This window comes from Triticum dicoccoides, chromosome 2A, assembly GCF_002162155.2.
Source record: "Triticum dicoccoides isolate Atlit2015 ecotype Zavitan chromosome 2A, WEW_v2.0, whole genome shotgun sequence".
Classification (NCBI taxonomy): domain Eukaryota; kingdom Viridiplantae; phylum Streptophyta; class Magnoliopsida; order Poales; family Poaceae; genus Triticum; species Triticum dicoccoides.
Window position 1 is genome coordinate 83,026,298 of NC_041382.1, and position 72,089 is coordinate 83,098,386.

Genomic DNA, 72,089 nt, shown 5'->3' on the forward strand with positions numbered 1-72,089 from the left:
AACTCACAGCATTAGACACTGTCACTTTTGAAGCAGAGTGGCTTCGTGAACTCTTGATGGACTTACCTATGGTTGAAAAACCAATACCCCCTATCCCGATGAACTATGATAATCAAATTGTGATCGTCAAGATAAACAGTTCAAAGGACAATATAAAGTCCTCAAGACATGTGAAGAGGAGACTAAAATCTGTCAGAAATTTGAGGAACTTCGGAGTTATTACGTTGGTTTATATCCAAACGTCTAAAAACTTGGTAGATCCCTTCACAAAGGGTCTATCACGTAACGTGATAGATAATGCATCGATGGAGATGGGCTTGAGACCCACCGCATGAGTTGTCCATAGTGGTAACCCACTCTATGTGATCGGAGAGTGAAGTAGAAGTGGGAGACAAGCTGTTGGTCAGCTGAGAAGAGAGTATCCCTATATTAACTATCCCACTCCGTGAAGATGCAATACTCTCCTGATCTGCATGGCAGGTTGATACTTACCTTAATGTGTTTCAAGTGGCTTATTCGGGTAAGCAGAGATGTTGTCCTGCAGAACATCTTCTGAGGAACACATCTATATGAATTTGACTGTTAACATCGCAGTCTGTGAGAATTGGGTGTTCTCTAATAAATTCATGAAAAGCCCCTGGAGTACGACGTATACGCTCCACCCGCGGGGAAGCCTTGCGGCAGCCCAGTATCGGTCAAGAATTTGTGTGAGACTAGTCTCGCAGAAAACTTGTAGTTCAAGGTACAATCCACTATTTAAGTTGTGATCTAGTGTAGCATAAATCTCTAAGTGGAAGTTCAACTTCACAGTCTCCACTAAGCACCGGTATATAAACAATGTTCTGGAACTAAATGATGAGATGTGCCAATGAAACTTTGTGGGGAATTGTTGGAATTTTGCTAGTAGGCCTTTGGCCCAAAGCCCAATTAAAATTCTGAAATTCTCTTGGCCCATTCATGCACACATGTGAGTGGAGTGAATGAGGCTAAAGTTTAGTCCCACCCTGGAAGTTGAGAGAGAGTTGCACCTCTTTATAAGATGAGCTCTTCTACCACTTGTATGAGCATGAGAAGAGGAGACCTACACGCGCGCTCCTCCTCCTCGCTCACCTCGCCACGCCGCGCCGCGGGTTGCGGGATTGAGCCGAGCCGAGGACAGAGCTATGCATATTGTCTCGGACGTGGGGTTTACTCCCACGACCTACCCGACCCGCACTATATAGTCAGGCGGACGTCTACCCTAGCCGCCGTCGCTTCGTATGGTTTCTCACCACCGTTCCAGATCATTGCGCCGCCAAACAAGTCTTCTCCATTCCTCCTTTCGGCATGTACCGGGAGAAGGGATAGCAGGCCTCCGGAACCCCGCCTCTGGTGATCTTGTACGGGAGAGGGGCGATCAGATTTTTGAGGAGCACACTCGCGCGACTGCTGGCAGCGACGACTTCGCGAACGACGACTTCTTCCCCGACCTCGGCAACCTCATCCTCGACGACATGGGCGACAACGTCAACACCGGCGGTGCTGCTCCCGCTGCACCGTATGTGATTCTATCCTTCCTGTTCGAGATCGTGATAGAATTCATGTTTCTAGTATGTGCCCTAGATGTGATCTGTTCATCTGCTATGCTAGTTCGTATGATTAGTTTAATCTCTGCTACTGTAGTCATGATTTATTTTCTAATTATTCGGATTAAATCTCATAGTAACTTGCTTATATTTCCAACATGAAGAACAAGATTGGGACAAATTTATTCGGACGAAGAAAGTATTTGCAGCTGCAACTAGCATCGCCGACTTGCATGACCGTGACATTATTATACAAGCCTCCAAAAGCAAGTCCTCACGGGGTTTTGGCACAACTTGTGCGTTCGGTGAGACACGACCTGGTCTAAATCAGCGACTCCTGGCTAGTTTTTCAATTGAAAACAAAGAACGCGCACCAGTTCACTGATAAAGACATGCCCTCACATGACCCGATAGTGAGTGAGTGAATGAAATTCAGACACTACGAGAAAGCCAGATTTTATCCACGTGAAACAGAAAACAGCGGCTTGCATAACTTTACACAAGCCTCCAGAATCTAAAAAATAAAATAAAGCACACAAGCTTCCAGAATCTAAAGCAAATCTCCTCACGGGGTTTTGGCACAACATTCGGTTCCAGAAACTTCACAGATAAGATAATCATCGCCTTAGCGAAGCAGTGCACGTGAGCGTGCAGTGAAACCACCCCCCTTCCTTCCAAATCAAGCAATGGGTGACAGCCAGGGATCACAACAATCTCAGAGTACTCACAATTTTATTTGCCAAATACACTAGTAGTAGTAGTAGTAGTCAGGATGATGAACTGCAGGCGGGACGGCCAAACCGCACGACTCATTTATTGGCAGCACTAGCAGTACTACAAACTACACAAAGGACGGGCGGACGAGATTAACCGGAGCGGACGCGGATCGGCATGCGCCGGAGGGGGACGGATCAGTTGGCCGCCGGCTTGAAGGAGGTGAGCTGGCGGGTGTTGGTCCAGGACTGCTCGTAGACCTCGGCGACGTAGGGCGCGCTGTTGCCGGAGCCGTCGGCCGCGTCGACGAAGAGGCGGTAGTTCATGCCGGAGACGACCTGCTGCTCGCCGCGCGTGACCCGGCGGAACCGCAGCCCGTCGGTGGCCAGCCTTGCGTGCTGCTCCACCGCCCACCCGCCCAGCTCCTGGATGTGCGCGTCCCTCACGTCCGGGATGGGGCCCCACCCGCCGACCAGCGCGCCGCGGCCGCCCAGCGCCACCGCCGGGGCGGCGGCCGCGAGGCCCGCGACGAGGAGGGCGAGGAGGAGGAGGACGGGTCCCCGCGCCATGGAGATGACTGGAGACTGGTCTTGGGGGTTGGGAATTGGGAGCGGTGGTGGATCTGCTGGAAGCGTCGAAGGAAGTGATTGCGTGAAGGCGGTTTTGTTTGGGCGCACTTGGGTCGTGATGGCGAATTTATTGAACGGTCTTGGTGCCAAGGGCCCATGGGAAGTGGCGACAGGAGAGCGAACGACTTTTTGGACGCAAACAATGCACGTGAACGTGAACGCTGCATCTCATTCGGCCTCCCTATATGACTTTTTGAAGCTTCATAGGGCCCCTCGGCACATTCCAGAGTGCGCCAACGGTTTTTTCGGCGGTTTTCAGTTTCTTTATTCTAATTTTTTTACTGTCGGCAAGGAGGGCCAATATTGGACGCCTGCGTCGCGTGCGTCCAATAGTAGAGCTTTCCCCCAAGGGCACGCAAACGGGCCGGCCTCATTTGCAAACGGCGAATGTAAATCTTCATGAAGAAAATGAGGCGTGCGGAGTAGAACTCCGGACCTCAGGATACAGAGCACGGTTGATAGCGAGTCGAGTCGAGTCGAGCTAGCAAGTCTGCCGTGGTAAAACGCAGCGCTAAATTTTAAGTAGTAGTTATAGTGGCAGATTGTTCTAAAAAAATTTACAGTGGCAGATCCGTTGTTTTTCTCAAAATTTTCAACATTTCCTGGAGAAACTATGACAAAAATTTCTTAAAGAATTTGAATAATGTTTGAAGATGTGAACAGATTTCAAATTCTAATAAAACAATTAAAGCGAGAACAAATTTGGAGAAAATGTGATTTTTTTAAAACATGAACATTTTTTATACACTGAATTTTTTGTAATATACACCGAACAACTTTCACATACATAATGAACATTTTTTAAGATAAGTTGAACATTTATTGACATATGGTGAACATTTTGTAATATACAATGAACATTTTTTTAATACACAATGAACTTTCTGTATAATACGCAAAAAGGAGAAGAAAAAAGAAAAGGTAAACGGAAAATACCGAAGGAAAGAACTATAAGAAAAATCACAGAAAATAAAAAAATAAAAACATATTGTGGATAAAGAACAAAGCATGAAGAAAACAAACAAAGAAAAGAGAAAGAAAAAACAAAAATAAATAAATAAATAAATAAATAAAAGAAAATCCGGTTTGGAAGAAGGTTCCTAGATCCCTCAGCAAATAAAACAACATCGAAGTCATGGGCTGGCCCATGTGGACGCGACAGATGATGGCTCACTTCAGCAAAAGCGCATCTGTTTACCTCTAATGTGCACCCAATACCAATAGGTATTGTCGTTGGCAAAAGGACCCAACGTCTTCTCTACTATCTCTATCTCTACTAACTTAAAAATCTCTGTCTCTATACTTCTCCATATCTCTATATCAATACATACTAATATATTCCCTCCGTTTCTAAATATATGTTTTTATAAAGATTTCACTATGTAGACTACATATGAAGCAAAATAAATGAATCTATACTCTAAAATGCATCTACATACATCTGTATATGATCCATAATGCAATCTTTATAGAGACTTATATTTAGGAACGAAGGGAGTACGAAGGAAGATTCATACGTAAGTCCATCGGCCTGGCCGCACACGATCGAGCAGCCACCCGTTTACACATTGGCCTCGCTCATTTTCAGGTGCGGTTATGTCCCATCTGTTCCGAGGAAGAAGCCTACCTCGCCTACATAGCACCGCTGGTGGACCGACCAAGTAGGACGTGCATGTCATGTTGACGACAATCAAATTTAATTTTTTCCTTTTTAATTTCTTTATATTTTAAATGCATATACCACATAAAATTAAATTTATGTAATAACTTTAAAACCACAAATTTGAAAAAAAAATGTTAACATGATATAAAAAATTAGGTAGTGCAGTTTTTTTAAAATTAGAACTTTCAAAAAGGTGCGTAGGCTCATCTGCACCCGGTGAACAATAAAATAAGAAAAGAGCAGAAAAATAAAAAAGATAATCCTTTTTTTCCCTCCAAGATGCTCAAGGGCATGATGTTCGTGGGTGTTTCGACATTCGAGGTGCCAATAGCAAAAAAAATACAAATTCACGCCCCAAAATTTTGCAGAGACATCCCGCACAGAAGCAGAAGAGGTTCATGGGTGACGTCTACCCACTAGAAAATCATTTTCCATGGAAGTTTCGATGGGAGCCCAAGAATTCGTGAGATACTACTAGTAGTCCTCGCTGTAAAATGGCTGGACCTGGATGAACTAGGTACGAGACACTGTCAGAACTGCCCAAGAAGTCCATGGATTCCGTGGAAAGATGAAAGGGAGATCATTTTCTTGCTCCGCCCGCACGACACGGTGCGGAAGATACTACTCAAGGAAGCAGTACTACTCACTGCAAGGCTCCGGTTGCTACTTGACACACACGCCCGTGTAGTTTTCTGCCCGGCGTCTCCACGCCGCCAGAAGAAAAATCGTAACAATGGCGAGTTTTTATGGGCTGCGCGTGTGCTTCTTCAAGGCAAACACTGCAACCGTGGCAAAGGAACCATGCAGTCTATGCTAGCCCTTGGTCTGCTCCTGCTGCTGAGCATCCACGCAGAGATGGCCTTGGCGGCGGAAGACGGCCAGTTCGCCTACCAAGGCTTCGCGACGGCGAACCTTACGCTGGATGGCCTCGCCGGTGTCACGCCCAACGGCCTCCTGCTGCTCACCAACACGGAGACCCTGGGAAAGGGCCATGCCTTCCACCCTGCTCCACTCCGCTTCCTCCAAACTTCCACGAGCAGCACCGCCATGGCGCGGTCCTTCTCCACGTCCTTCGTGTTCGCCATTACTTCCAACTACGATGGGCTGACCAGCTATGGGCTTGCGTGTTGGAAATATGAGCAATTTACCAAATAATTTTATTAACAGAAATACTAGATAAAGCATGACTAATATAATAGAGATAAAACAAGTCATGCATTCTCACAGACAGAAGGTAAGTAGCTTCTGCATATATGAACCGTAGCCTATCATATCTGTAGCAGACAGTAGAACTAGTTGCATATATGAAGTAGAACCTAACATATTTAGAGCAAGTATTAGTACGAGAAACTGCGGCAGGATATCTAACAGAAAGAAGAACACATACGGGACAGCAGCAGCAGTAACACTGGACTTGCGGTCGGTGTCCTTGCCAGCCATGTCGTCGAGGAGGTTGTCCACGTCGGGGAAGAAGTCGTCGTCGGGGAAGTAGTCGTCGGAGTCTGGGGCGTCCGTGACGAAGGAGTCAGTCAGTAGTCGCGCAGAGCGCTCCCCAAAAACCTTATCACCCTTCTCCCGTACAGGACTCAAAGAGGTGCGGTTTCAGAGGCCCACTGTCCCGACCTGCGGTGCACGCCGCAAGCTGGGATGAGGAAGACAGCAGCAGCTCAGGGATTGGAACCGGTGGCGAGAGGAAGGAGAAGTTCTGGTGCGTCTCTCTAAGAGGAGCGACCTCCCTTTTATAGGCGCAAGAGAAGGAGGCGAGAGGCTGCGCCAGGACCTGAAGGGAACGCGGGAGACGAAACGAACAGACAGCAGCCGAAGGGTGCAACGTTCGTATTCAATATCCACTACAGCAAAAACTTTCCAGCTCCAGTATGACCTTTCGTATACCCGTAGTGCGTGGCAAAAATTTAGACATCGGCTCGGCTCATTCCCGCAACCCGCGGCGCGGCGCGGCGCGTCGTGACGAGGCGTGGCGAGGCGGACGGCGGAGGGGGATCGCGCGTGGATGTCCCTCTTGTTCTCATGCTCATACAAGTGGGGAAAAAACCTCCCTTATAAGGAGGTCCAACTCCCACAAAACTAGCAATGTGGGACTAAACTTTAGTAGTATCCCTTGCTTTGCACAAATGAGCTAAGTAGGCCTCTAGGATTTATTAGGAATTTCTGAAATAGTTATTGGGTTGCCCCTAATATAGACTAAATTCCAGCAATCCCTCACCAGATCCCAGAGGCACACAGAAATTTACCTTTGGTTCCAAAACACTGTTTTATATACTGGTACTGCAGTGGAGACTGTTAAATTGAACTTCCACCTAGAACTCTATGCTACACTAGTAAGCAACTTGAACAGTGGACTGGGCCTTGAACTACAAGTTTTCTGTGAATCTAGCTTCACATAAAGCCTTGACCGACACGTGGCTACCGTGGGTCTTCCCCGCGGGCGGAGCTTATGCGTCATACTCCGAGACCTTTCATGAGTTTTCTAGAGAGAACCCTACTCTCATAGATTGCGACGTTTAACAATCAGACTCATATAGGTGCGTTTTTCAAAAGATGTTCTGCATGACAACATCTCTGCTTCAAAGAGTCACTTAGAACACATTAAGATATACATCAACCTGCCATGTAGATTAGGAGAGTATTGCATCTTTATGGAGTGGTATTTTAACAGTAAGGGTACTCTCCTCCCAGTTGACCAACAGCTTGTCTTCCACATCTAATTCACGGGATCTCCGATCACAAAGAATAGGTTACCACTGTGAACAACTCATATTGTGGGTCTCATACCCATCTCCCTCGATGCATTATCTATCACATTACGTGATAGACCCTTAGTAAAAGGATCTGTCAGATTTTTAGATGTTTGGATATAATCCAATGCAATAACTCTGGAGTTTCTCATTTTTTTGACAGACTTTAACCTTCTCTGAATGTGTCTTGATGACTTCATGTTATCCTTTGAGCCGCTCACTTTCGTGATCACAGTTTGATTGTCGCAGTTCATAAGAATACCCGGTACATGTTTCTCAACAACCGGCAAGTCATTCAAGAGCCGGCGAAGCCAATCTGCTTCGACCGTAACTGTATCTAGTGTTGTGAGTTCTGCTTCCATTGTTGACCTCGTTAAGATGGTCTGCTTGCAAGACTTCCAAGAAACAGCGCCACCTCCATGAGTGAATACATAACCGCTCGTGGCCTTTATCTCATCAGCATCTGAGATCCAGTTTGAGTCACTATACCCTTCAAGCACCTTTGGGTGCCCAGTGTAGTGAATTCCATAATTTGCAGTGCCTTTCAAATAACGCAAAACTCTCTCTAGAGCTTTCCAATGCACGTCTCCTGGTTTTGAGACAAACCGACTCAGTTTGCTAACAGCAAAAGAGATGTCAGATCTTGTAGCACTGGCTAAGTACATAAGCGAGCCAATAATCTGAGAATACTTCAATTGGTCTCTAGCAATTCTTCGATTTTTTCGAAGCAACACACTAGCATCATATGGTGTTGGAGAGGGCTTGCAGTCACTGTAGCCAAAGCGACTCAAGATCTTTTCCACATAGTGAGATTGAAGCAATGTAATCCCACCATCATCGTCTCTCAACAACTTGATGTTCAGAATGACATCAACCACTCCTAAATCCTTCATCTCAAAACAACAAGATAGGAAATTTTTGACCTCCTTAATAACATTCAGATTTGTTCCGAAAATCAGTATGTCATCAACATACAAGCAAAGGATAACTCCCTCGCCCCCACCATGGCGATAGTACACACATTTGTCAGCTTCGTTTACAACGAAGCCTGCAGCTATTAAAGTTCTTTCAAACTTCTCATGCCACTGTTTGGGTGCTTGCTTGAGTCCATACAAAGACTTCAGCAATTTGCACGCTTTTCCTTCCTGAACATCTAGTACGAACCCATCTGGTTGTTCCATATAACTTTCCTCGTCCAACTCTCCATTTAGGAAAGCAGTCTTAACATCCATTTGATGAATGAGAAGACCATGTGAGGCAGCTAGTGAAAGTAGAACTCGAATAGTGGTCAGTCGAGCCACAGGTGAGTAAGTATCAAAGAAGTCTTCACCTTCCTTTTGGGTATAACCCTTAGCCACGAGCCGAGCCTTGTACTTTTCAATAGTACCATCAGGCCTAAGCTTCTTCTTGAATACCCATTTGCATCCTATAGGTTTGCACCCATAAGGACGATCAGTTATCTCCCAAGTTTCATTCGCTAAGATGGAATCCATCTCGTTACAAACCGCTTCCTTCTAGTAGTCAGCATCTTCAGATGCATAAGCCTCTGAAATAGAACTGGGAGTGTCATCTATGAGATACACAAGGAAATCATCACCAAAGGACTTTGCAGTCTTCTGTCTCTTGCTCCTAGTAGGAACTTCATTGTTCTCCTCCACAGGACTTTCAAAGTGTTCCATCGAAATGGCAGGTTCGGTAATTGTAACTGGCTCCTGATTCGATGAACTAGGCATCTCCTGATTAGATGAGGTAGCCATATCCTTCATGGGACAGATATCTTCAAAGAAAGTCGCATTATTCGACTCCATGATCGTACCGACATGTATGTCAGGTACCTCAGATTTTACAACCAAGAATCTATAGCCAATGCTATGAAATGCATATCCCAGGAAAACACAATCCACAGTCTTTGGTCCAAGCTTCCGCTTCTTTGGAATTGGAACATTGACTTTCGCCAAACAACCCCATGTTCGTAGATAAGAGAGTTTTAACCTTTTCTCCTTCCATTCCTCGAATGGAGTTATCTCTTTGTTCTTTGTGGGAACTCGGTTTAGGACATGACATGCAGTCAATATCGCCTCCCCCCACCATGCCTTGGAGAGACCCGAAGTGTCTAACATGGCGTTAACCAAATCTGTTAGAGTACGGTTCTTTCTTTCGGCCACCCCATTTGACTGAGGTGAATAGGGAGGCGTCCTCTCATGGATTATACCATGTTCCGCACAAAAAGCATCAAATTCATTGGAAAAATACTCTCCACCACGGTCGGACCTAAGCCTCTTGAATTTTTGATCAAGTTGGTTTTCCACTTCAGCTTTATAGATCTTGAAAAAGTTCAAAGCCTCATCCTTAGATTTTAGAAGATACACACGGCAATATCTAGTGGAGTCGTCAATTAACGTCATGAAATATTTCATTCCACCTTTTGTCAAAACACCATTCATTTCCAATAGATCTGAATGTATGAGCTCTAGTGGTGCAAGATTTCTCGTTTCCGCAGTCGTGTGAGACTTATGAGGTTGCTTAGCTTGCACACAAACTTGACACTTAGATCCCTTGACGATGGTGAAACTAGGAATTAAGTTCAACTTCGCTAGTCGCGACATGCAACCAAAATTAACATGACAGAGACGTGAATGCCACACATTGGATTCACTATTGTTGCAAATATGATTAACAACTTTATTGCAAACGTCTGATAAGGATAAACGAAACAGACCTCCTGACTCATAGCCTTTACCAACAAAGGTTCCATACTTGGATATTACAAATTTATTCGACCCAAAGACAAGCTTGTAGCCATCTCTACATAGAAGAGATCCGCTAACAAGATTTTTATTGACGGAGGGGACATAATGCACATTCTTCAGCCGCACGATATTTCCCGAAGTAAACTTCAGATTGACCGTGCCAACACCACGAACAGAAGCACTTGAACCATTTCCCATCAGCACGGTTAAAGTCCCTACGGTCTGATAAGACGAAAACATGGAAATATCACCGCATACATGCACATTAGCACTCGTGTCAATCAACCAATCAGGAGAATGACATACTGAACGAATAGTGGGAAATATACCATACCCATCATCCTTCATGTCAGTGTCTCCAATCTCAACATTAGCGGTCTTGCCGCCTTTCGCAGGGTGATGCTTGTCATAGCGATTATGGAAACTAGGAGCCCAATGATCAGGATCCCCACACACATGACAGACACCTTTCTTCTTGTCATTCTTCTTCTTGAAGTTCGTGTGTTGCACAACCTTGTTCTTCCCATCAAACTTTGCTTTACCATCAAACTTGCCCTTGTTCTTGAACTTGTGGGGCTGGAAGTTCTTCTTCTGTACCAGATTGGCACTAGATCCTCCCTCAATACCTCGAGCACGCGTGTCCTTTGCTCTCGCCTTTTCTTCCACATCAAGAGTGCCAATGAGATCCGGGACGGAAAACTCTTGTCTCTTATGTTTCAGTAAGGTAGCAAAGTTCCTCCACGAAGGAGGAAGCTTAGTGATGATACCTCTGGCAACAAACTTTTCTGGTAATATACAACTGAAGTGATCAAGTTCTCTCGCAAATGACTGTAACTCATGAGCTTGCTCAACCACGGAGCACTCTTCAGTCATCATGTAGTCATAGAACCAGCATCCGAGACCCCAAACTTGGCCTCGAGTGCATCCCACATATCTTTTCCATTATCAATTGACGCATAAGCATCAACTATGTTCTCACCAAGAACACTCAAGAGAGCAGCCTTAAACAGAGTATCCATTTTCTGAAAAGCTTGTGCCTGTTGAGCATCAAGCTCTCCTTCAGGTTTGCCAAGAGTGGCGTCATAGCAACTCATGGTCTGAAACCATAAGACAGCTCTCACGCGCCACCTCTTATAGTGGATACCCTCAAACATAGGAGGTCTCATGGAAGCAGCAAAACCACTTAGTGTAAATTTGAAAGTGCGTTATATCGACTAGAGGGGGGGTGAATAGGCGATTTTTATGAAATTCTTCACTGAGGAATTTGCTGGTGAGGAAATTTCTTAGCGAAGAACTACTAGCAGCGGAATAAGTACTCAAAAGTAAACACAACAGAATACAAGCATAGTCATCATGATGAAATGAAGACAGGCACAGAGTACAGGAAGCGTAATCATAGGATAACACAGGATGAAGACAAACAGACTGAAGAAATTGAACTGAGGAAATTGAGAAAGTCTTCAGTCAAAGTCTTCAAACACAGATATGAACAAACATACAGCACAGTTATGAGGAAATGAAAGAGTTGAGGAAATAGAACCAGTAAGCTCGGTGAAGACAATGATTTGGTAGACCAGTTCCAACAGCTATCTCAGTTGTACGTCTGGTTGGAGCGGATGAGTATTTAAACTCGAGGACACACAGTCCCGGACACCCAGTCAAGGACACTTAGTCCAAGACACCCAGTCCTCACCGTATTCTCCTTGAACTAAGGTCACACAGACCTCGTCCAATCACTCATGGTAAGTCTTCAGGCGACTTCCAAACCTTCACAAACTTGGTCACTCGGCGATCCACAATTCCTCTTGGATGCTATAGACCATGATGCCTAACCATCTGGAAGAAGCACAGTCTTCAAAGATAACAAGCGTCAGATGCACTCAGGATCAATCTCTTCAGTGATGCTCAATCACTTAGGGTTTGTAGGTGTTTGGGTTTTTTTTTTGGTTTTTCCTCACTTGATGATTTTCGCTCAAAGTCCTCGGAGGATGGGTTGCTCTCAAATGACAAGTGTCAGTTTCTCTCGGAGCAGCCAACCAGCTAGTGGTTGTAGGGGGCGGCTATTTATAGCCTAGGGGGCAGCCCGACATGATAAGACATAAATGCCCTTCAATGTTATGACTGTTAGGTGGATAGATATTTTGGGACAGCTGGAGCATAGCACAGCAACGGTCGGAATTTTGAGTAGTAAAATCCTCAGGGCTATCATGTTCCTCACTGTGTAGGCAATCCGCACTGGAGAATTCCTAACTCCTCAGTCAGGACAAATTCCTCAGAGACCAGAAGAACTTCGTCTCTGTCACTGAAGAAATTGACTGAACTATATGAGATTTCCAATGGCTTCACTCGAAGGGATTGGTAGGTGTAGGATTTTGAGTTGAGCATCACACGGAAATTTTTCCTTAGTATTTCGTCGACCCCCTTTAACAGTACGGTGTTTCCTATGACTCAAGAAAGAGAAAAACAAAACTATGAACACGAAAGTCTTCAAGCTTCATATTTCTCGCATGAATATCAAGTCTTCACGGACACACCAATTTCTTCACTTTCAAAGTCTTCATGAAAGTCTTCAGAAATACCAAAATCTTCAGTCGAAGATATTCATTTTTAGGGGTCGACTTTTCCTGTAAATACCAAACTCCTCATAGACTTATAGACATGTGTACACTCACACACGCATTAGTCCCTTAACCTATAAGTCTTCAATACACCAAAATCACTAAGGGGCACTAGATGCACTTACAATCTCCCCCTTTTTGGTGATTGATGACATAGGTTAAGTTTTCAACGGGGATAAACATATGAAGTGTAAATACTGATATTGAGGAATTTGATTGCAAGATATAGAAGAACTCCCCCTGAAGATGTGCATAGTGAGGAATTTGCTTTTGAATCAATGCACACTTGAAGAGTTGAATCATGGAGATCTCCCCCTATATCTTGTAATTCATACATGCATTTAACATATAATATGAAGAATTTGAAATGCATGATGAAATATGGTGCCTGGTGAAATTCAGCATGCGTGCAATAATATTTAACAAGGAATAAGCATGCAGAATAGTGCATCAAGAGTATCAGAGCATAGTGCATCAAAAGTATCAGAGCACCATCGGGTTTAAGATTACAACTCGATCCAATAAAGTTTCAGAAGAACGAGAGTTGTAACTTAGCAGATAAAAAACGCCCATATAGTAGACCCGCTTGAAGACTAACTCATATTTCTCCCCCTTTGTCATCGAATGACCAAAAGGATCGAAAATGAGGACTAACGCCCCTGAAGATAATCATGTTGATGAAGGAGCGCCAGCGTTGTTGGGGTCGTTGGTTGATGTAGGCCCTGCCGCAGTGTCGTCCAAATCTTCGTGTTCATCAGTGTCGCGTGATGAAGAATATGAGCTGGCCACCAGAGAAGGAACCTTGACCTTCTTGAATTTCTTCGGTGGAGGTGCAGACCAGTCAAAATCTTCATTAAGACCCATGTTCTTCAGATCTTCTTCACCATACAGATGTGACAGGATTGCCCAGGTGCGATCGAAGACTTGATGGAGGTAGTAGTGGTTTTTCTTCACTGCATTGTGTGTGGCAGTCATGTTGTGAAGAAGTGAGCCAAACTGACGCTTAAACCATTTGTGATTTCGATCCACCTTCTGGTGAAGACTAAGCAGAAGTTCACAATCAGTCATCACGCGCGGAGCAGTGGCTTGAGGAGTGGACTTAGGTGCATTGGCAGAGTCATGTGTGGCAGAGTCATCATTGGTGGAATAAGATGCAGCTTTGCGAAACTGACCATCCAATGGATGAATGCCTTCATCAATTACAGCTGGTGCCTTGCCCTTTCCATCAACTGAGGAATATGTCTGCTTGAGGACTTCAATTGGGGGCAGGTAGCTGAGATGGTTCTAAAAATCAGCTTTGTAGTTGAGTGAAGACCTTGTCCTGAGGAATCTCATGATCCAAGGTGCATAAGGCTTCAGCTCAAACGGAGACAGTGCAACATTGGCCATAGTCCTCATGAAGAAATCGTGATAATTGACAGGAATGCCATGAACGATGTTAAATACCAGATTCTTCATGATGCCAACAATTTCCTCATCAGATGAGTCGTGGCCTTTGATAGGACTAATTGTCCTCGTAAGAATACGATAGACAGTTCTGAGCACGTACAACAATTCATTCACGAGGAATTTGGTTCTTGGTGCTTGACCTGGCTTCAAAGGTTTCATCAGCACCTGCATGTAATGATGTGTGAGCTCAGGTTCACTGTAGATGCAGCAAGCTTCTTCAAGGGGAGGACTGAGTGGTAGAGCACGAAGCAATTCAAAGGCTGGTGCAGTGTAGTGAGTGTTTTCAGACATCCAGTCCAGCACCCATGAATTCACATCTTCAGCATCTCCGGTGATGTGCAGTGTTGCATAGAATTGAAGAATCAGTTCTTCATTCCAATCACAGATGTCAGAGTAAAAGTTGAGCAGCCCAGCGTTGTGAAGAACACTGAGGACTGGTGCGAAGCACGGCAGAGATTCCATATCCACGTGAGGAATATGCTCATGGTAGAAAATCTTCTCCTTGTTGAACAACACTGAGGAATAGAAATTGGCTTGACTAGAAGTCCAGAAACGCCTCTTCCTAATGCGAGCAGAGTCATATGGGTTGTAATCTTCGAAGAATACATGCTCGCCGAAGAAATCATCCGCCTTGAACTTTTGCTTGCGTGAGAATGGATCCTTTGGCTTCGGCAGAGGAGTTTCAGTGAGTTGCATCACGACCTCAGGAATCTCAATCGCAGGTTCTTCAGGCTGAGGAATTTCTGGTTCCTCCTCAGTGACAGTCTGCGTAGTTGGTTGTTCAACAGCAGCAGTTTCTTCAGCGCTAGTGGCTGGAATTTCCTCATGGACAGATGCAGTGGGATGAGTTTCTTTAGAACCCATGTGAACAGTTTGTGTGGGGGACTGAGGATTTTGATGTAGAGGGGTGAACATTGGAGAGTTTGGATGCTGACTTTCCCAGAATTCATCACTGATTACGGGTGTGGAGCAGCCAATGTCCACATCATCATCTTCCATTTCTTCAACGCCAGCCTCTTCAGCTGTGAACTGAGGCACATGCAAGGAGATGATAGGTGTTGAAGGGATCGCATCCACTTCAATTTCTTCATCCAATGGTTCATACGAAGCAGCAGAATGAGTTTCTTCATCAGATCCGCTGGGGATCACATATTCTTCATCAAAAGGAACAAGGTCCTTTGATGCCCTGGTTGAGATGGGAACAACATCAATCGGATGTGCAAAAGAACTTGTCATAGGCTTCATTTTCTTCGGAGCTGAAGCAGCTGATGCTTTTCTTTTCTTCACTGCAGCACGCTCTACAGCCTTGGTCTTCTTCACATCCAATGCAGATGGAAGGATTGGAGTTGAAGTTGGTGCAGGAGCAGCTGAGGAATCTAGTTGATTTTCTTTAGGCACAACTGATGCAGTTGCCCTGAGTTCTTCAGTTTCTTCAGGCACACCACTAGTGGGTGCCCTGGTAATTTCTTCAGCGGCTGGAATGCAGTCATCAGCCTTGGAACTCACATTATCTTCAGCAGCCTGATTGTCATCAGCGATGCTGTCATTTTCTTCAGTAGGCTGAGCAGATGCTTCATCCTAAGGAATTTCCTGTTGCGTTGGGGCTGCAACATTGGAAGTGAAGTTATCCGCAAGTTTCACAAAACGAACCTTGGCTCCAAGCCCATCAGCGCGATATGCTTCAAAGTCATCACTGAGTTTCTTAATCTCAGTCTGAGTAGTGACAAGTTCTTCAGTTGTCATAGAAACAACGTTTTTCTTCAGATAGCGCTCTTTCTTGTACTGCGCTTTCTTGATCTGCCTGGCCTTCTCAAATTTCCACTTTTCTTCTTGAATGAAGTGGGTCAGCATGTGACTCTGGCCAGGAGTCAGCTTGAAGTCAGGCAAGGGAGTGTTGGGGTCCTTGTGCCAATCATCAATGTAGTCGAGGATCAGCTTGGGATCCAAAAGCAGTGGCACCTCTGATCCTTTGGCTCTAGCGGCCCTGACTTGCCTGTCTCTGATGATTTCTGCAAGTTCATCATCATCAGCTTCGTCTTCATCAGACGGCACTTGGAAAGCGACTTGCTTCTTTTGAGGACTTGGGCGTGGACCTCGTCCAGCAGTGGCCTTTGTCTTCAGCAGTGAGGGGCCAGCTGAGGAACTTGGTGCAGCTGAGGAACTAGCTGAGACACCTGAGGCAATGGAGATGCCGGCAGTCCTTTGGCATGAAGCGAGATGCACAGGTGCTGAGGATTTGGTCGGAACAGCTGAAGGCTTTGGCGGAGGAGCTGAGGACTTTGGAGGAATAGGAGCAACATGAGGAATTAGCCGTGAGGGCTTTGATGATTCTGGCCGTGAGGGCATTGCTGAGGAAGCACTTGGCTTGCGCGCAGGCTTCTTTGACATAGCCTTCTTTGGCTTGACAGCAAGGACCTCAGCAGAGGCAGCAGCAGCAGCAGCAGAGTCTTCATTAAATTTCCTCACTACTTCTCTGGCTTGCTTAGCCAGCTTGGCTTGGCGCTTGGCCCATTCATCAGGATAGTCCTCACCGCGCTTGAGGCTGGTGGGATCTGCTATTTGGCCAGGTGCCAATGGAGCTCTTGGGTATGGAGGATTGAGTGCGAATTTCTTCATATACTTAGGAGTGACATATCTGTACTCCCTCCATTCTCTTGGCCATCTCCTCTCTATCTTCTGAATGCGCACTTTGCGCTCATTCTTGATTTCCTCAGTAGGTGTGCAGTACCCAGCATATATGTCATTAGGGATTTCAAACACTGTATTTACCGCATGCCTCTTTCCTCCCTTCTATGGCCTTTTATCATCAGCCATTTTCTTTAGTTGAGGAATTTGAACAATCGAATTCTCTGAAGAAGTATGCAACTTTTCTTCGAGGAACGCTACAAATGAGTTAAGTTGATGAGAACCTAGTGATTCAGCAGCTGACATGTGTACCTGTGAACAGAGTATAGTTGCGAGGAATTTGGAGAGGTCATATGCGTTCTCAGAAGGTTTTTCAAAATGAACAAGTTTGAGGAATTTGACCAGATGAGTCTTGAAGATTTTCACTAAGCGTTCTTTGTCTTAGGTTCCAGAGTTGTATAGATCGAAGATCCACACAATTGAGGAATCTTGAAGAAAAATGATGCTTAGAGAAACGAATCAAGAACAGATGACTTTATGAGGTGTTCAGTGTGTGAAGATATGAAGAAAAACACTTTTGAAGATTTTGTAGATAATCTTTCGAATCAACGAGGGAAGTAAAAGTAACTTTTATTTACCCTGGACGAAGAACACGATGAACTGGAGTGAGGAGATGTGAAGTTCGTCTGTGCAGATCTTCCACGCCCTAACTTGGCGGAGGAAGACGGCTACGGCGGCGGCAGAGTGAAGATGTCCACGGTCGGCGCGAGTACGTCAGCGACGAGGTCGAGGCAGTGAAGCTCTTCCTCACCGGCGGCGATGAAGTAGCGGCGGCGCTAGGGTTTGAGAAGCTCGAGCTGGAGAGAGAGGTCGAGCGGAGTAAAAGAAGTGAGGAAGGGAAGGAGGGGTATTTATATCCACGGTGAAAAACTGCTCGCCCGAAGAAATTGGACGAACGTGCCCCTGACTCTTCTCATTCACATGACATGTGTCACCCATGTAGTGAGAGGTGGAGATCGTGTTAGATCGTGGGTGAGTGGGTAAGTGTATCGAGGGATGCGGAACGGTTTGAGCAGCAGAACCGAAAATTTCGATAAGATAGGTTTTAAAGTTCCGTTCGCAATTTCTTTAGCTGACAAGGACATAATGAAGATTTTGAACGAGTTTCAAATAGAATGCACATGAAGAATTTGTGAACAGATTGGATTGAGTATAGCATAGAGGGGAAGGGTCCGATCACATTCACTTAGCAGAAAACCAACTTGAAGAAACAGCAATAAGTGAATGGTGTAGAGGACATAAAATCATATATATAGCCAATGAAGAAAAACGACGGAACCAGTGAAGACTATGCAAAGTTGAAGAATATGAATAGTTTGAGGAATTTCAACTTTTGGTGGTGGCGTGACCCACCGTATAAGAATGATGATTTCAGACACCGCGTACAATTATCATAGGGTTCTGAGAATCAAATTCTTTGTTAATTTCTTAACACTAAGAGTGTTATTCTTCATTGATTGAAGAAAAATGTTTCTTCATGTGTTGCACATCAAAGTCATCAATTTTGCATAAGTGTTAGGATGAGTGTCCTTTTCAAAGAACATTCGAAGACCCTAAGATATTTAGCTCACACCGCAACTTGCTAAATCTCTTCTCATCCAAGGGCTTTTTGAAGATATCGGCTAGCTGTTCTTCAGTCTTCACATGCTCAATAGAAATGTCGCCCTTCAACACATGATCACGAAGAAAATGATGATGAATCTGAATGTGCTTTGTCTTCGAGTGCTGAACTGGGTTGTGAGAAATCTTGATGGCACTCTCATTGTCATAGAAGAGAGGCACATTCTTCATGTTGACGCCGTAGTCCTTGAGAGTTTGCTTCATCCATAGCAATTGGGCACAGCAAGAACCAGCGGCAATGTACTCAGCTTCAGCAGTAGATAGAGATACGCAGTTCTGTTTCTTCGAGGACCAACAGACCAAAGATTGTCCGAGGAAATGACATGTACCAGATGTTGACTTGCGATCCACACGATCACCAGCATAGTCAGAGTCAGAATATCCAACAAGATCAAAAGCCGAGCCCTTGGGGTACCATAATCCAAGTGTTGGTGTGTGAGCTAGATATCGAAGAATATGCTTCACAGCCTTATGGTGTGATTCCTTCGGTGCAGCTTGAAATCAGGCACACATGCAAACACTAAGCATTATATCTGGCCTAGATCCACATAAGTATAATAAGGAACCTATCATGGAGCGGTATACCTTATGATCGAAGTAAATACCATTTTCATCAGTGCACAAATGGCCATTTGTGGGCATAGGAATTTTGACGCCTTTGCAATCTTGCATGACGAATTTCCTCAGTACATCCCTGAGGTATTTCTCCTGAGATATGAATATGCCATTGTGTTGTTGACGAATTTGGAGACCTAAGAAGAATTTCAACTCTCCCATCCTAGACATTTGATATTCTTCACTTATCATATAGGCAAATTCATCACTATAACGTTGGTCAGTACAACCAAAGATAATATCATCAACATATACTTGGCACACAAACAATTCACCATCATAAGATTTAGTGAAAAGAGTAGGGTCGAGTGAACCGGGTTTGAAGCCTTTCTTCATGAAGAGTTCCTTCAAGGTATCATACCAAGCCCGTGGGGCCTGCTTGAGGCCATAGAGGGCCTTGTTGAGTCTGAAGACTTTGTCAAGATTCTTTGGATCTTCAAAACCTGGGGGTTGAGCAACATATACTTCTTCCTCAAGCTTACCATTGAGGAATGCACTTTTCACATCCATTTGATATAGAGTGATATCATGATGGCTAGCATAAGCAAGTAATATGCGAATAGCCTCAAGTCTAGCAACAAGTGCAAAAGTTTCATCGAAATCAATTCCTTCAACCTGTGTGTAGCCTTGAGCTACAAGCCGTGCCTTATTCCTCACCACAAGGCCATTTTCATCTTGCTTGTTGCGGTAGATCCACTTTGTGCCGATGATATTGTGCTTGCGAGGATCTGTACGTTTGACCAGTTCCCAGACATTGTTAAGCTCGAACTGATGTAATTCCTCTTGCATGGCCTGAATCTACTCAGGCTCCAGAAATGCTTCATCTACCTTAGTGGGCTCTGTAATAGAGACAAAAGCATACTGCCCACAAAAGTTAGACAAATGTGAAGCTTTTGAGCGTGTGAGAGGACCTGGCGCTTTGATGTCATTGATGATCTTTTCAACTTGCACTTCTTTTGCAATGCGAGGATGAGCTGGTTGTCATTGAAGAATTTGATCAGCGCTTTCTTCAGCACCATTTTCTTCAGCATTTTCTTCAGGTGCATTAGCTCGACGTTCTTCATGTTCTGGAATGAATTCTTCAGCAGATTCTTCAGTAGGAATGACATCCTCAGTAGCCTTGAACTTGATAGTTTCCTCAGGTGCTGGTTCATCTATCACAGTAGGTAGGTGCTCTCTTTGCGAGCCATTAGTTTCATCGAACCGCACATCTACAGTTTCAACAACTTTGTGAAGAACGTTGTTGAAGACTCTGTAGGTGTGCGAGTCCTTTCCGTAACCAAGCATAAAACCTTCATGTGCTTTCGGTGCAAATTTTGAGTTGTGATGAGGATCTCTAATCCAACATTTAGCACCGAAGACTTTGAAATAACTTACATTGGGTTTCTTATCAGTGAGGAGTTCATAGGCAGTCTTTTTGAAGAATTTGTGAAGATATACTCTGTTGATGATGTGGCATGCAGTATCAATTGTCTTAGTCCAGAAATGACGAGGCGTTTTGTATTCATCAAGCATAGCGCGAGCCATCTCAGCAACAGTCCTATTCTTGCGCTCAACGACGCCGTTCTGCTGAGGAGTGTAAGGAGCAGATAACTCATGAGTGATACCAAGTTCATCAAGATAGTCATCGAGACCAGAATTCTTGAACTCAGTGCCATTGTCACTTCTGATGTGCTTGATCTTCACACCAAAGTTGGTTGAAGCCCCCGAGGAAAATTGTTTGAAGACTTCCTGCACTTCATGTTTGTAAGTAAAAAGGTGTACCCATGTGTAACGAGAATAATCATCAACAATAACGAAGCCATATTGAGATGCTTCATTTGAGATAGCAGAATAATGATTAGGACCAAAGAGATCCATGTGAAGCAATTCAAATGGGCGAGTGGTGGTCATGATAGTCTTCACTGGATGCTTGGCCTTGGTCATCTTCCCAGCTTCACAGGCTCCGCGTAGGTGATCCTTGAGGAATTTGACATTCTCGATGCCAATGACATGCTTCTTCTTCGCAAGCGTGTGCAAATTCCTCATGCCTGCATGACCAAGTTGTCGATGCCAGAGCCAGCCTTATGAAGCTTTTGCAAGTAAGCACATGGCTGGTTGTGGTCCTGTAGAGAAATCAACAATATACAGGTCTCTTCTCCTAAAGCCTTCGAAGACTTTGGAATTGATAGCTTCCATAACCACAACACAACGGTACTTGCCAAAGACAACAACCATATCAAGATCACAAAGCATTGAGACAGACATAAGGTTGTATCCTAAGGACTCAACAAGCATGACTTTGTCCATGTGTCGATCCTTTGTAATCGCAACCTTACCTAGACCCAATACCTGACTTTTGCCTTTGTCAGCAAAGATAATATGCTTCAGATGCGACGGAGATAATGGAGCATCCATCAATAGATTCTTGTCACCAGTCATGTGGTTTGTACATCCACTATCGAGGACCCACTCAGTGGCTTTGGGTTGATCATCCTGCAGATGAATTAATGCATCTTACAAACTCATATACTTCATCAGTGAAGAATATGACATCAATTCATTAGATCCATTTCATCAAGTAAAAGAACTAATAACGCAATATGAGGACGTGAGAAATGAAAGTTCATTTCTTCATGGTTAGCCTGCGTCCTTTCAGGCATGCTCAGGTCTCCAGCAAATTCTTCAGACGATTACGTGCATCTAGAGACCTGACCCTGCAGAAGAGATTAGTTCTTTTTCTTCACCACCCACATCTGAAGGGATGGCAAAGAGTTCATCATTCTGCGAGCTCCATACGATAAGGATGGCATAGAAGCCAATCCATTTCGTTTCACATAAGATGGGTTAGAGTAAGCATATGAGTAAGCAGAGAAATTCTTTGAGGACTTATGGACATAATGATTTGAAGAATAATGCACATATCCATAATCCTTAGATCTTCCCTGCGAAACAGACGGGTTAGCATGATTATGTTTATATGAGGACTTTGATCCATATGAGGAATTTGGTCCGTATGAGGAATTTGATCTGGGGTTCCTATTCTTCACAGGTGGCGTCATGATGACATTCACCTGAAGATTTTCAAGGCATCTTTTGGGAACCCAGATTTTCTTCATAGGGGAGCCGTTCCTGCAGTTAGTGCCAATATATCTAGCAAATACTTCACCATTCTGGTTTTTGAATAGCTTATAGTTGGAGTAAATTGACTCATCATCAGAATGAGAAGATTCACATGCAAATCCAGATAAGTTAGATGGATCAATTGGAGGTCCCTTTGCAGCAACCCATGTAGTTTTGGGGTACTGCTCAGGCTTCCAATATGTACCATCAACATTGAGTTTCCTCTCAAAGGCGAGACCCTCTTTCCTAGGGTTCCTGTTGAGGATCTTCTTTTTAAGCACATCACAAAGAGCCTGATGCCCTTTGAGGCTTTTGTACATGCCTGTCGTTTACAATTCCTTCAGCCCTGCATCGTCAGTGATACTAGCAATGTCCTCAGATGAGGAATTAGTGATAGCAGAGGCATGTGAAGAATTTGAACCATTAGCAGCATTTGAACATTCAGGTGAAGAATTAGCAGATTCACGTTCAATGCACTTCAAGCATGGTGGAACAAATTCTTCCTGAGAAGCGCTGATTTGTTGAGTAAGTAATGAATCACGCTCCTTTTGAAGATCTTCATAACTCACTCTTAGCTTCTCAAGGTCTTGCTTTCTTTGAAGAAATTCATAAGAAAGCTTCTCATGATCCGATAAGAGAGTGTTATGTTGATCTTGAAGGGTGTCATACTTAGTATGAAGTCTCTGAAGACTTTCAGCCAAAGCTTTTGACTGATCCATTTCCTCACCCAACATATCATCGCTCTTGTTTAGCATACAGTGAGCTTTTTCCAAAGCTCTTTGTTGTTTAGTAGCAAGGGAAGCAAGTTCGACATAGCTAGGTCCAAATTCATCACCAGATTCATCATCACTGGACTCGGATAGGTAGCATTCGGTTACCTCAGCATCTTTTACCATAAGGCATGATGTAGAAGATGATGATTCTGGTTCGAATGTCATCGTTTTGAGAGATTCCTTGAAGTCCTCAAACCAAGGATGATGACAAGTTCGATGACCTTCATAGACCTCAGAGAGACGGTCCCAGATGAGCTTCGCATGATCAAGATACATGATATTCCTGAACTGATTTTGTGACAGACTGGAGCAGATGACATCCTTCGTCGTGAGGTTGAGAAGAGTATACTTGCGAATGTCATCAACATCCGCCATCTTACACAGATCAGTCAGGCCAATCTCAGTGACAGTCCACAACTCGCTGTTCATCGCCATGAGGCGTTTCTTCATCATGGCCTTCCACCTGGGATACTCGTGACCGTCAAAGATGGGGCATGTCACCTTCGTCATACCTGCAGTTGACATAACTAAAACTCCAGGCGGTTAAACCAAAATCACACAGAACAAGGGAGTACCTTTCTCTGATACCAATTGAAAGTGCGTTATATCTACTAGAGGGGGGTGAATAGGCGATTTTTATGAAATTCTTCACTGAGGAATTTGCTGGTGAGGAAATTCCTTAGCGAAGAACTACTAGCAATAAGTACTCAAAAGTAAACAACAGAATACAAGCATAGTCATCATGATGAAATGAAGACAGGCATAGAGTACAGGAAGCGTAATCACAGGATGAAGACAAACAGACTGAAGAAATTGAACTAAGAAAATTGAGAAAGTCTTCAGTCAAAGTCTTTAAACACAGATATGAACAAACATACAACACACGGTTATGAGGAAATGAAAGAGTTGAGCAAATAGAACCAGTAAGCTCGGTGAAGACAATGATTTGGTAGACCAGTTCCAACTGTTGTCTCAGTTGTACGTCTGGTTGGAGCGGCTGAGTATTTAAACTCGAGGACACACAGTCCCGGACACCCAGTCAAGGACACTTAGTCCAAGACACCCAGTCCTCAGCTTATTCTCCTTCAACTAAGGTCACACAGACCTCGTCCAATCACTCGTGGCAAGTCTTCAGGCGACTTCCAAACCTTCACAAACTTGGTCACTCGGCGATCCACAATTCCTCTTGGATGCTCTAGACCATGATGCCTAACCGTCTGGAAGAAGCACAGTCTTCAAAGATAACAAGCGTCGGATCCACTCAGGATCAATCTCTTCAGTGATGCTCAATCACTTGGGGTTTGTAGGTGTTTGGGTTTTGGGTTTTTTTTGGTTTTTCCTCACTTGATGATTTTCGCTCAAAGTCCTCGGAGGATGGGTTGCTCTCAAATGACAAGTGTCAGTTTCTCTCGGAGCAGCCAACCAGCTAGTGGTTGTAGGGGGCGGCTATTTATAGCCTAGGGAGCAGCCCGACATGATAAGACATAAATGCCCTTCAATGATATGACCGTTAGGTGGATAGATATTTTGGGACAGCTGGCGCATAGCACAGCAACGGTCGGAATTTTGAGTAGTAAAATCCTCAGGGCTATCATGTTCCTCACTGTGTAGGCAATCCGCACTGGTGAATTCCTAACTCCTCAGTCAGGACAAATTCCTTAGAGACCAGAAGAACTTCATCTCTGTCACTGAAAAAATTGACTGAACTGTATGAGATTTCCAATGGCTTCACTCGAAGGGATTGGTAGGTGTAGGATTTTGAGTTGAGCATCACATGGAAATTTTTCCTTCGTATTTCCTCGACCCCCTTTAACAGTACGGTGTTTCCTATGACTCAAGAAAGAGAAAAACAAAACTATGAACACGAAAGTCTTCAAGCTTCATATTTCTCGCATGAATATCAAGTCTTCACGGACACACCAATTTCTTCACTTTCAAAGTCTTCATGAAAGTCTTAAAAAATACCAAAATCTCCAGTCGAAGATATTCATTTTTAGGGGTCGACTTTTCCTGTAAATATCAAACTCCTCATAGACTTATAGACCTGTGTACACTCACACACGCATTAGTCCCTTAACCTATAAGTCATCAATACACCAAAATCACTAAGGGGCACTAGATGCACTTACAAAATTGCCTATAATAAGGTTTTTGGATTGTTGGAAATATGAGCAATTTACCAAATGATTTTATTAACAGAAATACTAGATAAAGCATGACTAATATAGTAGAGATAAAACAAGTCATGCGTTCTGATAGAGAGAAGGTAAGTAGCTTCTGCATATATGAACCGTAGCCTACCATATCTATAGTAGACAGTATAACTAGTTGCATGTATGAAGTAGAACCTAACATATTTAGGGCAAGTACTAGTACGAGAAACTGTGGCAGGATATCTAACAGAAAGAAGAACACATACGGGATAGCAGCAGCAGTAACACTGGACTTGGGGCCGGTGTCCTCGCTAGCCATGTCGTCGAGGAGGTTGGCGACGTCGGGTAAGAAGTCATCGTCGGGGAAGTAGTCGTCGGAGTCCGGGGCGTCCGTGACAAAGGAGTCAGTCAGTAGTCGCGCAGAGTGCTTCCCAAAAACATTATCACCCTTCTCCCATACAGGACTCAAAGAGGTGTGGTTTCGGAGGCCTACTGTCCCGACCTGCGGTGCATGCCACAAGCCGGGATGAGGAAGACAGCAGCATCTCAGAGATTGGAACCGGTGGCGAGAGGAAGGAGAAGTTCTGGTGCGTCTCTCTGAGAGGAGCGACCTCCCTTTTATAGGCGCAAGAGAAGGAGGCGAGAGGCTACGCTGGGAGCTGAAGGGAACGCGGGAGATGAAACGAACAGACAGCAGCCGAAGGGTGCAGTGTTCGTATTCAATGTCCACTACAGCAAAAACTTTCCAGCTCCCGAGTGACCTTTCGTATACCCGTAGTGCGTGGCAAAAATTTAGACATCGGCTCGGCTCATTCACGCAACCCGCGGGACGTCGTGACGAGGCGTGGCGAGGCGGGCGGCGAAGGAGGAGCGCGCGTGGATGTCCCTCTTGTTCTCATGCTCATACAAGTAGGGAAAGAACCTCCCATATAAGGAGGTCCAACTACCACTAAACTAGCAATGTGGGACTAAACTTTAGTAATATCCCTTGCTTTGCACAAATGGGCCAAGTGGGCCTCTAGGATTTATTAGGAATTTCTGAAATAGTTATTGGGCTGCCCCCAATATAGACTAAATTCCAGCATTGCGTTCGTGGTCGCTCCAACCTTGAACCACTCAGCATCGAGCGGCGAGCAGTACCTGGGCCTCCTCAACACAATAAACGGCACGGCGAGCGACCCCATCTTGGCGGTCGAGCTCGACACCATCATGAACGTCGAGCTCCACGACATCGACAGCAATCACCTCGGCATCGACGTCAACAGCCTCATCTCACGGCAGGCCAGCCCGTCTGGGTACTACAACAACGAGAACGGGGCCTTTCAAGAGCTGAGGCTCAATAGCCGCCGACCGATGCAGGTCATGGTTTTCACTTTTACTATGATTTCATTAGTTCAATTATTCAATGATTATGGTAGTAGACATAAATTCAAATTATTTTGTTGACCTTTTCTAAATACTTGGTTGGATCTCAATCAAATTCAAGTGAAAATTTTGGTCCTTTGTCCAAAATGAAAATTGAAACCAGCGATTTCGGCTATGGCTGAAATATTTCTAAAAATGAAATTCAAAACCATGTGCAGGTGTGGGTAGACTACGATGCCCAGTCTAGCCGACTCAACGTGACATTAGCACCCGTCCAAGTACCAAAGCCCAGGAATCCTTTACTCTCTGAAGTCATTGATCTCTCCACTGTCATGGCGGACACGATGTACATTGGTTTTTCGGCGTCCAGAGGTTATGGCCTAGGCATGCGCCACTATGTCCTTGGATGGAGCTTCAGCATGGACGGGGCTACCCCGCTGCTAGACATCTCCAAGCTACCCACCCTGCCATGCATGGGTCCCCAGTCTCGCTCCAAGATGTTGGATGTCGTGTTGCCACTGGTCGCGGCTTTGCTTGTCATTGCAGTGCTAGCCATGATCTTCTTCTTCTTCTTGTGGCGTCGGCGCCAATTCACGAAGGTGCAAGAAGATTGGGAGGACGAGTTTAGCCCACATCGTTTTGCATACAAGGATATATTTTATGCCACTGAGGGGTTTTCAAGTAGGAATTTACTTGGTGTAGGAGGATTTGGAAGAGTGTACAAAGGAGTGCTTTCTGCCTCCAATCTGGAGGTTGCGGTGAAGAGAGTGTCACATGATTCGAAACAAGGACTAAGAGAGTTCATTGCTGAGGTGGTGAGCATTGGTCGTCTCCGCCACCGGAATCTTGCACAGTTACTAGGCTATTGCCATCGAAAGGGTGAACTTCTCTTGGTTTATGACTACATGGAAAATGGTAGTCTTGACAAATACTTGTACAATGGAAACAAGCCAACTCTACAATGGTCTGAGAGGTATCGAATCATCAAAGGTGTTGCATCAGGTTTGTTGTATCTTCATGAGGAATGGGATCAAACCGTCATCCATAGAGATATAAAGGCTAGCAACGTGCTCTTGGACAATCAGTTGAATGGGTGGCTAGGTGATTTTGGTCTAGCAAGGTTATATGACCATGTCACGGTTGCTAAAACAACACATGTGGTGGGCACCATGGGATACCTTGCACCCGAAGTTATACGCACTGGGAAGGCAACACCCTTAACCGATGTGTTCTCATTTGGCGTTTTTCTCCTAGAGGTCGCATGTGGGCGCAGGCCAATTAGCATCAGTAAGGATGTCACACAAATAGTGTTGGTCAACTGGGTGCTTGAACGTCACCGCAAGGGCTCAATTCTCGACGCGGTAGATCCACGGCTCATGGGGAATTTCAACATAGAGGAAGTCACTCTCGTGCTCAAATTAGGTTTATTATGCTCCTACCCATCATCCAGTGCAAGGCCTAGCATGCGGAAGATCGTGCAATACTTGGACCATGGCCAATCAGTTCCCGACCTGTCTCCAACCTACATGAGTTACAACACTTTAGCAATGATGTAGAATGAAGGGTTCGATTCGTACATAATACCGTCCAATTCGTCGAGTAGCACTATGTGTGGTCAGTCTTCGGTGACAATTCCGCATGAGGGGAGGTCAAGGCTTGTAATTGACACCTCTTTTTTTTGTTTCTTGTCTCATTGTTCCTGTAAGTTCTTGTAATCCACTTTTGATGTGAGCTTTCCTTTGAATATCTTGTGAACCAGGTATGTTGGGCGAGCTCTTTTACTAATGTACGAAACTAAGTTTTCATAGTGATATTTCTATCTTGTACATCAGTTTCAGTGGTCATTAGTGATATAACCTCAACTTTCCAGTGATAGTCTCCACCAAGTCGATCTGCACCCGTGCGCGGTTCTCCCAAATTAAGTGGTCCACCTAGGCATGCTTATTCTCTGCTAGTTAGGAAGTAGTAGTAATCGTCGAGACTCGAGAGTGAGGCCCTAGCTATGCTTCTAGTCCCCAACAAGGTGTGAGAGTGAGCTAGTTTTGGAGAGCTAGTTTTGAATGGGCGGCTAGGTGATTTTGGTCTAGCAAGGTTATATGACCATGGCACGGTTGCTAAAACAACACATGTGGTGGGCACCATGGGATACCTTGCACCCAAACTTATCCGCACCTGGAAGGCAACACCCTTAACTGATGTGTTCGCATTTGGCGTGTGTCTCCTAGAGGTCGCATGTGGTCGTAGGCCAATTAGCATCAGTAAGGATGTCACACAAATAGTGTTGGTCGACTGGGTGCTTGAAGGTCACCACAACGGCTCAATTCTTGACGCAGTAGATCCACGGCTCATGGGGAATTTCAACATAGAGGAAGTCACTCTCATGCTCAAATTAGGTTTATTATGCTCCTACCATCATCCAGTGGAAGGCGTAGCATGCGGAAGATAGTGCAATACCTGGACCGTGGCCAATCAGTTCCTGACCTGTCTCCAACCTACGTGAGTTACAACACGTTAGCAATGATGCAGAAGAAGGGTTCCATTCGTACATAATACCGTCCAATTCGTCGAATAGCAGTGTGTGGTCAGTCTTCGGTGACAATTCTGCAGGAGGGGAGGTGAAGGCTTGCAATTGACGCCTCTTTTTTGTTCCTTGTCTCATTGTTTCTATAAGTGCTTGTAATCCACTCGTGATGTGAGCTTTCCTTTGAATATCTTGTGAACCATGTATGCTGGGGGAGCTCTTTTACTAATGAACGAAACCACGTTCTCATAGTGATATTTCTATCTTGTACATCAGTTTAGTGGTCATTAGTGATATTACCTCAACTTTCAAGTGACAATCTCTAGCAAGTTGATGTGCACCCATGTGCGGTTCTCCCAAATTAAATGGTCCACCTAGGTACGTTTACTCTGTTCTAGTTAGGAAGTAGTAGTAATCGTCGAGACTCGAGAGTGAGGCCCTAGCTCTGCTGCTAGTCCCCAGCGAGGTGTGAGTGTGAGCTAGTTTTGGATTTCCGGCCCAACTTTTGCGTCTAGAAGCCTCACGCATTGTGATCACAACCAATCTGTTGTAATTTGATCATGTTATGTAATTGTGCTTATAACCCCAATTGATCTTCGAGTCAATATATACTAGTAGAATGCCCCGGCATTGTTGCTACGGAAAAAATGCATATATTGTTTGAACAATTATTCTAATATGAAATATGTGTTGAACTTAATGGAACATGGTTTCCATCCATACAATAATAGTTGCGAGATTTTACGGTACATTTTACTACCGCCAGAGGGGAGTAGTATAGGATCATATCAGCCATTGATTGCATGGGCTTTTTAGGTGTTGTGAGTACCAAATTTTATTTTATTTTTACTTACTCAAGGGTAATTTGGTCTAGTTAGCAGTATGAGACATGATCGTGAATAATCACTCAGGCATTCCATTTTCCTCTCTGGCCTCACGTCTTCTTTTCCGCCGCCGCCGCCGGCGACCTTTCCCTCTTGGCGTTTCACCCTGCCCACATCGTTCCGTTCCCCCTTCGTCCTGTTCTGGTTATGGTGGTAAGGGCCAAGAAAAACATGAACTGCACATGATGAATTGGGGTTTGTATGTATGAACCAAATAGGAGAATCTTAATATTAAGGATTACAAAGTTATAACCCCATGCCGCCGCCGGCAGCGGCCATAGCTGTTATCCCCAAGAACGTGCGAGCAACTATTTCTCTCTTCCGCATGCAGCATCCCCATGACCCAGCGGCAGGCAACTAGGAAGCTCGCTGCTACCTCTTGAGCACTGCATTGGATTCCCTTGAAGAGGAAAGGATGATGCAACAAAGTAGCGTAAGTATTTCCCTCGGTTTTTGAGAACCAAGGTATCAATCCAGTAGGAGGCTACACGCGAGTCCCTCGTACCTGCACAAAACAAATAACTCCTCGCAACCAACTCGATAAGGGGTTGTCAATCCCTTCATAGTCACTTACGAGAGTGAGATCTGATAGATATGATAAGATAATATTTTTGGTATTTTTGTGATAAAGATGCAAAGTAAAATAAAAGCAAAGGAAATAACTAAGTATTGGAAGATTAATATGATGAAGATAGACCCGGGGGCCATAAGTTTCACTAGTGGCTTCTCTCAAGAGCATAAGTATTTTACGGTGGGTGAACGAATTACTGTTGAGCAATTGACAAAATTGAGCATAGTTATGAGAATATCTAGGTATGATCATGTATATAGGCATCACGTCTGAGACAAGTAGACCGACTCCTGCCTACATCTACTACTATTACTCCACTCATCGACCGCTATCCAACATGCATCTAGAGTATTGAGTTCATGAAAACAGAGTAACGCCTTAAGCAAGATGACATGATGTAGAGGGATAAATTCATGCAATATGATAAAAAAAACCATCTTGTTATCCTCGATGGCAACAATACAATACGTGCCTTGCTGCCCCTACTGTCACTGGGAAAGGACACCGCAAGATTGAACCCAAAGCTAAGCACTTCTCCCATTGCAAGAAAGATCAATCTAGTAGGCCAAACCAAACTGATAATTGTTGGAAATATGCCCTAGAGGCAATAATAAAATGATTATTTATTATATTTCCTTGTTCATGATAATTGTCTATTGTTCATGCTATAATTGTGTTATCCGGAAATCATTAATACATGTGTGAATACATAGACCATAACATGTCCCTAGTAAGCCTCTAGTTAACTAGCTCGCTGATCAATAGATAGTCATGGTTTCCTGACTATGGACATTGGATGTCATTGATAACGGGATCACATCATTAGGAGAATGATGTGATGGACAAGACCCAATCCTAAGCATAGCACAAGATCGTGTAGTTCGTTTGCTAGAGCTTTTCCAATGTCAAGTATCATTTCCTTAGACCATGAGATCATGTAACTCCCGGATGCCGTAGGAGTGCTTTGGGTGTACCAAACGTCACAACGTAACTGGGTGACTATAAAGGTATACTACAGGTATCCCCGAAAGTATCTGTTGGGTTGACACGGATCGAGACTGGAATTTGTCACTCCGTATGACGGAGAGGTATCTCTGGGCCCACTCGGTAATGCATCATCATAATGAGCTCAATGTGACCAAGTGTTTGGTCACAGGATCATGCATTACGGAATGAGTAAAGTGACTTGCTGGTAACGAGATTGAACGAGGTATTGGAAAACCAACGATCGAATCTCGGGCAAGTAACGTACCGATTGACAAAGGGAATTGTATACGGGATTGATTGAATCCTCGACATCATGGTTCATCCGATGAGATCATCGTGGAACATGTGGGAGCCAACATGGGTATCCAGATCCCGCTGTTGGTTATTGACCGGAGAGTCGTCTCAGTCATGTCTACGTGTCTCCCGAACCCGTAGGGTCTACACACTTAAGGTTCGGTTACGCTAGGGTTGTAGAGTATTAGTATGCGGTAACACAAAAGTTGTTCGGAGTCCCGAATGAGATCCCGGACGTCACTAGGAGTTCCGGAATGGTCCGGAGGTGAAGATTTATATATAGGAAGTCCAGTTTCGGTCATCGGGAAAGTTTCGGGGGTAATCGGTATTGTACCGGGACCACCGGAAGGGTCCCGGGGGTCCACCGGGTGGGGCCACCTATCCCGGAGGGCCCCATGGGCTGAAGTGGGAGGGGAACCAGCTCCTGGTGGGCTGGTGCACCCCCCATGGGCCTCCCACTGCGCCTAGGGTTGGAAACCCTAGGGGTGGGGGCGCCCCACTTGGCTTGGGGGGCAAGTCCCCCCCCCCTTGGCCGCCGCCCCCCTTGGAGATCCCATCTCCTAGGGCCGGCCCCCCCTAGGGGCCCTATATATAGTGAGGGGGAGGGAGGGCAGCTGCACGAAGTCTCTGGCGCCTCCCTCTCCCCACGTAACACCTCTCTCTCTCTCTCTCTCTCTCTCTCTCTCTCATTGGAGCTTGGCGAAGCCCTGCCGAGATCACCGCTGCTTCCACCACCACGCCGTTGTGCTGCTGGATCTCCATCAACCTCTCCTTCCCCTTGCTGGATCAAGAAAGAGGAGACATCTTCCCAACCGTACGTGTGTTGAACGCGGAGGTGCCGTCCGTTCGGCGCTTGGTCATCGGTGATTTGGATCACGACGAGTACGACTCCATCAACCCAGTTCTATTGAACGCTTCCGCTCATGATCTACAAGGGTATGTAGATGCACTCCCCTCTCACTCATTGCTAGATGACTCCATAGATTGATCTTGGTGATGCGTAGAAAATTTTAAAATTATGCTATGTTCCCCAACAGTCGCATCATGAGCTAGGTCTATGCATAGTTTCTATGCACGAGTAGAACACAAGTTGTTGTGGGCGTTAATTTTGTCAATTTACTTGCCGTTACTAGTCTTATCTTGATTCGGCGGCATCGTGGGATGAAGCGGCCCGGACCGACCTTACACGTACGCTTACGTGAGACTGGTTCCACCGACTGACATGCACTAGTTGCATAAGGTGGCTAGCGGGTGTCTGTCTCTCCCACTTTAGTCGGATCGGATTCGATGAAAAGGGTCCTTATGAAGGGTAAATAGAAATTGGCATATCACGTTGTGGTTTTGGCGTAGGTAAGAAACGTTCTTGCTAGAAACCTATAGCAGCCACGTAAAAACTTGCAACAACAATTAGAGGACGTCTAACTTGTTTTTGCAGCATGTGCCATGTGATGTGATATGGCCAAAAGGATGTGATGAATGATATATGTGATGTATGAGATTGACCATGTTCTTGTAATAGGAATCACGACTTGCATGTCGATGAGTATGACAACCGGCAGGAGCCATAGGAGTTGTCTTAATTTATTTATGACCTGCGTGTCAACATAAATGTCATGTAATTACTTTACTTTATTGCTAAACCGTTAGCCATAGTAGTAGAAGTAATAGATGATGAGACAACTTCATGAAGACACGATGATGGAGATCATGGTGTCATGCCGGTGACGATGATGATCATGGCGCCCCGAAGATGGAGATCAAAAGGAGCAAATGATATTGGCCATATCATGTCACTATTTGATTGCATGTGATGTTTATCATGTGTTTGCTTCTTATTTTCTTAGAACGACGGAAGTAAATAAGATGATCCCTCACAGTAATTTCAAGAAAGTGTTCCCCCTAACTGTGCACTGTTGCTATGGTCCATTGTTCCGAAGCACCACGTGATGATCGGGTGTGATAGGTTCTAACGTTCGCATACAACGGGTGTAAGCCAGATTTACACACGCAATACACTTAGGTTGACTTGACGAGCCTAGCATGTACAGACATGGCCTTAGAACACGGAAGACCGAAAGGTTGAACATGAGTCGTATAGAAGATACGATCAACATGAAGATGTTCACCGATGATGACTAGTCCGTCTCACGTGATGATCAGACACGGCCTAGTTGACTCGGATCATGTATCACTTAGATGACTAGAGATGTCTGTCTGAGTGGGAGTTCATTAAATAATTTGATTAGATGAACTTAATTATCATGAACTTAGTCTAAAATCTTTGCAATATGTCTTGTAGATCAAATGGCCCACGCTAATGTTGCCCTCAACTTCAACGCGTTCCTAGAGAAAACCAAGCTGAAAGACGATGGCAGCAACTACACGGACTGGGTCTGTAACTTGAGGATTATCCTCATAGCTGCCAGGAAAGCCTATGTCCTTGATGCACCGCTAGGTGAAGCACCTGTTTTCCCTGCAGAACAATACGTTATGAACACTTGGCAGACACGTAGTGATGATTACTCCCTGGTTCAGTGCGGCATGCTCTACAGCTTAGAACCGGGGCTCCAAAAGCGTTTTGAGCAACACGGAGCATATGATATGTTCCAAGAGCTGAAAATGGTTTTCCAAGCTCATGCCCGGGTCGAGAGATATGAAGTCTCTGACAAGTTCTACAGTTGTAAGATGGAGGAGAACAGTTCTGTCAGCGAGCACATACTCAAAATGTCTAGGCTGCATAACCACTTGTCTCAGCTAGGAGTTAATCTCCCGGATGACGCGGTCGTTGACATAATCCTTCAGTCGCTCCCACCTAGCTACAAGAGCTTTGTGATGAACTTCAATATGCAGGGGATGGAAAAGACCATTCCCGAGGAATATTCAATGCTGAAATCAGCGGAGGTGGAAATCAAAAAGGCACATCAAGTGTTGATGGTGAATAAAACCACTAAGTTCAAGAAAGGCAAGGGTAAAAAGAACTTCAAGAAGGACGGCAAGGGAGTTGCCGTGCTCGGTAAGCAAGCTGTCGGGAAGAAGTCAAAGAATGGACCCAAGCCTGAGACTGAGTGCTTTTATTGCAAGGGAAACGGTCACTGGAAGCGGAATTGCCCCCAAGTACTTAGCGGAAAAGAAGGCCGGCAATGCCAAAGGTATATGTGATATACATGTTATTGATGTGTACCTTACCAGCGGTCGTAGTAGCTCCTGGGTATTTGATACCGGTGCAGTTGCTCATATTTGTAACTCAAAACAGGAACTGCGGAATAAACGGAGATTGGCGAAGGACGAGGTGACGATGCGCGTCGGGAATGGTTCCAAGGTCGATGTGATCGCCGTCGGCACGCAACCTCTGCATTTACCTACGGTATTAGTTTTAAACCTCAATAATTGTTATTTAGTACCAGCTTTGAGCACGAACATTGTATCTGGATCTCGTTTAATGCGAGATGGCTACTCATTTAAATCTGAGAATAATGGTTGTTCTATTTATATGAGAGACATGTTTTATGGTCATGCCCCGCTGGTCAATGGTTTATTCTTATTTAATCTTGAACGTGATGTTACACACATTCATAGTGTGAATGCCAAAAGATGTAAGGTTGATAATGATAGTCCCACATACTTGTGGCACTGCCGCCTTGGTCACATTGGTGTCAAACGCATGAAGAAGCTCCATGCAGATGGACTTTTGGAGACTCTTGATTATGAATCATTTGACACGTGCGAACCATGCCTCATGGGTAAAATGACCAAGACTCTGTTCTCCGAAACAATGGAGCGAGCAACCAACTTATTGGAAATCATACATACTGATGTGTGCGGTCCAATGAGCGTTGAGGCTCGCGGTGGCTATCATTATGTCCTCACCCTCACTGATGACTTAAGTAGATATGGGTATGTCTACTTAATGAAACACAAGTCTGAGAACTTTGAAAAGTTCAAGGAATTTCAGAGTGAGGTTGAGAATCAACGTGACAGGAAAATCAAGTTCTTACGATCAGATCGTGGGGGAGAATATTTGAGTCACGAATTTGGCACACACTTAAGGAAATGTGGAATAGTTTCACAACTCACGCCGCCTGGAACACCACAGTGTAATGGTGTGTCCGAACGTCGTAATCGCACCCTATTGGATATGGTACGATCTATGATGTCTCTTACCGATCTACCGCTATCATTTTGGGGTTATGCTATAGAGACTGCCGCATTCACTTTAAATAGGGCTCCGTCGAAATCCTTTGAGACGACACCGTATGAATTGTGGTTTGGCAAGAAACCTAAGCTGTCGTTTCTGAAAGTTTGGGGATGCGATGCTTATGTCAAGAAACATCAACCTGAAAAGCTCGAACCCAAATCGGAAAAATGCGTCTTCATAGGATACCCTAAAGAAACTATTGGGTATACCTTCTATCTTAGATCCGAAGGCAACACCTTTTTTTGCCAAGAATGGATCCTTTCTAGAGAAAGAGTTTCTCTCGAAAGAAGTAAGTGGGAGGAAAGTAGAACTTGATGAAGTATTTCCTCTTGAACCGGAGAGTGGCGCGGCTCAAGAAATTGTTCCTGAGGTGTCTGCACCGACTAGGGAGGAAGATAATGATGATGATCATGAAACTTCAGATCAAGTTGCTACTGAACTTCGAAGGTCCACAAGGACGCGTTCCGCACCAGAGTGGTACGGCAACCCTATCATGGAAATCATGTTGTTGGACAATGGTGAACCTTCAAACTATGAAGAAGCGATGGCGGGCCCAGATTTCAACAAATGTCTGGAAGCCATGAAATCCGAGATAGGATCCATGTATGAAAACGAAGTATGGACTTTGACTGACTTGCCCGTTGATCGGCGAGCCATAGAAAATAAATGGATCTTTAAGAAGAAGACAGACGCGGATGGTAATGTGACCATCTATAAAGCTTGGCTTGTCGCTAAGGGTTATCGACAAGTTCAAGGGGTTGACTACGATGAGACTTTCTCACCCGTAGCGAAGCTGAAGTCCGTCAGAATCATGTTAGCAATTGCCACATTCTATGATTATGAGATATGGCAAATGGACGTCAAAATGACATTCCTTAATGGTTTCCTTAAGGAAGAATTGTATATGATGCAGCCGGAAGGTTTTGTCGATCCTAAGGATGCTGACAAGGTGTGCAAGCTCCAACGCTCAATCTATGGGCTGGTGCAAGCATCTCGGAGTTGGAACATTTGTTTTGATGAGATGATCAAAGCATTTGGGTTTACGCAGACTTATGGAGAAGCCTGCGTTTACAAGAAAGTGAGTGGGAGCTCCGTAGCATTTCTCATATTGTATGTGGATGACATACTATTGATGGGAAATGATATAGAATTCTTGGAAAGCATAAAGACCTACTTGAACAAGTGTTTTTCAATGAAGGACCTTGGAGAAGCTGCTTATATATTAGGCATCAAGATCTATAGAGATAGATCGAGATGCCTCATTGGTCTTTCACAAAGTACATACCTTGACAAGATATTGAAGAAGTTCAATATGGATCAGTCCAAGAAGGGGTTCTTGCCTATATTGCAAGGTATGAGATTGAGCACAGCTCAATGCCCGACCACGGCAGAAGATAGAGAAAAGATGAGTGTCGTCCCCTATGCCTCGGCCATAGGGTCTATCATGTATGCCATGCTGTGTACCAGACCTAATGTAAACCTTGCTGTAAGTTTGGTAGGAAGGTACCAAAGTAATCCCGGCATGGAACATTGGACAGCGGTCAAGAATATCCTGAAGTACTTGAAAAGGACTAAGGATATGTTTCTCGTCTATGGAGGTGACGAAGAGCTCGTCGTAAAGGGTTACGTCGATGCTAGCTTCGACACAGATCTGGATGACTCTAAGTCACAAACCGGATACGTGTATATTTTGAATGGTGGGCAATCAGCTGGTGCAGTTGCAAGCAAAGCGTAGTGGCCGGATCTACATGTGAAGCGGAGTACATGGCAGCCTCGGAGGCAGCACAAGAAGCAATCTGGGTGAAGGAGTTCATTACTGACCTAGGAGTTATTCCCAATGCATCGGGCCCGATGACTCTCTTCTGTGACAACACTGGAGCTATTGCCCTTGCCAAGGAGCCCAGGTTTCATAGGAAGACCAGGCATATCAAGCATCGCTTCAACTCCATTCATGAAATTTTTCAAAATGGAGACATAGATATTTGCAAAGTGCATACGGACCTGAATGTCGCAGATCCGTTGACTAAACCTCTTCCCCGAGCAAAACATAATCAACACCAGAACTCTATGGGTGTTTGATTCATCACAATGTAACTAGATTATTGACTCTAGTGCAAGTGGGAGATTGTTGGAAATATGCCCTAGAGGCAATAATAAAATGATTATTATTATATTTCCTTGTTCATGATAATTGTCTATTGTTCATGCTATAATTGTGTTATCCGGAAATCATAATACATGTGTGAATACATAGACCATAACATGTCCCTAGTAAGCCTCTAGTTAACTAGCTCGTTGATCAATAGATAGTCACGGTTTCCTGAGTATGAACATTGGATGTCATTGATAACGAGATCACATCATTAGGAGAATAATGTGATGGACAAGACCCAATCCTAAGCATAGCACAAGATCATGTAGTTCGTTTGCTAGAGCTTTTCCAATGTCAAGTATCATTTCCTTAGACCATGAGATCGTGTAGCTCCCGGATGCCGTAGGAGTGCTTTGGGTGTACCAAACGTCACAACGTAACTGGGTGACTATAAAGGTATACTACAGGTATCCCCGAAAGTATCTGTTGGGTTGACACGGATCGAGACTGGAATTTGTCACTCCGTATGACGGAGAGGTATCTCCGGACCCACTCGGTAATGCATCATCATAACGAGCTCAATGTGACCAAGTGTTTGGTCACGGGATCATGCATTATGGAACGAGTAAAGTGACTTGCCGGTAACGAGATTGAACGAAGTATTGGAACACCGACGATCGAATCTCGGGCAAGTAACGTACCGATTGACAAAGGGAATTGTATACGGGATTGATTGAATCCTCGACATCGTGGTTCATCCGATAAGATCAGCGTGGAACATGTGGGAGCCAACATGGGTATCCAGATCCCGCTGTTGGTTATTGACCGGAGAGTCGTCTCGGTCATGTCTACGTGTCTCCCGAACCCGTAGGGTCTACACACTTAAGGTTCGGTTACGCTAGGGTTGTAGAGATATTAGTATGCGGTAACCCGAAAGTTGTTCGGAGTCCTAGATGAGATCCCAGACATGACGAGGAGTTCCGGAATGGTCCGGAGGTGAAGATTTATATATAGGAAGTCCAGTTTCAGCCATCGGGAAAGTTTCGGGGGTAATCGGTATTGTACCGGGACCACCGGAAGGGTCCCGGGGGTCCACCGGGTGGGGCCACCTATCCCGGAGGGCCCCATGGGCTGAAGTGGGAGGGGAACCAGCCCCTGGTGGGCTGGTGCACCCCCCATGGGCCTCCCCCTGTGCCTAGGGTTGGAAACCCTAGGGGTGGGGATGCCCCACTTGGCTTGGGGGGCAAGCCCCCCCCCTTGGTCGCCGCCCCCCCTTGGAGATCCCATCTGTAGGATCGAAAGTATGTGTAGAGGGGGGTGATTAGACTACTTGACCAAATAAAAACTTAACCTTTTCCCAATTTTAGTTCTTGGCAGATTTTAGCTATTTTAGGACAAGTCAAGCAATCATCACACAATTCAAGCAAGCATGCAAAGAGTATATTGGCAGCGGAAAGTAAAGCATGCAACTTGCAAGAATGTAAAGGGAAGGGTTTGGAGATTTCAAACGCAATTGGAGACACGTATGTTTTTCCCGTGGTTCAGATAGGTGGTGCTATCCTACATCCACGTTGATGGAGACTTCAACCCACGAAGGGTAACGGTTGCGCGAGTCCACACATGGCTCCACCCAAGGGTAACGCTTGCGCGAGTCCACACAGGGCTCCACCCACAAAGGGTCCACAAAGAAGCAACCACCCACAAAGGGTCCACGAAGAAGCAACCTTGTCTATCCCACCATGGCCATCGCCCACACAGGACTTGCCTCACTAGCGGTAGATCTTCACGAAGTAGGTGATCTCCTTGCCCTTACAAACTCCTTGGTTCAACTCCACAAACTTGTCGGAGGCTCCCAAGTGGCACCTATCCAATCTAGGAGACACCACTCTCCAAGAAGTAACAAATGGTGTGTAGGTAATGAACTCCTTGCTCTTGTGCTTCAAATGATAGTCTCCCCAACACTCAACTCTCTCTCATAGTATTTGGATTTAGTGGAAAGAAGATTTGAGTGGAAAGCAACTTGGGAAGGCTAGAGATCAAGATTCATATGGTAGGAATGGAATGTCTTGGTCTCAATACATGAGTAGGTGGTTCTCTCTCAGAACATATGAATTGGAATGGTGTGTGTGTGTTCTGATGGCTCTCTCCACGAATGAAGAGGAGGTGGAGGGGTATATATAGCCTCCACACAAAATCCAACCATTACACAGTTTTCCAATCTCGGTGGGACTGAATCAATAAACTCGGTCGGACCGAAAATGTAAACCTAGTGACCGTTAGAGATTTTCGGTGGGACTGACATGCAACTCGGTAGGACCGATATGGTTAGGGTTTGGGCATAACGTAATCTCGGTGATACCGATTACACAAACTTGGTGAGACCGAATTTGGTAATTAGCTAACCAGAGAGTTGGTCAGGCAAACTCGGTGGGACCGATTTGCTCTTTCGGTGAGACCGAGTGGAACTCGGTGAGACCGAAAAGTTACAAAGGGGAAACACTGAGTTTACATTGCAATCTCGGTGGGACCGATTCGCTCTTTCGGTGAGACCGAAAAGTTGCGAAAGGGAAACAAAGAGTTTGCAATCCCATCTCGGTGAGACCGAGATCCTTATCGGTAGAACCGAATTGCTAGGGTTTGGCAGTGGCTAATGACAAGTGAAACTCGGTGGCGCCGGATAGGAAGAATCGGTAGGACCAAGTTTGGCTTAGGGTTTAGGTCATATGTGGATATGGGAAAGTAGTTGAGGGTTTTGGAGCATATCACTAAGCACATGAAGCAAGAGGCTCATTAAGCAACACCTCATCCCTCCTTGATAGTATTGGCTTTTCCTATGGACTCAATGTGATCTTGGATCACTAAAATATAAAATGAAGAGTCTTGAGCTTTTGAGCTTGAGCCAATCCTTTGTCCTTAGCATTTTGAGGGTTCCACTTTCACATCCATGCCATTCCAATCATTGAGCTTTCCTGAAATAATCATCTTGGAATAGCATTAGCTCAATGAGCTATATGTTGTTATGAATTACCAAAACCACCTAGGGATTGTTGCACTTTCAATCTCCCCCTTTTTGGTAATTGATGACAACAGATAGATCAAAGCTTCAACAAATGATAATAAGCATGAAATATATCGTCGCTTTGAGAAGTATGTGATAAGTAAGAGCTCCCCCTAAATTTGTGCATATTTAAAATTTGCTTTGGACTGCAAATGCACAAGGCGTTAGAGTCATGGGTTACTCTTCCTTGTCACATACATCTTGGTGGAGCGCTTAAAATGATAAGAATGAAATACATGCACTCATCACCAAGAATAGTGAATGATCACATAAGATAGATAAGATAATAGCATTAAGCAAGCATTAAGTGTAGCTTATGATCAAACACATGATCATCAATGTCTCACAAGCATAGTATCTCAAGCACTCAAAAGCAAACAAGTTTGAAAAACCACCAAATAAAGCAAGAGAGAAAAGCAACACTCTCTCTCTCGAAGCCTATGATCTATACATCTTCTCCCCCTTTGGCAACAAGTTACCAAAAAGTTCCTAGAAAATGCATAGCACTAGATCGACGCTCAGGCTTGATCTTCTGGTGGTGGTGGAGTCCGGATCACTCCAAGGACGAAGGCTTCGGTAGATGCTGAAGTAGACGCTGGAGTTGGAGCTGAGGTAGATGCTGGAGCTGGTGGAACTGAGGCTGTGGCTGGTGCTGAGGTGGTGGCTCTTGTGTCAGCAACTGGCATGGCAGACGACCTTGGACCTCTGGGCACTCTGGCAAAGGCATGAGTGGTAGTCCTGCCTCTCCTCTCCTGCATATCATCTTGGAGCTGCTCCACTGCAGTCTGAATCTCCGTTACCTTGACATCCAAGTCATAGAACTTTTGTTCCATGATTCTCTCTAGGCTTGCCTGGTTTTGAGTTGGGTGGCTAGTCCTTTCTCAATCCGCAGGGTGGATGCAATGAGGTAACCAAGCTGCTCTTGTTTGGTCTTCAAGAAGTACTCAGATGCCTTCTCTTGAGTTGGCATCTTGGCAGCTTTCTCCTTCCTTGCCTTCTCCTTCTTTGCAAATGCTTGGGCAGATGACGGTTCATTTTCAGTTATGACAACTTCATTGTCCTCAAAATCTGGACGGATGGGCAGGTGTTCCTTTTCCAATAAATATATGCCCGTGCCCATCTTGGAGTTGATGAGCTCCTGGATCTGAGGGGCATATCCGCAACTCCTCTTCTGGTCTGCTGCAGTCCTCTTGATTGTTTCCACTATTAGGCTCATCACCTTGAACTTCTGAGGTACATCAAATACATGAAGCAGGTTGATAGCATGGCCTCTGATTATCTTGTGATCTCCAGACTTGGGCAATAAGGTGTGCCTCAATATCCAATTGATCGTTGGCAGTCCTGACAGAAGATAGTGCACTGAGCCAAATTTGAACGTGTCAAGTGCCTCATTGGGAATTTCCTTGTACATATTGGACATGGAGTTATGGTCCATCTTCTTCTTGGCATATATATCCAAGTCATCATCATGCTCCTCTGGGGCATTAATGATCTGTGCCCACTCAGCAACTGTGGATTGGTACCTTGTACCCTTAGACATCCATATGATCCTCCCATCTGAATAAAAATGTGTTGTGGAGTAGAATTGCATGATCAGCTCCTCGTTCCACTTTGTGAGCTTCTGCCCAACAAAGTCAGCAACTCCACAAGCACTAAAGCTGTCAAATACTCCAGGGTAGTGCTCCTCATTCTCCTTCATGTAGGTCCAGTCGACCCATCTCATATCACAGACTATGGGCTTCTTATCAAGCAAAACTGTCTCATAAAAATCTTGCTGCTCCTTGGTGTGGAACCTGTAATCCACGGCAGTCCTCCTCCTAGAAGAATACGGGTCTGCTTCTCTCCACTTCCTCAGCCCTGAATCTCTCCTGAGCTTCATATCCTCAGCCACAGGATGAGCATCGCTGTGGTCTAGGATCTTGGGCTTTAGCTTTCTCAGGACATTCTCTTCCTCTTCTTCAGCAACAGTCTCAGGCACTGGGGCCTTGTTCTTCTCAGCTGCAGGAATGCTCCTTGTATTCCTCTTTGGTTTTGGCTTGGAGGCAGCTTTGGGCTTAGATGCAGTAGCCCCTGACCTTATGGCATCACCCATCAGCTTGGGTGCCTTGGGTGCTGGTGCAGCTACCTCTTCTTCCTCTTCCTCTTCCATGATGGAAGCTTTTCCTAGCACTCTGGCTACGGTCTTCTTGACCCTTTCCTTCCTCTTCTTGCCTTCTACAGCAACTGGCTCTTGGGGAGTGGGCTTCTCAGTTGAGGCTCTTGCCTTTGACATGGGCTGCCTGCTTGCTGGCCTTTTGATTTTCAGCCCTGGCTTTGTGCCTTGAGCTGGCTCAACTCTCTTGGAAGTGGCCTCTTCCTCTGCCACATAGTCCTCATCTTCGGAATCTGAAGTCCTCTTCTTCCTCTGTCTCGTGGCAGCCTTTGGCAAGTTGCTAGGGGTGCTCCTGCTGCCCTCATCTGAAGAACTTGAGGGACTAGTGCCCTCACTCATGTGCACCTGCTGCTCTGACATGTTTTGGCTATCACTTTGATCAGACATGCTGCAAACTGACTGCTGACCCTGTGAACAGATTATAGATGAGGTAGAAAGGATGAGCATCACAAAATGCAGAGATTTTTGCAAAAGAATGATCCAAAAACTTAGTTTTAGTTTCCCACTGAAATCATCTCGGATCTACCGATTTTCAAACTCGGTGATACCGAAGCAGTTTTGGAACCTAAACTAGTGAACTCGGTAGGACCGAGTCACAGTTCGGTGGCACCGAGACTGCTAGGGTTTCACTGAGTTCCAAAATTGGTCACACCGATAAGTAATTCTCGGTCAGACCGAGTCTCACTTGTGCAATGGCATAAGCCAAATCGGTGGGACCGAGTTTTTCAACTCAGTGGGTCCGAGATGGTTTCGGCGGAAACCTAACCCTAAAATTTTCGAATCAAACCTAATCTATAAGCGTTTTGACTGGATAGAAGTGTTTCAATCGTGGCAAGAAACATGAAGAACACAATGTGCTAGGAATTGGATGGGGAATAGCACTGTGATCGAGTCCATACCCTAGTTTGGCGGAGACTCGCTACGGCGGCAACGGCGGGGGCAGAATTCCTGTTGACAGCGATGGAGACCAGCTACTGGAGGCGGCTAGCGGCGAGAAGACGATCCGGAGACCACGAAGGCAGAGCAGGCTATTGCGCGGGCGAAGGGGTTCAGAGAAATTTCCAAAATTTTGCCCGCCCGACCCTGTCGGTGTGACCGAGTGGAACAACTCGGTGGCACTGAGATTCATAACTGCTTGCAGTTACTGAAACTCGGTGTGACCGAAATGTTCAAATCGGTTGCACCGAGATCGAAAACCTAGATTAACTTAATGATCTCGGTAGTATCGAAAGTAGGGTATCGGTCAGACCGAGAATCATAAAGAGGTTTTGGAAGTTTAAGTCTATGACGAATCGGGGACTCCGAGCGCTCCTCACACAGAGTGGTTCGAATCTGACTTGATCAAATTTTGTGATGCAGCATGAATAGAATTTGAGACGAGAAAAGCATAGATAGCTAGAGGAGGTTCTTAGGCATTCTTGTCCATCCACTTGGCAAAAAGAAATAAAACCGAACAATCAAAACAACAAGTGGATGTCCTCGAATGAGTAAAATATGCAACCAGCATGCTCACACAATAAGATGGCAAATGAAATATGTGGCAAGGCATGCACAACCAATTCTAGCATCTATCAAGCAATTTGCGATGACTAGGTCATCTATATATGAGTATATTGACTTAGGAGTCAAGTGAGAACACTTGATCATAGGTCATACTCATCGTTTAAGCTCAAGTGGGGTTACCACTTTTACATAAAGCATTGTTTTGTTCACATCTTTAGAGTTGCTTTAGCTCAAGTCTTGGAGTAAAGCTCCCCCTAGATGTGATATCCCCCCTAAGAGGGATGAACTAACCTTGGGTTTTGTTGATGATGACTTCATGTAGATGTTGAAGATGTGGATGCTCAATGTTGATGTAGATCACTTGGAGCTATCCATTTGAGTGAATTGCACTTTCAATACCTACATGGGTTAGTCCCACAAGGAACAAACAAGGATATCCATAGACATAGAGTGATGCACACACAAGATGATGTCCATGAAGACTTTTAGGTTACCTTGTCCCTTGTCTTACCAACAAGAGGGTTTGTGACTCCTTGAACTAGTGCAAGATGTGGAAGTTGATTGCACTTGTTCTTGCCAAAATGATAAGAGTGAAGTATGTTGGCGGAGTCACCCTCGAGAACTCTCTAGTTCTTCTTCTTTTGGATCCACACCATCTTGATGGGAATCCTTGGAGTTGTAGTCGTACTTGATGAAGTGGAACTTGAGGTAGTCTTGGGAATCTACTTGACTAAGGTCTTTGGAGCTTCTTCAAATGCATCAATTTCCTCTTGAAGCTTGTCCTTGCCTTTTTGCTTGTAGTCTTGTGGTGGAAGATCATCTTGAGCTTGTGTCCCCTTGAAAGAAGTATCATACTTCTCTTGTTGAGGAATAAACTTTGTCTTGGGGTATTGATCTTCTTCCCGCTCAACTCCATTGGCATTGAACTTTCGTTCAAAACCAACACCTTGATTCTTCCGGTGCATTCCTTGCTTGCGCACAATTTCCTCGAATTGCTTACTCCCGGCAAGGCTTTTGTACACTCCTTTCTCTATAATTCCCTTCAATAAACTATTTTCTTACTCAAGTGTAACTTGGCTAAGAGAATCATTAGTGGAATCAAGAGAACTACTAGAAGCAACAATATTGGATTTAACATGATCATTGTTACTGCTAGAGGAAGAATCTTTCTTATTACTAGACTTGACTTGAGGCATGTAAGTGGATAAGAGTAAACGTTTGGCAATGTAAGAAGAACTTTTCTTGCGGAGATCATCATTGATTGCTTTTAAGAACTCATGCTCTTGCTCAAGATTGAGCTTCTCAAAGCGTAATTTCTCATGAGCTCTTAAAAGTTCTCGATGATCTTCGAAGATGGTTTCATGAGCTAACTTAAGAGTGTTTAGTTCTTTAGTTAGGGACTCAATCTTCTCCTTATCATCATCATTCGTTTTATCTTGATTGGCATGTTTAATTGACATTTCATCATAGTATTCATCACTAGAGTTGTCAATAAGCAAATCATCACCTAACAAGTCATCTTCATCACTATTGAAATCAACATACTCGGGGTGTGTTACCTTAGGACCTTTGGCCATGAAGCATCTTCCAATTCCTTCATTTGGTGAGTCAAATATGTCGTAGGAGTTGGTTGACACAAGTGCTAGACCGGCAACACCTTCATCTTGAGTATCTTCGGAGTCGGAGTGATAACTTCTTTCGGAGTGGCTGTCGGAGTCGGAGCCGGATACCCATTCACCAACATGAGCTTGATGTCTTCGTCTTGTATAGCTCCTTGATGATTTTTCCTTCCTTTCCGAATCCTTGCTTCTCCGTGAGTATCTTTGTTCATAATGATCATCTCTACTCCTTCTCTCTCTTGGTGGTGATCCTTTGCTTCTTCTTTTTGGAGAATCTTCTCTTCTCTTGTAGGGAGACGTACACTCATTGGAATAGTGTCCGGGTCTTCCACAATTGTAGCAGTTTCGCTCTCGACTAGAAGATCTTTTGTCATTGTAGGACCTTGACTTGAAGCTTCTATCTTTGCTTCTACTCTTGTAGAACTTGTTGAAGTTCTTCACCATTAAGCTCAATTCTTCATTGAAGTCTTGTTTCTCACTTGATGATGTAGGGGCTTCACATGAGGCTTTATAGGCGCCACTTGATTTGTTGTGAAGTTCCTCTTTATCCTTAAGTGACATCTCATGAGCAACAATTCTCCCAATCACCTCCGTTGGCTTGAGATCTTTGTAATTGGGCATCATTTGGATCAATGTGCACACGGTATTATATTTTCCATCCAAGGCTCTTAGAATCTTCTTGATGATGAATCTATCGGTTATCTCTTCACTTCCTAAGCCGGCAATCTCATTTGTGTTGAGAGCAAGCCTAGAGTACATTTCAGCGACACCTTCACTATCCTTCATCTTGAACTTGTCAAGTTGGCTTTGGAGCACATCCAACTTGGATTCCTTGATGGAGTCGGTACCTTCGTGCATATCAATCAAAGTGTCCCAAATTTCCTTTGCATTCTCAAGACGGCTGATTTTGTTGAATTCTTCGGGGCACAATCCATTGAAGAGAATATCACAAGCTTGAGCATTGTTTTGCAACATCTTCAACTCATCCGCGGTAGCTTCACGGTTTGGTTCTCTCCCATCAAAGAAGTCACCTTGCAAACCAACACACACAATAGCCCAAACGGCGGGGTTATGTCCAAGAATATGCATTTTCATTTTATGCTTCCAACTAGCAAAATTAGTACCATCAAAGTACGGACCTCTACGGTGATAATTTCCCTCGCTAGAAGCCATACTCTCCTAGGTTGTGAAACCAAGGCTATGACCACCAAAAGCTATGGAGATCAAAGCAAATGGAGACCAAAGCTCTGATACCACTTGTAGGATCGAAAGTATGTCTAGAGGGGGGTGATTAGACTACTTGACCAAATAAAAACTTAACCTTTTCCCAATTTTAGTTCTTGGCAGATTTTAGCTATTTTAGGACAAGTCAAGCAATCATCACACAATTCAAGCAAGCATGCAAAGAGTATATTGGCAGCGGAAAGTAAAGCATGCAACTTGCAAGAATGTAAAGGGAAGGGTTTGGAGATTTCAAATGCAATTGGAGACACGGATGTTTTTCCCGTGGTTCGGATAGGTGGTGCTATCCTACATCCACGTTGATGGAGACTTCAACCCACGAAGGGTAACGGTTGCGCGAGTCCACACATGGCTCCACCCAAGGGTAACGGTTGCGCGAGTCCACACAGGGCTCCACCTGTTGGGATTCGTAGTAATTTCAAAAAATTTCCTACGCACACGCAAGATCATGTGATGCATAGCAACGAGGGGAGAGTATTGTCTACGTACCCAACGCAGACCGACTGCGGAAGCGATGACACGACGTAGAGGAAGTAGTCGTACGTCTTCTCGATCCAACCGATCAAGCACCGAAACTACGGCACCTCCGAGTTCGAGCACACGTTCAGCTCGATGACGATCCCCGGACTCCGATCCAGCAAAGTGTCGGGGAAGAGTTTCGTCAGCACAACGGCGTGGTGACGATCTTGATGAACTACAGCAGCAGGGCTTCACCTAAACTCCGCTACAGTATTATCGAGGAATATGGTGGCAGGGGGCACCGCACACGGCTAAGGAATAGATCATGTGGATCAACTTGTGTCAACTTGTGTGTCTTTGGGGTGCCTCTACCTCAGTATATAAAGGAGCCAAGGGGGGAGGGGGCGCCGGCCAAGAGAGAGAGGCGCAGGAGGAGTCCTACTCCTACCGGGAGTAGGACTCCCCCCCCCCCAATCCTATTCCAACTAGGATTCCCAAGGGGGAAAGAGGGAGAGGGGTGGCTGGCCACCTCTCCTAGTCCTAATAGGACTAGGGGAAGGGGGGAGGCGCGCAGCCCCCTTGGGCTGCCCCTTTCTCCTTTCCACTAAGGCCCATGAAGGCCCATATGGCTCTCGGGGGGTTCCGGTAACCTCCCGGTAACCCGGTAAAATCCCGATTTCACCCGGAACACTTCCGATGTCCAAACATAGGCTTCCAATATATCAATCTTTATGTCTCGACCATTTCGAGACTCCACGTCATGTCCGTGATCACATCCGGGACTCCGAACAACCTTCGGTACATCAAAATGCATAAACTCATAATATAACTGTCATCGTAACCTTAAGCGTGCGGACCCTACGGGTTCGAGAACAATGTAGACATGACCGAGACACGTCTCCGGTCAATAACCAATAGCGGGACCTGGATGCCCATATTGGCTCCTACATATTCTACGAAGATCTTTATCGGTCAGACCGCATAACAACATACGTTGTTCCCTTTGTCATCGGTATGTTACTTGCCCGAGATTCGATCGTCGGTATCCAATACCTAGTTCAATCTCGTTACCGGTAAGTCTCTTTACTCGTTCCGTAATACATCATCTCACAACTAACATATTAGTTGTAATGCTTGCAAGGCTTATGTGATGTGTATTACCGAGAGGGCCCAGAGATACCTCTCCGATAATCGGAGTGACAAATCCTAATCTCGAAATACGCCAACTCAACATCGACCATTGGAGACACCTGTAGTACTCCTTTATAATCACCCAGTTACGTTGTGACGTTTGGTAGTACCCAAAGTGTTCCTCCGGCAAACGGGAGTTGCATAATCTCATAGTCATAGGAACATGTATAAGTCATGAAGAAAGCAATAGCAACATACTAAACGATCGTGTGCTAAGCTAATGGAATGGATCATGTCAATTAGATCATTCAACTAATGATGTGACCTCGTTAATCAAATAACAACTCATTGTTCATGGTTAGGAAACATAACCATCTTTGATTAACGAGCTAGTCAAGTAGAGGCATACTAGTGACACTTTGTTTGTCTATGTATTCACACATGTATTATGTTTCCGGTCAATACAATTCTAGCATGAATAATAAACATTTATCATGAAATAAGGAAATAAATAATAACTTTATTATTGCCTCCAGGGCATATTTCCTTCAGTCTCCCACTTGCACTAGAGTCAATAATCTAGTTCACATCGCCATGTGATTAACACCAATAGTTCACATCTTTATGTGATTGGTTCACATCTCTATGTGACTAACACCCAAAGGATTTACTAGATTCAATAATCTAGTTCATATCGCTATGTGATTAACACCCAAAGAGTGATCATGTTTTGCTTGTGAGAGAAATTTAGTCAACGGGCCTGCCAAATTCAGATCCGTATGTATTTTGCAAAATTATATGTCTACAATGCTCTGCACGGAGCTACTCTAGCTAATTGCTCCCACTTTCAATATGTATCTAGATCGAGACTTAGAGTCATCCAGATCAGTGTGGAAACTTGCATCGACGTAACTTTTTACGACGAACCTTTTTGCCACGTCCATAATCGAGAAACATATCCTTATTTCACTAAGGATAATTCTGACCGCTGTCCAGTGATCTACTCCTAGATCACTATCGTACTCCCTTGCCAAAAGTAGTGTAGGTATACAATAGGTATGGTACACAGCATGGCATATTTTATAGAACCTAAGACTGAGGCATAGGGAATGACTTTCATTCTCTTTCTATCTTCTGTCGTGGTCAGGCTTTGAGTTTTACTCAACTTCACACCTTGTAACACAGGCAAGAAACCTTTTTCTTTGACTGTTCCATTTTGAACTACTTCAAAATCTTGTCAAGGTATGTACTCATTGAAAACTTATCAAGTGTCTTGATCTATCTCTATAGATCTTGATACTTAATATGTAAGCAGCTTCACCGAGGTCTTTCTTTGAAAAACTCCTTTCAAACACTCCTTTATGCTTTGAAGAATAATTCTACATTATTTCCGATCAACAATATGTCATTCACATATACTTATCAGAAATGTTGTAGTGCTCCCACTCACTTTCTTGTAAATACAGGCTTCACCGCAAGTCTGTATAAAACCATATGCTTTGATCAACTCATCAAAGCGTATATTCCAACTCCGAGATGCTTGCACCAGTCCACAGATAGATCGCTGGAGCTTGCATATTTTGTTAGCACCTTTAGGATTGACAAAACCTTCTGGTTGTATCATATACAACTCTTCTTTAATAAATCCATTAAGGAATGCAGTTTTGTTTATCCATTTGCCGGATTTCATAAAATGCGGCAATTGCTAACATGATTCCGACAGACTTAAGCATAGATACGAGTGAGAAACTCTCATCGTAGTCAACACCTTGAACTTGCCGAAAACCTTTTTGCGACAAGTCGAGCTTTGTAGACAGTAACATTACCATCAGCGTCAGTCTTCTTCTTAAAGATCCATTTATTCTCAATTGCTTGCCGATCATCGGGCAAGTCAACCAAAGTCCATACTTTGTTCTCATACATGGATCCCATCTCAGATTTCATGGCTTCAAGCCACTTTGCGGAATTTGGGCTCACCATCGCTTCTTCATAGTTCGTAGGTTCATCATGATCTAGTAGCATGACTTCCAGAAAAGGATTATCGTACCACTCTGGCGCGGATCTTACTCTGGTTGATCTACGAGGTTCAGTAGTATCTTGTTCTGAAGTTTCATGATCATCATCATTGGCTTCCTCACTAACTGGTGTAGGTGTCACAGAAATAGTTTTCTGTGATGAACTACTTTCCAGTAAGGGAGCAGGTACAGTTACCTCGTCAAGTTCTACTTTCCTCCCACTCACTTCTTTCGAGAGAAACTCCTTCTCTAGAAATGATCCATTCTTAGCAACGAATGTCTTGCCTTCGGATCTGTGATAGAAGGTGTACCCAACAGTTTCCTTTGGGTATCATATGAAGTCATATTTCTCCGATTTGGGTTCGAGCTTATCAGGTTGAAGCTTTTTCACATAAGCATCGCAGCCCCAAACTTTAAGAAACGACAACTTTGGTTTCTTGCCAAACCACAGTTCATAAGGCGTCGTCTCAACGGATTTTGATGGTGCCCTATTTAACGTGAATGCAGCTGTCTTTAATGCATAACCCTAAAACGATAGTGGTAAATCGGTAAGAAACATCATAGGTTGCACCATATCCAATAAAGTACAATTATGACGTTCGGACACACCATTGTGGTGTTCCAGGTGGCATGAGTAGTGAAACTATTTCACATTGTTTTTTAACTGAAGGCCAAACTCGTAACTCAAATACTCTTCTCTACGATCAGATCGTAGAAACTTTATTTTCTTGTTACGATGATTTTTCACTTCACTCTGAAATTCTTTGAACTTTTCAAATGTTTCAGACTTGTGTTTCATTAAGTAGATATACTCATATCTGCTCAAATCATCTGTGAAGATCAGAAAATAATGATACTTGCCACGAGCATCAACACTCATTGGATTGCATACATCGGTATGTATTATTTCCAATAAGTCAGTAGCACGTTCCATTGTTCTGGAGAACGGAGTTTTAGTCATCTTGCCCAAAAGGCACGGTTCGCAAGCATCAAATGATTCATAACCAAGTGATTCCGAAAAGCCATCTTTATGGAGTATCTTCATGCGCTTTACACCGATATGACCCAAACGGCAGTGCCACAAATAAGTTGCACTATCATTATTAACTTTGCATCTTTTGGTTTCAATATTATGAATATGTGTATCACTACGATCGAGATCCAATGAACCATTTTTCATTGGGTGTGTAACCATATAAGGTTTTATTCATGTAAACAGAACAACAGTTTATTCTCTTACTTAAATGAATAACCGTATTGCAATAAACATGATCAAATCATATTCATGCTCAACGCCAACACCAAATAACACTTATTTAGTTTCAACACTAATCCCGAAAGTATAGGGAGTGTGCGATGATGATCATATTAATCTTGGAACTACTTCCAACACTCATCGTCACTTCCCCTTCAACTAGTCTTTGTTTATTCTGCAACTCCCGTTTCAAGTTACTAATCTTAGCAACTGAACTAGTACCTAATACTAAGGGGTTTGCTATAAACACTAGTAAAGTACACATCAATAACATGTATATCAAATATACTTATGTTCACTTTGCCATCCTTCTTATCCGCCAATCACTTGGGGTAGTTCCGCTTCCAGTGACCAATTCCTTTGTAGTAGAAGCACTTAGTCTCAGGCTTAAGACCAGACTTGGGCTTCTTCACTTGAGCAGCAACTCGCTTGCCGTTCTTCTTGAAGTTCCCCTTCTTCCCTTTGCCCTTTTCTTGAAACTAGTGGTCTTTGTCTACCATCAACACTTGATGTTTTTCTTGATTTCTACCTTCGTCGATTTTAGCATCACGAAGAGCTCGGGAATTGTTTACGTCATCCCTTGCATTATAGTTCATCACGAAGTTCTACTAACTTGGTGGTGGTGACTAGAGAATTCTGTCAATCACTATCTTATCTGGAAGATTATCTCCCACTTGATTCAAGCGATTGAAGTACCCAGACAATCTAAGTACATGCTCACTAGTTGAGCGATTCTCCTCCATCTTTTAGCTATAGAACTTGTTGGAGACTTCATATCTCTCAACTCGGGTATTTGCTTGAAATATTAACTTCAACTCCAGGAACATCTCATATGGTCCATGACGTTCAAAACGTCTTTGAAGTCCCGATTCCAAGCCGTTTAAGCATGGTGCACTAAACTATCAAGTAGTCATCATATTGAGCCAGCCAAACGTTCATAACGTCTGCATCTGCTCCTGCAATAGGTCTGTCACCTAGCGGTGCATCAAGGACATAATTCTTCTGTGCAGCAATGAGGATAAACCTCAGATCACGGATCCAATCCGCATCATTGCTACTAACATTTTTCAACACAATTTTTCTCTAGGAACATATCAAAATAAACACAGGGAAGCAACAACGCGAGCTATTGATCTACAACATAATTTGCAAAATACTATCAGGACTAAGTTCATGATAAATTAAAGTTCAATTAATCATATTACTTAAAGAACTCCCACTTAGATAGACATCCCTCTAATCTTCTAAGTGATTACGTGATCCAAATCAACTAAACCATGACCGATCATCACGTGAGATGGAGTAGTTTTCAATGGTGAACATCGTTTATGTTGATCATATCTACTATATGATTCACGCTCGACCTTTCGGTCTCCGTGTTCCGAGGCCATATCTGCATATGCTAGGCTCGTCAAGTTTAACCTGACTATTCTGCGTGTGCAAAAACTGGCTTGCACCCGTTGTAGATGGACGTAGAGCTTATCACACCCGATCATCACGTGGTGTCTGGGCACGACGAACTTTGGCAACGGTGCATACTCAGGGAGAACACTTCTTGATAATTTAGTGAGAGATCATCTTATAATGCTACCGTCAATCAAAGCAAGATAAGATGCATAAAAAGATAAACATCACATGCAATCAATATAAGTGATATGATATGGCCATCATCATCTTGTGCTTGTGATCTCCATCTCCGAAGCACCGTCATTATCACCATCGTCACCAGCGCGACACCTTGATCTCCATCGTAGCATCGTTGTCGTCTTGCCAATCTTATGCTTTCACGACTATCACTACCGTTTAGTAATAAAGTAAAGCATTACATCGCGATTGCATTGCATACAACAAAGCGACAACCATATGGCTCCTGCCAGTTGCCGATAACTTGGTTACAAAACATGATCATCTCATACAATAAAATTCAGCATCATGCCTTGACCATATCACATCACAACATGCCCTGCAAAAACAAGTTAGACGTCCTCTACTTTGTTGTTGCATGTTTTACGTGGCTGCTACGGGCTTAAGTAAGAACCAATCTCACCTACGCATCAAAACCACAATGATAGTTTGTCAAATAGACTCCGTTTTAACCTTCGCAAGGACCGGGCGTAGCCATACTTGGTTCAACTAAAGTTGGAGAGACAGTCGCCAGCAAGCCATCTCTGTGCAAAGCACGTCGAGGGAACCGGTCTCGCGTAAGCGTACGCGTAAGGTTGGTCTGGGTTGTCTCGTCCAACAATACCGCCGAACCAAAGTATGACATGCTGGTAGGCAGTATGACTTGTATCGTCCACAACTCACTTGTGTTCTACTCGTGCATATAACATCAACATCAATAACCTAGGCTCTGATGCCACTGTTGGGATTCGTAGTAATTTCAAAAAATTTCCTACGCACACGCAAGATCATGTGATGCATAGCAACGAGGGGAGAGTATTGTCTACGTACCCAACGCAGACCGACTGCGGAAGCGATGACACGACGTAGAGGAAGTAGTCGTACGTCTTCTCGATCCAACCGATCAAGCACCGAAACTACGGCACCTCCGAGTTCGAGCACACGTTCAGCTCGATGACGATCCCCGGACTCCGATCCAGCAAAGTGTCGGGGAAGAGTTTCGTCAGCACGACGGCGTGGTGACGATCTTGATGAACTACAGCAGCAGGGCTTCACCTAAACTCCGCTACAGTATTATCGAGGAATATGGTGGCAGGGGGCACCGCACACGGCTAAGGAATAGATCACGTGGATCAGCTTGTGTCAACTTGTGTGTCTTTGGGGTGCCTCTACCTCAGTATATAAAGGAGCCAAGGGGGGAGGGGGCGCCGGCCAAGAGAGAGAGGCGCAGGAGGAGTCCTACCCCTACCGGGAGTAGGACTCCCCCCCCCCAATCCTATTCCAACTAGGATTCCCAAGGGGGAAAGAGGGAGAGGGGTGGCCGGCCACCTCTCCTAGTCCTAATAGGACTAGGGGAAGGGGGGAGGCGCGCAGCCCCCTTGGGCTGCCCCTTTCTCCTTTCCACTAAGGCCCATGAAGGCCCATATGGCTCCCGGGGGGTTCCGGTAACCTCCCGGTAACCCGGTAAAATCCCGATTTCACCCGGAACACTTCCGATGTCCAAACATAGGCTTCCAATATATCAATCTTTATGTCTCGACCATTTCGAGACTCCACGTCATGTCCGTGATCACATCCGGGACTCCGAACAACCTTCGGTACATCAAAATGCATAAACTCATAATATAACTGTCATCGTAACCTTAAGCGTGCGGACCCTACGGGTTCGAGAACAATGTAGACATGACCGAGACACGTCTCCGGTCAATAACCAATAGCGGGACCTGGATGCCCATATTGGCTCCTACATATTCTACGAAGATCTTTATCGGTCAGACCGCATAACAACATACGTTGTTCCCTTTGTCATCGGTATGTTACTTGCCCGAGATTCGATCGTCGGTATCCAATACCTAGTTCAATCTCGTTACCGGTAAGTCTCTTTACTCGTTCCGTAATACATCATCTCACAACTAACATATTAGTTGTAATGCTTGCAAGGCTTATGTGATGTGTATTACCGAGAGGGCCCAGAGATACCTCTCCGATAATCGGAGTGACAAATCCTAATCTCGAAATACGCCAACTCAACATCGACCATTGGAGACACCTGTAGTACTCCTTTATAATCACCCAGTTACGTTGTGACGTTTGGTAGTACCCAAAGTGTTCCTCCGGCAAACGGGAGTTGCATAATCTCATAGTCATAGGAACATGTATAAGTCATGAAGAAAGCAATAGCAACATACTAAACGATCGTGTGCTAAGCTAATGGAATGGGTCATGTCAATCAGATCATTCAACTAATGATGTGACCTCGTTAATCAAATAACAACTCATTGTTCATGGTTAGGAAACATAACCATCTTTGATTAACGAGCTAGTCAAGTAGAGGCATACTAGTGACACTTTGTTTGTCTATGTATTCACACATGTATTATGTTTCCGGTCAATACAATTCTAGCATGAATAATAAACATTTATCATGAAATAAGGAAATAAATAATAACTTTATTATTGCCTCTAGGGCATATTTCCTTCACCACCCACGAAGGGTCCACGAAGAAGCAACCACCCACAAAGGGTCCATGAAGAAGCAACCTTGTCTATCCCACCATGGCCATCGCCCACACAGGACTTGCCTCACTAGCGGTAGATCTTCACGAAGTAGGCGATCTCCTTGCCCTTACAAACTCCTTGGTTCAACTCCACAAACTTGTCGGAGGCTCCCAAGTGACACCTAGCCAATCTAGGAGACACCACTCTCCAAGAAGTAACAAATGGTGTGTAGGTAATGAACTCCTTGCTCTTGTGCTTCAAATGATAGTCTCCCCAACACTCAACTCTCTCTCATAGGATTTGGATTTAGTGGAAAGAAGATTTGAGTGGAAAGCAACTTGGGAAGGCTAGAGATCAAGATTCATATGGTAGGAATGGAATGTCTTGGTCTCAACACATGAGTAGGTGGTTCTCTCTCAGAACATATGAATTGGAATGGTGTGTGTGTGTTCTGATGGCTCTCTCCACGAATGAAGAGGAGGTGGAGGGGTATATATAGCCTCCACACAAAATCCAACCGTTACACAGTTTTCCAATCTCGGTGGGACCGAATCAATAAACTCGGTCGGACCAAAAATGTAAACCTAGTGACCGTTAGAGATTTTCGGTGGGACTGACATGCAACTTGGTAGGACCGATATGGTTAGGGTTTGGGCATAATGTAATCTCGGTGAGACCGATTACACAAACTTGGTGAGACCGAATTTGGTAATTAGCTAACCAGAGAGTTGGTCAGGCAAACTCGGTGGGACCGATTTGCTCTTTCGGTGAGACCGAGTGGAACTCGGTGAGACCGAAAAGTTACAAAGGGGAAACACTAAGTTTACATTGCAATCTCGGTGGGACCGATTCGCTCTTTCGGTGAGACCGAAAAGTTACGAAAGGGAAACAGAGAGTTTGCAATCCCATCTCGGTGAGACCGAGATCCTTATCGGTAGAATCGAATTGCTAGGGTTTGGCAGTGGCTAATGACAAGTGAAACTCGGTGGCGCCGGATAGGAAGAATCGGTAGGACCAAGTTTGGCTTAGGGTTTAGGTCATATGTGGATATGGGAAAGTAGTTGAGGGTTTTGGAGCATATCACTAAGCACATGAAGCAAGAGGCTCATTAAGCAACACCTCATCCCTCCTTGATAGTATTGGCTTTTCTTATGGACTCAATGTGATCTTGGATCACTAAAATATAAAATGAAGAGTCTTGAGCTTTTGAGCTTGAGCCAATCCTTTGTCCTTAGCATTTTGAGGGTTCCACTTTCACATCCATGTCATTCCAATCATTGAGCTTTCCTGAAATAATCATCTTGGAATAGCATTAGCTCAATGAGCTATATGTTGTTATGAATTACCAAAACCACCTAGGGATTGTTGCACTTTCAATCTCCCCCTTTTTGGTAATTGATGACAACAGATAGATCAAAGCTTCGACAAATGATAATAAGCATGAAATATATCGTCGCTTTGAGAAGTATGTGATAAGTAAGAGCTCCCCCTAAATTTGTGCATATTTAAAATTTGCTTTGGACTGCAAATGCACAAGGAGTTAGAGTCATGGGTTACTCTTCCTTGTCACATACATCTTGGTGGAGCGCTTAAAATGATAAGAATGAAATACATGCACTCATCACCAAGAATAGTGAATGATCACATAAGATAGATAAGATAATAGCATTAAGCAAGCATTAAGTGTAGCTTATGATCAAACACATGATCATCAATGTCTCACAAGCATAGTATCTCAAGCACTCAAAAGCAAACAAGTTTGAAAAACCACCAAATAAAGCAAGAGAGAAAAGCAACACTCTCTCTCTCGAAGCCTATGATCTATACATCTTCTCCCCCTTTGGCAACAAGTTACCAAAAAGTTCCTAGAAAATGCATAGCACTAGATCGACGCTCAGGCTTGATCTTCTGGTGGTGGTGGAGTCCGGATCACTCCAAGGACGAAGGCTTCGGTAGATGCTGAAGTAGACGCTGGAGTTGGAGCTGAGGTAGATGCTGGAGCTGGTGGAACTGAGGCTGTGGCTGGTGCTGAGGTGGTGGCTCTTGTGTCAGCAACTGGCACGGCAGACGACCTTGGACCTCTGGGCACTCTGGCAAAGGCATGAGTGGTAGTCCTGCCTCTCCTCTCCTGCATATCATCTTGGAGCTGCTCCACTGCAGTCTGAATCTCCGTTACCTTGACATCCAAGTCATAGAACTTTTGTTCCATGATTCTCTCTAGGCTTGCCTGGTTTTGAGTTGGGTGGCTAGTCCTTTCTCAATCCGCAGGGTGGATGCAATGAGGTAACCAAGCTGCTCTTGTTTGGTCTTCAAGAAGTACTCAGATGCCTTCTCTTGAGTTGGCATCTTGGCAGCTTTCTCCTTCCTTGCCTTCTCCTTCTTTGCAAATGCTTGGGCAGATGACGGTTCATTTTCAGTCATGACAACTTCATTGTCCTCAAAATCTGGACGGATGGGCAGGTGTTCCTTGTCCAATAAATATATGCCCGTGCCCATCTTGGAGTTGATGAGCTCCTGGATCTGAGGGGCATATCCGCAACTCCTCTTCTGGTCTGCTGCAGTCCTCTTGATTGTTTCCACTATTAGGCTCATCACCTTGAACTTCTGAGGTACATCAAATACATGAGGCAGGTTGATAGCATGGCCTCTGATTATCTTGTGATCTCTAGACTTGGGCAATAAGGTGTGCCTCAATATCCAATTGATCGTTGGCAGTCCTGACAGAAGATAGTGCACTGAGCCAAATTTGAACGTGTCAAGTGCCTCATTGGGAATTTCCTTGTACATATTGGACATGGAGTTATGGTCCATCTTCTTCTTGGCATATATATCCAAGTCATCATCATGCTCCTCTGGGGCATTAATGATCTGTGCCCACTCAGCAACTGTGGATTGGTACCTTGTACCCTTAGACATCCATATGATCCTCCCATCTGAATAAAAATGTGCTGTGGAGTAGAATTGCATGATCAGCTCCTCGTTCCACTTTGTGAGCTTCTGCCCAACAAAGTCAGCAACTCCACAAGCACTAAAGCTGTCAAATACTCCAGGGTAGTGCTCCTCATTCTCCTTCATGTAGGTCCAGTCGACCCATCTCATATCACAGACTATGGGCTTCTTATCAAGCAAAACTGTCTCATAAAAATCTTGCTGCTCCTTGGTGTGGAACCTGTAATCCACAGCAGTCCTCCTCCTAGAAGCATACGGGTCTGTTTCTCTCCACTTCCTCAGCCCTGAATCTCTCCTGAGCTTCATATCCTCAGCCACAGGATGAGCATCGTTGTGGTCTAGGATCTTGGGCTTTAGCTTTCTCAGGACATTCTCTTCCTCTTCTTCAGCAACAGTCTCATTCACTGGGGCCTTGTTCTTCTCAGCTGCAGGAATGCTCCTTGTATTCCTCTTTGGTTTTGGCTTGGAGGCAGCTTTGGGCTTAGATGCAGTAGCCCTTGACCTTATGGCATCACCCATCAGCTTGGGTGCCTTGGGTGCTGGTGCAGCTACCTCTTCTTCCTCTTCCTCTTCCATGATGGAAGCTTTTCCTAGCACTCTGGCTACGGTCTTCTTGACCCTTTCCTTCCTCTTCTTGCCTTCTGCAGCAACTGGCTCTTGGGGAGTGGGCTTCTCAGTTGAGGCTCTTGCCTTTGACATGGGCTGCCTGTCTGCTGGCCTTTTGATTTTCAGCCCTGGCTTTGTGCCTTGAGCTGGCTCAACTCTCTTGGAAGTGGCCTCTTCCTCTGCCACATAGTCCTCATCTTCGGAATCTGAAGTCCTCTTCTTCCTCTGTCTCGTGGCAGCCTTTGGCAAGTTGCTAGGGGTGCTCCTGGTGCCCTCATCTGAAGAACTTGAGGGACTAGTGCCCTCACTCATGTGCACCTGCTGCTCTGACATGTTTTGGCTATCACTTTGATCAGACATGCTGCAAACTGACTGCTGACCCTGTGAACAGATTATAGATGAGGTAGAAAGGATGAGCATCACAAAATGCAGAGATTTTTGCAAAAGAATGATCCAAAAACTTAGTTTTAGTTTCCCACTGAAATCATCTCAGATCTACCGATTTTCAAACTCGGTGATACCGAAGCAGTTTTGGAACCTAAACTAGTGAACTCGGTAGGACCGAGTCACAGTTCGGTGGCACCGAGACTGCTAGGGTTTCACTGAGTTCCAAAATCGGTCACACCGATAAGTAATTCTCGGTCAGACCGAGTCTCACTTGTGCAATGGCATAAGCCAAATCGGTGGGACCGAGTTTTTCAACTCGGTGGGTCCGAGATGGTTTCGGTGGAAACCTAACCCTAAAAGTTTCGAATCAAACCTAATCTATAAGTGTTTTGACTGGATAGAAGTGTTTCAATCATGGCAAGAAACATGAAGAACACAATGTGCTAGGAATTGGACGGGGAATAGCACTGTGATCGAGTCCATACCCTAGTTCGGCGGAGACTCGCTACGGCGGCAACGGCGGGGGCAGAATTCCCGATGACGGCGACGGAGACCAGCTACTAGAGGCGGTTGGCGGCGAGAAGACGATCCGGAGACCACGAAGGCAGAGCAGGCTATCGCGCGGGCGAAGGGGGTCGGAGAAATTTCCAAAATTTTGCCTGTGACTATATATAGCCCGACCCTGTCGGTGTGACCGAGTGGAACAACTCGGTGGCACTGAGATTCCTAACTGCGTGCAGTTACTGAAACTCGGTGTGACCGAAATGTTCAAATCGGTTGCACCAAGATCGAAAACCTAGATCAACTTAATGATCTCGGTAGGACCGAAAGTAGGGTATCGGTCAGACCGAGAATCATAAAGAAGTTTTGGAAGTTTAAGTCTATGACGAATCGGGGACTCCGAGCGCTCCTCACAGAGAGTGGTTCGAATCTGACTTGATCAAATTTTGTGATGCAGCATGAATAGAATTTGAGACGAGAAAAGCATAGATAGCTAGAGGAGGTTCTTAGGCATTCTTGTCCATCCACTTGGCAAAAGGAAATAAAACCGAACAATCAAAACAACAAGTGGATGTCCTCGAATGAGTAAAATATGCAACCAGCATGCTCACATAATAAGATGGCAAATGAAATATGTGGCAAGGCATGCACAACCAATTCTAGCATCTATCAAGCAATTTGCGATGACTAGGTCATCTATATATGAGTATATTGACTTAGGAGTCAAGTGAGAACACTTGATCATAGGTCATACTCATCGTTTAAGCTCAAGTGGGGTTACCACTTTTACATAAAGCATTGTTTTGTTCACATCTTTAGAGTTGCTTTAGCTCAAGTCTTAGAGTAATGATCCCCCTAGATGTGATATCCCCCCTAAGAGGGATGAACTAACCTTGGGTTTTGTCGATGATTACTTCATGTAGATGTTGAAGATGTGGATGCTCAATGTTGATGTAGATCACTTGGAGCTATCCATTTGAGTGAATTGCACTTTCAATACCTACATGGGTTAGTCCCACAAGGAACAAACAAGGATATCCATAGACATAGAGTGATGCACACACAAGATGATGTCCATGAATACTTTTAGGTTACCTTGTCCCTTGTCTTACCAACAAGAGGGTTTGTGACTCCTTGAACTAGTGCAAGATGTGGAAGTTGATTGCACTTGTTCTTGCCAAAATGATAAGAGTGAAGTATGTTGGCGGAGTCACCCTCGAGAACTCTCTAGTTCTTCTTCTTTTGGATCCACACCATCTTGATGGGAATCCTTGGAGTTGTAGTCGTACTTGATGAAGTGGAACTTGAGGTAGTCTTGGGAATCCACTTGACTAAGGTCTTTGGAGCTTCTTCAAATGCATCAATTTCCTCTTGAAGCTTGTCCTTGCCTTTTTGCTTGTAGTCTTGTGGTGGAAGATCATCTTGAGCTTGTGTCCCCTTGAAAGAAGTATCATACTTCTCTTGTTGAGGAATAAACTTTGTCTTGGGGTATTGATCTTCGTCCCACTCAACTCCATTGGCATTGAACTTTCGTTCAAAACCAACACCTTGATTCTTCCGGTGCATTCCTTGCTTGCGCACAATTTCCTCGAATTGCTTACTCCCGGCAAGGCTTTTGTACACTCCTTTCTCTATAATTCCCTTCAATAAACTATTTTCTTGCTCAAGTGTAACTTGGCTAAGAGAATCATTAGTGGAATCAAGAGAACTACTAGAAGCAACAATATTGGATTTAACATGATCATTGTTACTGCTAGAGGAAGAATCTTTCTTGTTACTAGACGTGACTTGAGGCATGTAAGTGGATAAGAGTAAACGCTTGGCAATGTAAGAAGAACTTTTCTTGCGGAGATCATCATTGATTGCTTTTAAGAACTCATGCTCTTGCTCAATATTGAGCTTCTCAAAGCGTAATTTCTCATGAGCTCTTAAAAGTTCTCGATGATCTTCTAAGATGGTTTCATGAGCTAACTTAAGAGTGTTTAGTTCTTTAGTTAGGGACTCAATCTTCTCCTTATCATTGTCATTCGTTTTATCTTGATTAGCATGTTTAATTGACATTTCATCATAGTATTCATCACTAGAGTTGTCAATAAGCAAATCATCACCTAACAAGTCATCTTCATCACTATTGAAATCAACATACTCGGGGTGTGTTACCTTAGGACCTTTGGCCATGAAGCATCTTCCAATTCCTTCATTTGGTGAGCCAAATATGTCGTAGGAGTTGGTTGACACAAGTGCTAGACCGGCAACACCTTCATCTTGAGTATCTTCGGAGTCGGAGTGATAACTTCTTTCGGAGTGGCTGTCGGAGTCGGAGCCGGATACCCATTCACCAACATGAGCTTGATGTCTTCGTCTTGTATAGCTCCTTGATGATTTTTCCTTCCTTTCCGAATCCTTGCTTCTCCGTGAGTATCTTTGTTCATAACGATCATCTCTACTCCTTCTCTCTCTTGGTGGTGATCCTTTGCTTCTTCTTTTTGGAGAATCTTCTCTTCTCTTGTAGGGAGACGTACACTCATTGGAATAGTGTCCGGATCTTCCACAATTGTAGCAGTTTCGCTCTCGACTAGAAGATCTTTTGTCATTGTAGGACCTTGACTTGAAGCTTCTATCTTTGCTTCTACTCTTGTAGAACTTGTTGAAGTTCTTCACCATTAAGCTCAATTCTTCATTGAAGTCTTGTTTCTCACTTGATGATGTAGGGGCTTCACATGAGGCTTTATAGGCGCCACTTGATTTGTTGTGAAGTTCCTCTTTATCCTTAAGTGACATCTCATGAGCAACAATTCTCCCAATCACCTCCGTTGGCTTGAGATCTTTGTAATTGGGCATCATTTGGATCAATGTGCACACGGTATTATATTTTCCATCCAAGGCTCTTAGAATCTTCTTGATGATGAATCTATCGGTCATCTCTTCACTTCCTAAGCCGGCAATCTCATTTGTGATGAGAGCAAGCCTAGAGTACATTTCAGCGACACCTTCACCATCCTTCATCTTGAACTTGTCAAGTTGGCTTTGGAGCACATCCAACTTGGATTCCTTGACGGAGTCGGTACCTTCGTGCATATCAATCAAAGTGTCCCAAATTTCCTTTGCATTCTCAAGACGGCTGATTTTGTTGAATTCTTCGGGGCACAATCCGTTGAAGAGAATATCACAAGCTTGAGCATTGTATTGCAACATCTTCAACTCATCCGCGGTAGCTTCACGGTTTGGTTCTCTCCCATCAAAGAAGTCACCTTGCAAACCAACACACACAATAACCCAAACGGCGGGGTTATGTCCAAGAATATGCATTTTCATTTTATGCTTCCAACTAGCAAAATTAGTACCATCAAAGTAAGGACCTCTACGGTGATAATTTCCCTCGCTAGACGCCATACTCTCCTAGGTTGTGAAACCAAGGCTATGACCACCAAAAGCTATGGAGATCAAAGCAAATGGAGACCAAAGCTCTGATACCACTTGTAGGATCGAAAGTATGTCTAGAGGGGGGTGATTAGACTACTTGACCAAATAAAAACTTAACCTTTTCCCAATTTTAGTTCTTGGCAGATTTTAGCTATTTTAGGACAAGTCAAGCAATCATCACACAATTCAAGCAAGCATGCAAAGAGTATATTGGCAGCGGAAAGTAAAGCATGCAATTTGCAAGAATGTAAAGGGAAGGGTTTGGAGATTTCAAACGCAACTGGAGACACGGATGTTTTTCCCGTGGTTCGGATAGGTGGTGCTATCCTACATCCACGTTGATGGAGACTTCAACCCACGAAGGGTAACGGTTGCGCGAGTCCACACAGGGCTCCACCCAAGGGTAACGGTTGCGCGAGTCCACACAGGGCTCCACCCACGAAGGGTCCACGAAGAAGCAACCACCCACAAAGGGTCCACGAAGAAGCAACCTTGTCTATCCCACCATGGCCATCGCCCACACTGGACTTGCCTCACTAGCGGTAGATCTTCACGAAGTAGGCGATCTCCTTGCCCTTACAAACTCCTTGGTTCAACTCCACAAACTTGTCGGAGGCTCCCAAGTGACACCTAGCCAATCTAGGAGACACCACTCTCCAAGAAGTAACAAATGGTGTGTAGGTAATGAACTCCTTGCTCTTGTGCTTCAAATGATAGTCTCCCCAACACTCAACTCTCTCTCATAGGATTTGGATTTAGTGGAAAGAAGATTTGAGTGGAAAGCAACTTGGGAAGGCTAGATATCAAGATTCATATGGTAGGAATGGAATGTCTTGGTCTCAACACATGAGTAGGTGGTTCTCTCTCAGAACATATGAATTGGAATCGTGTGTGTGTGTTCTGATGGCTCTCTCCACGAATGAAGAGGAGGTGGAGGGGTATATATAGCCTCCACACAAAATCCAACCGTTCCACAGTTTTCCAATCTCGGTGGGACCGAATCAATAAACTCGGTCGGACCGAAAATGTAAACCTAGTGACCGTTAGAGATCTTCGGTGGGACTGACATGCAACTCGGTAGGACCGATATGGTTAGGGTTTGGGCATAACGTAATCTCGGTGAGACCGATTACACAAACTCGGTGAGACCGAATTTGGTAATTAGCTAACCAGAGAGTTGGTCAGGCAAACTCGGTGGGACCAATTTGCTCTTTCGGTGAGACCGAGTGGAACTCGGTGAGACCGAAAAGTTACAAAGGGGAAACACTGAGTTTACATTGCAATCTCGGTGGGACCGATTCGCTCTTTGGGTGAGACCGAAAAGTTACGAAAGGGAAACAGAGAGTTTGCAATCCCATCTCGGTGAGACCGAGATCCTTATCGGTAGAACCGAATTGCTAGGGTTTGGCAGTGGCTAATGACAAGTGAAACTTGGTGGCACCGGATAGGAAGAATCGGTAGGACCGAGTTTGGCTTAGGGTTTAGGTCATATGTGGATATGGGAAAGTAGTTGAGGGTTTTGGAGCATATCACTAAGCACATGAAGCAAGAGGCTCATTAAGCAACACCTCATCCCTCCTTGATAGTATTGGCTTTTCCTATGGACTCAATGTGATCTTGGATCACTAAAATATAAAATGAAGAGTCTTGAGCTTTTGAGCTTGAGCCAATCCTTTGTACTTAGCATTTTGAGGGTTCCACTTTCACATCCATGCCATGCCAATCATTGAACTTTCCTGAAATAATCATCTTGGAATAGCATTAGCTCAATGAGCTATATGTTGTTATGAATTACCAAAACCACCTAGGGATAGTTGCACTTTCACCATCTCCTAGGGCCGGTGCCCCCCTAGGGGCCCTATATATAGTGGGGGGAGGGAGGGCAGCCGCACGAAGTCTCTGGCGCCTCCCTCGCCCCACGTAACACCTCTCTCTCTCTCTTGTTGGAGCTTGGCGAAGCCCTGCTGAGATCACCACTGCTTCCACCACCACGCCGTCGTGCTGCTGGATCTCCATCAACCTCTCCTTCCCCTTGCTGGATCAAGAAGGAGGAGACGTCTTCCCAACCGTACGTGTGTTGAACACGGAGGTGCCGTCCGTTCGGCGCTTGGTCATCGGTGATTTGGATCACGACGAGTACGACTCCATCAACCCCGTTCTCTTGAACGCTTCCGCTCGCGATCTACAAGGGTATGTAGATGCACTCCCCTCTCCCTCGTTGCTAGATGACTCCATAGATTGATCTTGGTGATGCGTAGAAAATTTTAAAATTATGCTACGTTCCCCAACAATAATTCGAAGAGACTTGCAAAGATAACCAATCATACATAAAAGAATTCATAGAAGATTCAAATATTGTTCATATATAATCTTGATCATAAACCCACAATTCATCGGTCTCAACAAACACACCGCAAAAAGAAGATTACATCGAATAGATCTCCACAAGAGAGGGGGAGAACATTGTATTGAGATCCAAAAAGAGAGAAGAAGCCATCTAGCTAATAACTATGGACCCGAAGGTCTGAGGTAAACTACTCACACTTCATCGGAGGGGCTATCGTGTTGATGTATAAGCCCTCTGTGATGGATGCCCCCTCCGGCGGAGCTCCAGAACAGGCCCCAAGATGGGATCACGTGGATGCAGAAGGTTGCGGCAGTGGAATTAGGTTTTTGGCTCCGTATCTGATCGTTTGGGGGTACGTAGGTATATATAGGAGGAAGGAGTACGTCGGTGGAGCAACAGGGGGCCCACGAGGGTGGAGGGCGCGCCTGGGGGGTAGGCGCGCCCCCCCTACCTTGTGGCCTCCTCCTTTTATTTCTTGACGTAGGGTCCAAGTCTCCTGGATCATGTTCGGTGAGAAAATCACGTTCCCGAAGGTTTCATTCCTTTTGGACTTTGTTTCATATTCCTTTTTTTCGAAACCCTAGAATAGGCAAAAACGACATTTCTGGGCTGGGCCTCTGGTTAATAGGTTAGTCCCAAAAATAATATAAAAGTGGATAATAAAGCCCAATAATGTCCAAAATAGTAGATAACATAGCATGGAGCAATCAGAAATTATAGATACGTTGGAGACGTATCAAGCATCCCCAAGCTTAATTCCTGCTCGTCCTCGAGTAGGTAAATGATAAAAACAGAATTTTTGATGCGGAGTTTTGCTTGGCATAATTTTAATGTAATTCTTAATTGTGGTATGAATATTTAGATCCGAAAGATTCAAGATAAAAGTTCATATTGACATAAAAATAATAATACTTCAAGCATACTAACTAAGCAATTATGTCTTCTCAAAATAACATGGCCAAAGAAATTTCATCCCTACAAAATCATATAGTTTAGTCATGCTCCATTTTCGTCACACAAGAATGCTCTCATCATGCACAACCCCGATGACAAGCCAAGCAATTATTTCATACTTTGGTAATCTCAAACCTATAAACTTTCCCGCAATATGAAAGTGGACATAGCACTATGGGTGGAATAGAATATGATGATGAGGGTTATGTGGAGAAGACAAAAAAGGAGAAAGTCTCACATCAACGAGGCTAATCAATGGGCTATGGAGATGCCCATCGATTGATGTTAATGCAAGGAGTAGGGATTGCCATGCAACAAATGCACTAGAGCTATAAATGTATGAAAGCTCAACAAAAGAAACTAAGTGGGTGTGCATCCAACTTGCTTGCTCACGAAGACCTAGGGCACTTGAGGAGGCCCATTGTTGGAATATACAAGACAAGTTCTATAATGAAAAATTCCCACTAGTATATGAAAGTGACAAAACAAAAGACTCGTTATCATGAAGATTATGGTGCTACTTTGAAGCACAAGTGTGACAAAAGATAGTAGCATTGTCACTTCTCTATTTTTCTCTCCTTTTTGGGGGCCTTCTCTTTTTTATGGCCTTTCCCCCTTTTTTTAATTCCTCACTTGGGACAATGCTCTAGAAAATGGTGATCATCACACTTCTAATTATTTACAACTCAATAATTACAACTCGATGCTAGAACAAAAGATGACTCTATATGAATGCCTCCGGCGGTGTACCGGGATATGCAATGAACCAAGAGTGACATGTATGAAAGAATTATAAACGGTGGCTTTGCCATAAATACTAAGTCAACTACATGATCGTGCTAAGCAATATGACAATGATGAATGTGTTATGATAAACGGAATGGTGGAAAGTTGCATGGCAATATATCTCGGAATGGCTATGGAAATGCCATAATAGGTAGGTATGGTGGCTGTTTTGAGGAAGATATAAGGAGGTTTATGTGGAAAGAGTGTATCATATCACGGGGTTGGGATGCACCGGCGAAGTTTGCACCAACTCTTAATGTGAGAAAGGGCAATGCACGGTACCAAAAAGGCTAGTAATGATGGAAGGGTGAGAGTGCGTATAATCCATGGACTCAACATTAAGAACAGTATAACCGCACCTAATCCCTGCCCTCACAGCGATTTGGATTTTCGGCCGTCCGTTTTATTGATCTGGGAGTTCCTGGCCATCGGATCTCGTCTACAAAACAATCTATCCCGCACTATGTTAAATCTAGCCCAACTGTCCTGTGGGCTACTGCTCCAAAGGCCGAAACGGAAGCTTCCAGTGCACCGGGCCGTCGGCCAGCCCATTCTACCACCTGGGCTTCGAGGAGGGATCGGAGCAAACTGCGAGGAGTTGCTAAAAAAAGTGCCGACGCGAGCCGGAGCCGCACGCACAGAGGAGCCGCCGGTTTCATCGACTCCCGATGCAGGGGCACAGAAGCGAGAAAAAAAGAAGCGATCGTGTCCAGAGTATCTCCCGGTGCAGGCGGAGATCTAGCTGCAGAGGCGAATGTGGAGAGGCGACACGGGCATTGGACTCTTCGTCGGTTCGACCGGCGAAACCGATCCGTTAGGATTTTAAGGAAGCAATCAATCTTCAGTTTTTGGAGCCATTCATGGCGGGTGATACATGCGTGACTTTCTATTTTCTTCAATACATGCGTCTGTACATATATGCCTCCTCACCTCTGTCATGTCACCGTTTCTACTCCAGCAACGGGACCTCTAGCAGCAATTTACGTTTGTTTCCTTTTCTATACTATCCCTTCTTTCAGCCATGATTACGGTGTTCTAATATCCCCCGATCTTAATTTTGTGCAGGCGATCTCGGTACCGGTTGTGGTCAATTGGTTCTTGGGGAATCCTACGATTTGTAGACTGATTTGGCTTTTTGATTTGGGGAATTCTTCAGTTTTGGCACAATTGGGAATTCTTCAATTTCTCATCTCCGATGAATAGAGGCTATTAATTCTGTTCTAAAATTATTTATTTCTTGATCTGATCTTCTAGCATGCTCTATGTTAAATTGTTCTATGCAGATTCTATAAATTAAATTGTTCTAGGCAGATGATTACCACCCCTATAGAGTACCAATTGTGAGGATGTTTGATCTTGGAAATGGCTTCTCTTTTGACGTATGCATCCATATAGAAAAATTCATTCTGATGTGCTAGCTCTTGGTTCATAGATGTCGACATCAGACCTATATTAGACTCAACGATGGTGAGTTCACATACTCTTGAGAACTTGGGGTGCAACGTTGTAGTCGGTATTCAGAAACCCAACTGATATGATTTTCTTCTAGTTGAATTGGGATGTACCAACTGATTTTTTTTGTCTTGTATCATGTATCACATCAATGGCTAATGTGAGGCTGCAGCAGGGATACACCATTAGAAATGACCTTGTTTTAGGAGCTAAGATCTACTCTGATGCATCTTTGAAAAGCTAAAAAAGTCCAAGTTTAACTAATGGCAACACAACCACGGGCATCGGTGTTTTTATCAATGTTTTGCAGGAAGAAGAGAGCATTCAGGTACAGATTGAAGCATATGCACCAGCCACTTCTTCACCACTCCAGGCATTTGGAACGCTGGTGTTTTTCTCACAGATAATGTCAGCTACTCCAAGTCTCCCAGCCCACTCTTCTCACAGTAATCTCACCCTTGCCAAGGTGGGGGCGCAAAGGAATGTCACTGCTGACTCTGTTACTTGGGCAGTCAGAAAGCTTGTTGCTGATTTGTACAAGGCAACTCCGGGTGTTTCACATCTCTAGAGAAATCACTGGTATTGCTCATAATGTAGCTCATCAGTTTGACCTGTCTTTAGCCATTTTGGTTTAGCTCATAGACATAGAACTTGCCCTGTAATCTCTCTCCTGTCTTCTGTAGATCCTCAGGGTGTTCTTCCTGTTGTACATATTTTCGCATGTAGATTTGAAACCAATTGAATAGGTCCGAAACGGATTTTAGGCCTCAGAAATCAAATTGTTCACTATCAAAATCTACATGTCGGTCTCACTTTCTTTTGATAAATCCCGAGGCATCATATTTTACTAAATTTCCTGCTTTGATGATTGGTTTATTCTTTATCTCATGGATCATTCTGGCACTTGCTAGCTATGAAATGAAAGATCACCGTCTCTAATCATGTATGCTTCTATATCACAGAGTTTGCAGGTTGTGAGTAGTCCTATGAGCGAAAAATGTTATCTCGCAACATTATTTGGCTAGAAGCACAACTAAATTCTCAGGACTTCGTAAGTTGAATAGTTGATCATGTATGAATCATGCTCATGTATGATAGGCTTTTTTTACAAATTGCACTACTCTATCAAAAAAATAGACGGGTGCGGCAACGTGCACCATCAATGATCTAGTTAGTCATAAAGAACTCACATACTTATTGCAAAAATATACAAGTCATCAAAAACCAAGCACTACGCGCATGCTCCTAGGGGGATAGATTGGTAGGAAAAGACCATCGCTCGTCCCTGACCGCCACTCATAAGGAGGACAATCAAAGAACACCTCATATTTCAAATTTGTTACATAACGTTTACCATACGTGCATGCTACGGGACTTGCAAACTTCAACACAAGCATTTCTCAAATTCACAACTACTCAACTAGCACGACTTTGATATTATTACCTCCATATCTCAAAACAATCATCAAGCATCGAACTTCTCTTAGTATTCAAAACACTCATAAGATTTTTTTTACTAATCTTGAATACCTAGCATATTAGGATTATTTAAGCAAATTACCATGCTATTTAAGACTCTCGAAATAATCTAAGTGAAGTATGAGATATCAATAGTTTCTATAAAACAAATCCACCACCGTGCTCTAAAAGATATAAGTGAAGTACTAGAGCAAAACTATATAACTCAAAAGATATAAGTGAAGCACATAGAGTATTCTAACAAATTCCAAATCATGTATGGCTCTCTCAAAAGGTGTGTACAGCAAGGATGATTGTGGTAAACTAAAAAGCAAAGACTCAAATCATACAAGACGCTCCAAGCAAAACACATATCATGTGGTGAATAAAAATATAGCTTCAAGTAAAGTTACCGATAGAAGTAGACGAAAGAGGGGATGCCTTCCGGGGCATCCCCAAGCTTTGGCTTTTAGGTGTCCTTAGATTATCTTGGGGGTGCCATGGGCATCCGCAAGCTTAGGCTCTTGCCACTCTTTATTCCATAATCCATCAAATCTTTACCCAAAACTTGAAAATTTCACAACACAAAACTTAAAGTAGAAAATCTCGTGAGCTCCGTTAGCGAAAGAAAACAAAAGACCACTTCAAGGTACTGCAATGAACTCATTC

At 44.4% G+C, this 72,089-nt stretch overlaps 2 protein-coding genes and 1 pseudogene across 2 annotated transcripts; 2 read left to right on the plus strand and 1 right to left on the minus strand.

Annotated features, from left to right (window-relative positions):
• Positions 1-2,111: 2,111 nt before the first annotated feature.
• On the minus strand, positions 2,112-3,038 carry LOC119353449 (cysteine proteinase inhibitor 8-like). Its single transcript, XM_037620074.1, has one exon. It carries the CDS (start codon positions 2,846-2,848, stop codon positions 2,477-2,479), a length of 372 nt encoding a protein of 123 aa, XP_037475971.1. The 5' UTR covers positions 2,849-3,038; the 3' UTR covers positions 2,112-2,476.
• A 2,334-nt stretch (positions 3,039-5,372) lies between these two features.
• LOC119359034 (L-type lectin-domain containing receptor kinase SIT2-like) lies at positions 5,373-28,013 on the plus strand. Its single transcript, XM_037625388.1, has 3 exons — positions 5,373-5,689; positions 26,175-26,451; positions 26,676-28,013. Exons 1-3 carry the CDS (start codon positions 5,373-5,375, stop codon positions 28,011-28,013), a joined length of 1,932 nt encoding a protein of 643 aa, XP_037481285.1.
• Positions 28,014-28,597: 584 nt separating this feature from the next.
• Positions 28,598-29,076, plus strand: LOC119359035 (annotated as a pseudogene).
• The last annotated feature ends 43,013 nt before the right edge of the window (positions 29,077-72,089 follow it).

Excerpts from the sequence above, each read along its gene's own strand:
- LOC119359034 (XM_037625388.1), top strand. The coding sequence starts at position 5,373 with ATGCAGTCTATGCTAGCCCTTGGTCTGCTCCTGCTGCTGAGCATCCAC. Across the intron at positions 5,690-26,174 it reads GATGGGCTGACCAGCTATGG|CATTGCGTTCGTGGTCGCTC; the intron begins GCTTGCGTGTTG and ends ACTAAATTCCAG. Across the intron at positions 26,452-26,675 it reads ATAGCCGCCGACCGATGCAG|GTGTGGGTAGACTACGATGC; the intron begins GTCATGGTTTTC and ends AACCATGTGCAG.
- LOC119353449 (XM_037620074.1), bottom strand. The coding sequence starts at position 2,848 with ATGGCGCGGGGACCCGTCCTCCTCCTCCTCGCCCTCCTCGTCGCGGGC.